Raw genomic sequence first — 72089 nt, forward strand, 5'->3', positions numbered from 1 at the left:
GAGTATACAACGACCCTTAATGAGTGAATGACTTTACACAGAATAGGCCAGGTTTGCAAGGGGATCAAATGAGTTGGTCATTGTTTTCCAAGGATAAACAAGCATGATCTAGTAGGGCTTGCATTGAGTCACACTCCACAGTGTCACGAATTCTTGGGCTTCGCTTCCACGCTAACGTCCAAGTCCATGAGCAACCATTCCAAAAGCCCATTGAACTTATTGTTGCGTTTTGGTTTGGTGAGATAGAGAAGAGTCTTGGATAGAGAATTTTTAGCGGGCTTTCACCAATCCAATTGTCGTGCCAAAAGAGAGAATTTTCACCATTCCCTACTTTGCATCTGATTCTATGTACAACGATCCTTTTTGCATCATGATTATTCAATATGGATGGACAAATATCCCTCCACGGCACACCTGAGGGTGGGATTTGCAAATCAACTATTCGAAAATTTGGAGGGTACTTGTACTTACATTGAATTACTTTCCTCCAAAGAGAACCAGGTTCAGAGAAATCACGCCACACCCATTTAAATAACAAAGAGATGTTTTGGTGAACGAGGTTACCCAAGGCCAAGCATGTTTTTTCGTGTTTCCATTCCATAAGAATTGTCGTTGGAGTGAGATGATTTTGTTGATAATGCCTTGAGGAACTGGATATAGTGACATATAATATAGGGGAGATTTGACAAGGAGGATTTTGTGAGGGTCAAACGCCCACCTATATAGATAATAACCTCCCCCTCCATGATGCCAGCTTTGTCGCCATTTGATTGATAATAGGATCCCAGGTGCTTATGCGTGAGGAGAGGCCACCAATTGTAAAACTAAGATAGTTGAGTGGAAGAGAGCCCTTTTTACACAAAAATACTTTCACTGCATCATCAATCCACAGGTCAGAAACATTAATGCCTGATATAGAACTCTTATAAAAATTTTACATGAAGCCTGGATGAAAGATGGAATAAGTTTCTTAGTATTCTTCAAAAATTCCAGATTTTGGGGGCAACTGATGATTGTGTCATCTGTGTATTTGAGATGTGAAATCTTTATACCCCCCCTGGAGCAATCTCAATAGCGCACCAAAGCTTTATGGATGTCGCCTTTGTGATCACAAGGTGTAGCACTTCAACGATGATGTCGAAGAGGAATGGTGACAAGGGGTCACCCCTGGCGAAGTCCTTTTTGAAGTTTTATTGGAGGGGTAGGAGACCCATTCACCAATATGGAGGTTGATGCGGATGAAACACAAGCATTTATCCATTTTAACCACTCTTTCGGGAAACCCAACTGAGAAAGGGACCAGTCAAGGAAATTCCAAGAAACGGAATCAAAGGTTTCATGGAAATCGAGCTTGAGAATTGTAGCAGGAGTGTTTCTTTTTTTTACATGTATCAATAATTTCAGATGCAATAAGAACGCCATCCAAAATTTGACGACCTTTAACAAATGAGGTTTGGGAGGGGCTTATTAAGGATCCAATTACTAATTGGAGCCTTCTAGTAAGGAGTTATGTGATGATTTTGTACAAACTGCCGACCATACTAATCAACCTATAATCACTAAATCCATCTGGGAAATATTTTTTCGAGATCAAAGTTATGAAGGCTATATAACTACCTTGAGGGAGACGGCCTGAGAACCAGAATTCTCGAACAATTTGGTAAACATCGGCCTTTATTATTTCCCAAGCACCCTTAATGAAACGGAAATAAAATTCGTCCGGCCCTAGGGTCTTGTCAAAGGCACATGAGTTAACAGTGTCATCAATTTCAGAATCTGTGAAGAGTGAAATAAGATTTGCGACTTGATCAGTTTTTAGGCGTTTGAAATCAAGTTTCTCAAAGGTTGGTCTTGTTGAGGAGTTTTCGGTGATTATGGTTTTGAAGTATTCGGTTGCTTCCTTTTGGATTGTTTGGGCTTAGTTAACACCGAACCATTCTGAGAGATGGATTCAATGGTGCTGGTTCGTTTCCTAATTGAAGCAACGGTGTGAAAAAATCGAGTATTTTATTACCTTCTTTAAGCCATTGGGCTCTTGATTTTTTTTGGCCCAAAGTGATTCATTCCTTTTAAGTTATTCCCACAATTCACCTTAGGCTAATTTCATAGCTTGCAATTCGTTTTCATCAAAGTTTTGTTGATTTGCATACTCATCATAAGATTAAATCTTTGGTTCCAGTTCATTGATTTTTCCTTTAGTGATCCCAAATTCGGCTTTATTCCATATTTTCATAGAGGATTTCACTAGTTTGAATTTTTCCGGAATAGGGAGGTTTTTAGATGAGTGTCAAGCTTCTTTGATGGTTTTTTAACATGAAGTATGAGAGAGCCAACAGTTTAAGAAGCGAAAAGGTTTGGATCCCCAATTTCTTCCGAAGAAAGAAATGAGGAGAGGGCAGTGATCTGATATGGTTCTATTAAGGAAAGGAAATTTGATGGTTGGGAACACAGTTAACCATTATGGATCAATTAGGATTCTATCAAGTCGACTTTTGGAGTTTCCACGAAACCAAGAGAATTTTTCATTTGAAGGTGGTATATCAAGCATATGTGTTTTATGGATGAAGTCATTGAAAGTTGTCATACCTAAATTGGAGACACTTTGACTTCCTCTTTCCATGGTGGATGTGACTTCGTTGAAATCGCCAATCAAGAGGCATGGGGTGTTCATAAGATTCCATAAATCCTCATTTCACGCCATGCTTCATTCCTCAAGTCAGTTTGGCATAAATTGTAAATGTTAATGAGTATACACTTGAAAGATTTTGACATAATTTTGCCCTTAATTGCAAGCTAATGTCTCTCGATCTTTATTGAGTCCATGTTGAAAAATCTTGTGTCCCAAGCTGAGAGAATGCCTCCCGATTTCCCAATTGAAGAGTAGAATTTCCAATCAAATAGATTCATTTTTCCGCAAGTTCTGATAATACGTTGGTCAATGCTTTCAAGTTTTGTTTCTTATATGAAGATGAAATTTGGTTTTTTTGTGGCTGAGATTTTGCGGAGAGAGCTTCTTTTGATTTTAGCTCCTATGTCTCTGATATTCCAAGACACGATAATCATTTAACTGTTTGGGAAAAATGATGACAAGGAGGGATTTTATTGGTTTGACGCCCAATCCTCCAATTACTTGGAAAGAATGACTTTTACTTTGTGACGAAGCTCATCCTGGGAACCGTTGTATGACATGCCAAGTTTGTGCGCAAATGTGAGGATATCATCAGGTGTAATAGAGTGGACGTCAATGATTTAGTTTGTTTTGGAGGATGATGATGATGGGAGGGGTTTGGAAGAAGGGATCATCGCTGAATGCTTTTTTCTCAACTTTTTTTTCTTGATTTTCTTCTGCCTTCTCATTTCATGAAGAGTTTATATCTTATTTGGAATATTTTCCTCAAAACCAGGAGGAAATTAAGGGTCGGATTCAAGAGAGGAAGTGGATGATGATATTTTGGGCCTAGAGAGAGGCCCAAAGTTGTTGGCTATAGGTATACAAGGATGGCAGATGACTTTTTTAGGGGGGGGGGGGAGGATGAGTCTTCTTAGCATTAGCGGGGGGTTTTTTTATTTGGGCTTTGACAGGAGTATGCGGGCTAGAATTGGCTAGGTTGTCTTTTTGAGGATGGCTTAAGATTAGTGAGGGATACTTTTGTTGGGTGGCAGAAAAACAATTATTAGGTGATGATAGGGTTTGTCTTTCCATAAAAGGTGGAGTAAATGCGGTTTTGGGACTGAAGATCGAGTTTTTGTTGGGCGTTGGAGAGTTCATAACACTTTTCAGAAAAAGTTGTGACGCATTGATCATCACAACATTTTTTGGATTTGATTGAGATGATGAAACATCATTTGCCAGGGCCAGTACAGGGGACTCTTTTCTGACGTCATTCTCCATTTTTTCTCTGTCATTCATGTGCAGGTGATCATCAAAGGATGGAGTTGACTTAGGAGATGGAATTTGGCTAAAATTTTCCCCCTAGGATGAAACCTTGAACACGTTTTTTGATTCAAAGACAAGGACTAGGTATTTTTTTCCCACCAATTTCAAGCCATGTCTTGCAGTTTATTTTGAATAAGATATTTGTGATCATTGAAATCAACTCCAAAGACACTTCCAATGCTATGGAAATCGTCATAGTTCTTGGCGGTGAGAGGGACACCATACACCATTAAAGAGATGTCACGCCATTGAGTTGCAATAGTCTCGTTAACTTGCCTAAACGTAACGAACCACTGCTCAAGCCACTTACTTTACATCATTGCAATTCTTTTCTCCATGTTATCAAATGTTATTAGGTGTAAAAAAAACCTCCCAGGGGCTGGATTGTAAGACTAAAAACCCCTTCTGCCAAAAAAACATTGTATAATATCTATAGAAAACATAGATGATTGAGCTACTGCAACTAAACTTCTATTGAACAAGTCTAGATTATCTAGGTTTCTTGAACCACTAATCACCAAAGAAAATTCATCATCTATGTTTTCCGCAATTAGGTTTTCACGTGCCTCTTTAGTGGCTTCACCGAGGATTTTTGCGCTAAACATTTGGGCTTTTGATGGATTTTTGTGGAAAAATTCTGGTAGAGGATCTTGTTCTTGAAATTGTGATAGTGGGGTTTTAGATGGAAGTGATGGATAGATAGATGGTGGTTTTGATGGGAAGTTTGTGACTATTTTGTTTTCTAGGGTGGTTTGAGGTTGATTTGGTGGTGGTTTCACTATGGGTTTTAAGGGCTTTTGGGGGTTTGGCGAGGAGACCTCCCTATATGATCGGTGATCTCTGAGAGAAGATTTTAGGTGGAAGGTGGTTTTTTGGGGAGTGGGGGAGGGGATAGGAGAGGAGACGATGTGGTTGAGCTTGGTAAGGGGTTTGTCAAATTTTGCCTGTTGAACTTTTAAAATTCTTCCTTCTAGTTTCACGCCATCCATGGCCTGGATTGCAGCGTGCATGGAGGATGGAATGACATATCTGATGAATGCGTACCGGAATGTGGTTCTTGGTTTTGGGATGATGGGAATGACAATATTTGAAGTTTCTCCATACTTGCTGAAAAGGTTTTTGATGTCAGATTTCATTATATCAGAAGGGAGTTGGGAGATTAAGATGGTTTTGGAGGCTAGGGGTGGTGGGGTAGATTCGGCTAAAATTTCTTCCTTGTTACCTTGATCCGTGTCCCTTGTTTATGACGATCCTTGACTGGTAACCCTCTCTCGAGGGATCTCTCTCTAGACATCTCTTTTTGTTAAAGTAATTATATGTAATTACATCTAGTAATTATTTGTAATTAAAAATGCAATCCCCCAATTCAGAATGCCTATAATCAATCTATATCGATTTAGTTTTCTAAAAGTCTTCGATAAAGTGATGTAGTTGCGTATTTGAATAGTGGAAAAAGATAATTATAAATAGACAACAATTAAAATCTTAGTTAGTTTTTACAAATATTAAAAAGTATTGATATTTATTCATTTAAGGTTTTTTTTCTGGCTTTTTTAATTAGGTAATATGATAAACTAATAAAAAAAGCCAGATGAATAACTTTGCTTTTTAGTTCGCTAAATTATTTTGAACAAAGATAAATTACTTTTGACATGTTAATAAGGGTCATATTTCTCGTTGCAGGTTGGTATCATAAACCTATAAATAAATGACAATAGAGAAGTGTTATTTCTCATGTTAAAACTTTATTAGATATGCTTTGGAGAATTAGGAATATTTTTGGACTTTCTCGCACTCGTGCTCGTTATGCCCGTGTGTGTGTCAATGTCCAAGTTATAAAACCTGTTCTAGGGTCTTTACTTATTAATATCCAAGGTCAAATGCGTGAAATTTTTCTCACTTATGAAGGTATGTTGGAAGTTTGCCCTCTTTGTGGATCGGAAGATCACACCTTAGATATTTGCTCTCAAAAGGCAGAACATCACCTTCATCTCCTAGTGGATCGGCTCAAGGCTAGTTCTACTAACTCCCCCGGGACTACTCCAGTACCCCATAAGGAAGCTGAATCTAGTGGAAGATGGATAAAAGTTGTTCCAAAACGCAAAGGTCGAACATCAACCACCTCTAAAAAAGCAAAGGTCCAAGACCCAGGTTTTAAAACACCACAAACTGAAGCTAAGAAACCATCCCAGCAAGAAAAGCCTATGACCCCAGTCAAATCTCAAATCAATGTTTCCACCTCTGACATCAATAAGGATGATCTGCACGCTTCTGACCCTCAGAAATCTCATCCTTATGTGAGTAATACAAGTAATCTTGAACCTCTATTAGCTAATGAAACAATTGAAGAAGCTGACCCTGAATATGTTAAAGTGTTACAAACTCTACAAACTACCATTCCGCCTCCTGCATTCCCTCCGATTATTAATGAATATGGTTCAAATATAGGCCATCTAAGCCCCTCATCATCTGAAACTGCACTTGCACATGAATTATCGGAGGTAGATAAATTGTTTTTGGATGCTTTGGGTCATGGGAAGGAGATTACAATATCCTCCGAGTCTTCAAAACGATGTCGCACTGAAGATGAGGAAGATTCTGCATCTTCCAAACAGAAAAAAAAAGTTATATATCAGATGCTGACTCAACCTTTTGCCCTTACTAGCTTACTGGTATAACTTAGTTTATGTATCTAGGCAATACTAGTATACTATGTAGACCTATTGTAATGGCTACTATATGTGAGTGTCCTGTGCTGCAAAGTTTAATGGAATTACACTCTTTTGGATACCACTTCATGGCAATAACTCACTCTTTAAGTCTGAATTGCTTTGTATTGCCAATCTATTCTATAAACTATCAGTGGAATAATCAACTTCACTGCAGGTATGGCGACAAAAATATGGGAGTCAAGTTTGTTTTGCAGCATTGGGACAAGGATAGCAACAATTATGATCAAACATCTGCTTATTACAAGAGCACTCAAAAATGTAAAATTCATTGTTCTAAGACTCTTATAGAAATCGATAGCCTAGTATATTATATGATAGTTGTCCTTATGCTGCTGCAGTACATCAAAGTGATGAAATATGGGACTTGCCTTACAAGAATTAATAATGGCTCCCTAGTATGTACAATTTCATTTGATGTATTTAATAACAACATATTGTTATATTTATTGGGACTGGCTTATGACCTTGCCCAGCATCTCTTGATGCTTGCCCAGACATTTGATGTCTTATGTCAAGTAGAACAAACACTACTGATACACTATGCAAATTATTAGTTGGAATATCCAAGGAGCAAAAAAACAAAATGCACAAAGTGAGTTACTCTATCTCACTCGAGAATTCAAACCTGATATATTCATCATTCTTGAAACAATTTGCTCTAAGATTAATAGACATATTATTTTAAAAACACTAGGATTCGATGACATACTTATTATAGATCCAAATGGACATTGTGGAGGTATGTGGATTCTTTGAAATAATAATGAATTCACGATTACTCCACAACCAGGTACCTATCGTCTAGCTAACTTTATCGTACAAAACAAAAATAGCTTAGCATCCTTTTGGCTAACAGGCTTATACGTACCAGCTCAAAATTTAGAAAAACTAGTTTTCTGGAATGACATGACCTCATTTTTTAGCACCTTACAAATGCCTTGGTGCATTATTGGCGATTTTAATGAACTATTATATATCTCAGGAAAGAAAGGAGGAAACCTGGCTCACAATAATCGCTGTCAAATTCTATCTGATTTTATTTATGCTTGTAATGCAAAAGATGTTTTAAGTCCCCCGAAGTCCTACTCATGGAAAAAAAGATACAATCATTATATTTATGAAAAGCTTGATCGTCGCATAGTATCCTCTTCATGGGCTATTGATTATCTCAATGCTTATCTTCATTATAGCACATTTACATGCTCAGATCATGCCCCTATTATTATATATGTCAACAATTCAAGACACATATCAGAAGCCACCTAGATTTCGATTTCAAAATGCTTGGATAAATGATCCATTTACTAGAAAACTAGTACAAAGACAATGGAATCAGCGACACTCTCAATCGCATTTTTATAATATATCTCGAAAGCTCCAATATGTGAAACAAGAATTGAAAACTTGGTCCAAGAATAAATTTGGACATATGCAACTAAAATTGGATCAAAATCATAACAAACTATTAAATGTTCAAAATCAACTATTAGTGTTCCCTAATAATGCTCATATTGAGCAACATTTAGCCCGTCTCATAAGACAACGAGAAAGATTGTTATCCTTTAACCAACGATACTAAGGCAAGTACTCTCGCAAACAATGGCTGACAAAAGGTGATCGTAATTCTGCATTTTTCCATTCTAAGATTGCATCTAGAATAAAACGTCTCCAAATTCAAAAAATAAGAAATTTTATGAACCAATGGGTTGATACCCCTTCTGAAATTTATAATGCTTTCCAAGTTGAGTTTCAGGAACGATTTAAATCGACAATTCAATCCAACCGAAACATTGTAACCCCTTGTGTATCTTCAATCATAACAGAAGAAGATAGTATACATCTAACTGCACCAATCTCATATAAGGAAATCCGCCAAGCACTTTTTACCATAGACACGTCTAAATCCCCGGGTTCAGATGGATTTGGAGCTAAATTCTTCCAACAATATTGGGACATTGTAGGCCCAGATATTTGTAAAGCAATGCATGATTTCTTTACGCAAGGCAGGTTACTAAGAAGTACTACCTTGTACAAAATCATTTCCAAAATCTTAGTTGCAAGACTTCGGCCCATTCTTACCAGAATTATTCGCCCTTTTCAAAATGCAATTATGCCAAGTAGACTAATACATGACAATGTACTCATCGTACAAGTAGTCCTGAATATCTTTAATAAATTAAAAGGCAAGACCGGTTGGTTTGCTCTCAAATTAGATATGGAAAAAGCATATGGCCGTGTAGAATGGGACTTTATAAGTCATGCACTAAAAAGTTATGGTTTTCATCCGAAATGGATCACATGGATTATGCAATGTATCACATCTGTAACGTATTCCGTTGTAATTAACCAAGACACTACCTCTATCTTTAGGCCTACTCGGGGAATCAGACAAGGCGACCCATTGTCACCATACATTTTTATTATTTGTATGGATATACTCTGTAGACAATTACATTTTGCAGCACAAACCCCAAAGTCAGGAACCGGCATCAAATTAGCTCCAAATTCACAAACCATACCTGGGCTTTTCTTTGCAAATGATGGTCTTTTATTTTGAAAGTCTAAACCAGCATCGGCTCACTGCTCAAAAAATATATTAGACTCGTTCTGCCAAAGCTCTGGACAACTCATTAATTTTCACAAGTCTGCAATTATTTTTTCTAAACAGGTGACAAATCAACGGAAACAATCTATTGCTATTATATTTAACATGACTCCTAAAACCTTTTTAGGACGATATCTTGGAGTTATTTTCTGTAGTTATAAGCCACTGCCTAATGACTTCCACTCTTTAATACGAAAAGTCGATAGTAAAATTAATTCTTGGCATTTCTATCTAAGTTGGGAAATAATTCTTATACAAAGCCATCTTGAATCTACTCCTGCCTATCATATGGCCTGTACTAAGGTACCAAGGAAAACATGCTCTATGATTGATTCCATTAATAGTAAATTTTTTTGGAAATCTTCCAATAAATCGGGAATCCCGTTACTGGCTTGGTCAAAACTTTGTCGTCCTAAAAAATATGGGGGGGTCTGAACTTCCGAAAAATGGCTTATGTAAATAATGCAATTCTGGCAAAAATGGGATGGCGAATATTAACTGACCAAAAGAATCTTTGCCCCACTCTTATGCGACAAAAATATTTGCAACAAACTTCATTTTTTAATTATAAATCTAAACCATCCGACTCTCATATATGGAAAGCCATTCTCCAAACTCGTGAACTTTTGAGAAAGGGTATACGATGGAAAATTGGAACAGGTAAAAAGATTTATTTTTGGATGGATAATTGGTGTAACAAAACCTAATTGAAACTCTTAATCTAGATATAAGTAATATTGAAAATCTTGAGCTAACTGTTAATAGTGTTATATTGCCTTCCCGAGAATGGAATATCCCAATGCTACAACAATTAGTACCTACACATATCGTTCAAAAAATTTTAGGTATCCCTATCCCTCCCTGATATGCCGGATTCTCCATGCTGGGGTCTTAGTAGCTCAGGTGAATTTTCGATCAATTCAGCAACTTGGCTTGCGCATGGATTGAATTTAATAGCTCATAGCCCTTGGCCATTCCATTGGATTTGGAAAATTGATATTGCCCCAAAAATTCAGATTTTCTTATGGCAGATTCTGGATAATGGTCCCCCCGTAATGTCAAACTTATTAACAAAGACAAATAACGGATAACTCTCATTGTCCGATGTGTCATACAGGAACTGAAACCATAAGTCATTTTTTTTGCCCTATTACTCAAAAATATTGGAACTCTAATCATATAAGACAAAAAATTTGGTCTACTATTCCTACTAATATTGAACAATGTTTTGCCTCACTTTGTCACCGTCCTAAGTCTATTCGTTTGGTTAGCTATAGCCTTTGGAGCATATGGAAAGAACGAAATTCTATTGTTTTTGAAAGAAGTAATGTCAATATAGATCGTATATATAGAGCCTGTATTTGTAACAGGAATGGACCGCTCGTTCATTGGTAGATATCTCTCACACTATCTTTTCCCTCCCATTGTGCAGGCCACCTACCAGAGATTCTGTTCAATGGCGCCCCCTTTCGCAAGGATGTTGTAAACTTAATTTTGATGGCTCTGTTGGTTGGGACCTCCGTTCGGCTGGTGTAATCATCCATAACTCTGCAGGACAAGTATTAGCAGCCCAAACGTATCATTTTGGTCAAACTTCAGCTCTTATAGGTGAGGCCTGGGGATCGCGCAATGGTCTTATTTTGGCACAAAATCTCAATATGCAGAACATATATGTCGAAGGAGACAATCAGGTGGTGATTCACATTCTTCAAGGTCGATATTCATGTCCATGGATCATTAACACTCTCATCAATGACATCCGGTTGAAAATTAGTCAAATGACTATTTGTTCCATAGATCACATTTTCCGCGAAGCCAACTGCACAGCAGACTATCTATCAAAAATAGGTCACACTATTTCTACTGCGGTAGTGGACGTTGACACAGGATAATGATCCTACACTTGCCTATTTTGTAAACCTAGATTTGTTAGGAAACTCCCTTGAGAGAAGGGTGCCCAAACTTCTCCTTTTGTACGAAAAAAAAAATTGGACTAAGTTGTTTATAATTATACCAATAATTTCTTTTAGTTCAAATCCTTTGCTACTATAACTGATACCCGAATTTAAATTGGTTGTTCTTTTTTTTATCGTACTTAATTAGTTGATTACAAACACATTACAAAGTAAAAAGATTAGAAAGCAAGATTTACATTTTGGCTGTGGTTTCCCTTGGTTTAATTTGGTTTTTGCTCCTCTTAGTTTGCTAAACAAAAAACATACACCATTAATGTATGATAAGAATTAAGAATTTTGATAAAGAACAAAGTAAAATACGAATGTTGTTGCCTTATTAAGAATTTTAATTACCTCTTCTTAGTCTTTGAAAAGTGCATTATTAGTTAATAAGGGACCGTTTGGTATCACTTTTAGTTTTTAGTTTTTCCAAAACTCAAAACTGGTTTTAGTTTTAGTTTTTTAAAACTGATACATATCATTGTTGCTTATATAGAGAACATTGTGAACCTACTCCTTGTTTCAATGTTGCATATATTACTTCACCTACTTCCATTTCACATAAGAACATAAAAATAAAATAAAACATCTACACCTAATTAAAACTGAAACCATATACATTGACATTATAGTGTTAACTCAACCCCAAATCATTTTTGTGTCACCTACTACATATCTAAAATACAAGCTCAACATTCAAAACTAACAAATACTAAAACGACTTACCCCCTTCGAGTTCCATGATAAGAGTACCTAATTGCATTTACGATTTTTTCATCACTTATCCCTAACATTTTTTTTTGCGCCATATACCCTTTCGACTTTTGAAATTCACCATATACCCTCTATCTTTTGAAAAAAATCATTCACTTACCCTTAAGGACTAACGACATTGAGCTCTGTTAGTCGTTAACCCCTAAACTCCCCTTTAATCCTAATTAACTAACCTAAATTTCTCCTTAGCCCTAACACTAACCCCCTAATCTAATATCCTAACCCCAAACCTAACTACCAAACCACCACCCTTACCCCACCCTTTACCCCTTCCCCCACTACACCACCACCCCAACAACCCCTCTCCCGCAGCCCTTCCCCCCCTCCCCTTCCCCCTCAATCCCGCAACCCCTTCCTCTTCCCCATCAGTCCTGCAACCCCCCTCCCCCACGCCTTCGAATCTTACAAACCCCCTCCCCCACCTTTTCAAATCCCATATCCCCTCTCCCCCACCCCTTTAAAATCTCGCAGCCCAACACCCCTCCCCCCACCCCCTTCGAAAAGAGAATAGCAGGGGAACAAAGAAGAGAAGGCGTACTTCAGCAGGGCTGAGGCGGGAGAGAGATCTGCTTGGCTATGCGACTGCAGGGGAGGCGTATGTATGAGTGAGAGTGTGCCTGGGTCTGCTGGGCTGAAGGCGGCGGAAGGACGCGGTGGGGGGGGGGGAGGGTCTGCTAGGCTGTGCGACTGTAGGGAAAGGGATATGGGAGGGGGCTGTTGGGGAGGAGGGAGGGTTTGTTGGGCTGCACAACTGCAGGGGAAGAGGAAGGTAGGGGGAGGGTGGTGGGGAGAGGGGTTGTGCGGGTGGTGGGCAGTGGGGGGAAGGGGTAAGGGGTAAGGGGTAAAGGGTGGGGGAAGGCGGTGGTTGGGTAGTTAGGGTTAGGGTATTAGATTAGGGGGTTAGGGTTTGGGTTTGGATTAGGTTTAGGTTAATTAATTAGCTAAAGGGGAAATAGGACTTAATGACTAATGGAAGTCTAACACCGTTAGTCATAAGGGTAAGTTGATGTATTTTTTGAAAACTGGAGGATATATGATGAATTAGGAAACTTGCGAGGGTATATGGTGGAAAAAAAAAATTGTCAGGGGTATATGGTGAAAAAATCATTTCATTTAAAAGCTTGAATTTTGTCTGTGTCAAAATTCATATGCCCAAATATGACATTCGTACAGTAGAAACAGTCTGAGAAATTGCCAAGATCGGCGGTGGTGTCATCCTTCACCGTTAAATTTGATGACACGGGCTACTTAATACTCACCGGATACCGATGACTCATCAGCCACCAGCCATTATATTATCTGGTAATTATTTGGTATTGGTCTCGTATGTTTTGCAACTAACGAATGGAAGTTTCTGCATATAACGGAAGGGTGTACAGGAATAAGAGAGAAGGTAACCGTCGTGAGTGAACTTAGTGAAGCGGGGAATTTATTTTTTAAAAAAAAGTTTTAGTGCAATTAGTAGATAATAATCTAGATTTGAAAAAATATTTAGTAGATAATCTGCATTTAAAATTTCGGATATAAAGTAGGTCAAGTTTTTTGTTTTGTACTTCCACTAAAATAGGAATTTAATTTATTTTAAAGTATTTGAGGATTTTTTAAAGTAGTTTGATAACACAATTCGGAAGTTACTCATTGCATTTTAATTAATTTATATGGTTATCTTGCCAATTTTTTTATATACATAGTAGATAATTAACCTCCCCCCCCCCCTTTCTTTTTTTTCTCTTTTCCTATTTTTTTGATGTCCCTCCTAGTTGTCTTATATAATAAAGATAGAGATTAGATGTAATTTATTTTATATAAAATAGGGGTTTTATATTTGTTGTACCCCCTAGTTGCCTTATAAAGTAGAGATATATGGGAATCCAACAACAAAAGGAAACCTAACATAATAACAAATCCTAATACAAACATAATTCTATCTTTTTTCAAATAATATCCCCAACACCCACCCTCAAGTTGGAGCATGGAAAGGTTCTACAATGCCCAACTTGGACAAAGGAAACGCAAGCTGAGGCTTGCCTAGAACCTTAGTGAAAATATTAGCTAATTGTGCTTTGGTAGATACATAAGATAGGGAAATAAGACCGACAGTAATAACATCGCACACAAAATGATAATCAACTTCAATATGTTTTGTGCGTTCATGAAAGACAGCATTTTGAACTATGTGAAGAGCAGACTGGCTATCACAAAATAATGGAGTAGACTTGGAATGATTATACCCAAACTTAACAGAAGACCCTCTAACCATGTCAGCTCACATGTAATAGACTAATAGCAACCATGTAGCGATATTTTGCCTCTAACAGATGAACAAGAAACAGTATGTTATTTCTTGGTCTCCAGGAAGTCGGATAATTACCCAAGAAAACAATCCAACCTGTGAGAGTTTGACGAATGACAGGTGAAGCAGCCCAATCAGAATCACACCACCCCTGCAAAGACAACTTACTATTCGAACGAAGCAAAATACCATGACCAGGGGTACCTTTCAAATAACGAACCACACGAATTGCATCATCCCAATGTTCCTGTCATGGTACCTGCATAACTGAGATAAAATATGCACAACATAAGCGAAGTTAGGACAAGTGACAGGCAAGTAAATCAGACCATCAAGTAATTGCCTATAGGCGACGACATCCTGCAATAAGTTGCCTGAGGCATGAGCTAAACAATGATTATGCTCAATTGGAGAGCCACTAGGCTTGGCTCCCAACAACCCTACTTCAGCAATATTATCCAATGTATATTTTCGTTGACACAAAAATAATCCTCAGGAACTACGAGCAACTTCAATGCTAAGAAAATATTTCAGAGGACCAAGATCCTTCATCTTAAAACAATCATTCAAGATAGGCCTTGAAAAGAGTCAAAGCAGTGGAATGAATCCCAAAAATAATAAGATCATCAACATAAACCAAGACATTTATCTGCATAGACTCACGAGTGAAAGTGAATAGAGAATAATCAGGATAAGACTGCAGAAAGCCATAAGCTTTTAATACATAAAATAATTTGGCAAGCATCGAGGGGCTTGCTTCAAGCCATATAGAGATTTGCGAAGACGCCAAACCAAGTTAGGATTAACACATTCAAAACAGGAGGAAGTTTCATATAAACTTCTTAATCAAGATCTCCATGAAGAAAAGCATTATGAGCATCCATTTGATGGAGTTTCCAATTCTTAGAAGCAACTATAACTAAAAAATCCTGAACAATGGTCATCTAGCAATTGGAACAAATGTTTCATTGTAATCAACACCAGCCTTCTGATGATTACCCAACACAACGAAACGAGATTTCAAGCACTCCACAATATCATTACACAAATACTTAATGTGATACACCCATTGACTTCCTAAGGCACGCTTCCCAGGAGGAAGTTCCTTTAAAGTCCATGTGGCATTATCCTCCAAGGCACGAATTTCATCGTGTCTAGATTCTTTCCCTCCATCATCCCTCATAGCTTCTCGAAATGATATGAGTTCAGTGTTAGAAATAACAGCATAGAGGAACTTGCGATAATTCACAAAAAAATTTGTGCACTTTATATAATTTTGTGTTTGATTAGTTAGTTATTTATTCTTTTATTTTAGTCATTGCTAATGATTTTCCATTAACCGTTGCTTGTTTGATGTAAATATGTAATCAATCGCCTAATTTTCGTCTCGATTTTAGTGATAATGATTTATCAATTTTGGATGTGTAGTTATCATTGTCACAACTTTTGTGTGCCGTATTCAAAAATAAATGACATGAGGCTAGGGTTCCAAAATTATATAAAACAATTTCAAAATGATATGAAACATATCAATAACGACATGAAAGAGTGTTATAAATGACATGAAATAATTTCATAATGATGTGGACTATAACTCTAAATGATATAAAACATAGCAATAATGACATGACTTAAATTTTAAAATGATATGAAACTGTTCAAAAATGATACGAAACACACTAATAATGACATGCAAGAGTTTTTATAAGGATTTTTATAACTAAATAATACAAACTTTTGTCCGTTCTCTTGCAATAATACAAACTTTCGATTATTTTTAAATAAAATAAACTTTTGCCCAAAATTCCCCTGGTAGGTCAATACCGATTATAACTTGTTGTAGCAGGTCACTATGACACGTGTCATTATCTTATTGGTTGTTTTTTAAATTTTTATTTCAATTTGAAAGACGAAAAAACCCAACATTTTCCTTTTTTTCTTTCTTTTGTTGGTCATCCCCTCCACCCCACCCCACCCTCGCCCCAGTTCTTCTGCATAATAATCACACGGACTATCGTTGAAGTGGCGGAGCTTGCGTGGTCTGCCGCCGAACTCCTCCACTACAACAACCACAACTCCGAATAATCCAATGTCTATGTATATTCTTAAAGAACTTTGATTTTTTTGTTGGGTTTCTTTTATTTGTGATTGATGATTTTGGGAAGAAATCAATTGGGTTTGATGTGGGTTATGTGATTTAATTTCAGTATCGTGATTTAATTTCATGTGGGATTAGTGATTTGGGATGATTGCCCTCCTGATGTATGTTGTTAACTTCGATTACTCTTTATGGGTTTGTTTGATTTGTGAATGTAATTAGTGATTTCGCTGAAACAATTGAGTTCTATGTGGGTTGTGATTTAATTTGAGTCTTGTTTTATATGAAAACAAGTAATTAGGGACACGGAGGCCGATTTCGTGTGATGATCAGACAAATCCCAGTCCCTCCCCCAGTTCTTTTATTATTCTTGGGATGGAATTGGGGTTGATTTTTGGGTTGAATTTGAGGAGAGAGAAGGAGATCGAGTGAGGAAGACAGTGGAAAGAGGAGAGTGAATTGGTTTTGGGTAATAGCTTCTCTCTATTTCTCTCCTATCACATGGAACCCTTTTATTTTCTTTCTCTATCTCTCCTCTCCAAAAATTGTCTAAGAGTCCGTGATTTTAAAAGCGTCACTACTAAATTGAAACAAATGGAGTAGTAAAAATTTGACAAGTTGACATTCTAAAAATATATATTGAAACTAATCTAACAAGTTTTGATAAGACAATTTTTACTTTATATAACAGCCGATACATTAATAATCAAAGTTTTAAACTTTGACTAGAATATTTCATATAATTGAGATGAGGATTTTTTGTCCATAACTACCTTACTTACACCCCTTTTTGTGAGAAACTACCTTATTTACAAAATTTTGGACAAAACTAACTCTGTTACGTTATTATTTGTTGACAACTACCTAAAAACTTTTTCCGACGTTTGACTGTAGTTTTCGATGAGTAAAAATCATATGCAGGTCATGTAACTTGTTTATTTTCTTATTTTATTCCCCTCTTTCATTTTTCCCTCTCTTTTTTAATCTAACACTCTATCTCCTTATCTAACTAAGGATATGCACATAGTTTTGTACAAAATAGAAAGGGGGAATAATATAGAGGGGAGAAATAAAATAAGGAAGATAATAAGTCATATGACCTGGACATGGGTTTTACTCACCGGAAAACTACAGTGAAACGTCGGAAAAAGTTTTTAGGTAGTGGTCAACAAACAATAATGTAACAAAGGTAGTTTTGAACAAAATTTGTAATTAAGGTAACTCCTCCCAAAAAAAACTGTAAGTAAGATAGTTATGGACAAAAAAATCCTTAAGATGAAAAACTATAAAGACAATTTTATTTATTTTAACCTTTTCTTCCACTAGTTTAAACTTGTAAAATAACCCGTACATTCCAGTCTTAAAAGTCTCACACACACAAATTTTGAAAGTACTCCCTGTCTCACCGACTCACCAACACAAATATATAATCTAGAGTTCTATAATCATAGGGTATCTTGGATAGCAAGGCCAAGACTGATGGACATAATGAGTGACAATGGGGTCCGGCTTGGGCTCCGGCTTGGGCTCCGGCTTGGGCTTCTTAGGCTCTTCTGCAGGCCCAATTGAGACCACCTCAGTACAGTATGTCTTCCTAAGTTTGGCCACCACCTTCATTGGATCCATGTTCCCTATCAAGGTTATGCTCCTCTCTTTCGCGTCCACTGAGACCGAATTAATTCCTGCAACAATTTGCTCACACTTGTAAGTCTCAAAAATCTAATCTTTTTCAATTTGAAAATGGGCGATTGTAAGAAAGTAGGGGTAAAATATTACTCCCTCCGTCCCATAATATAGTGCCTATTTCATTTTTGGTGGTCAAATTTTAAAATCTTTGACCGAATATTCCCATTTGTATATATAAAAAAACATACTCATGTAGGATCTTGTTAGATTCTCTCAATGTGTATTTTCATAATATCAACTTTTTATATTTTTTATTAATAAGGAATTGAAGATATTAAAGGTCAAAGTTATGTTTTGGAGACCGTGAAAAAAGAAACAAGCACTATATTATGGGACGGAGGGAGTATACTTAATCTATTTCTTTTTACTGACAACCGTCTGACTTTTGCAGTATTCACACACTCTACTTAGGTGTTGTTTGGTTGGAAGCTATTTCCCTTGGAAATACAAATTCCTAGGAATTACATTATGGGTGTTGTGTTTGGTTGGAGGGAAATGAGAGAAGCATAGGGAATACAAATTCCAATTTTCAAGCCCTCCCTTGGTGAGTAATTTCTTAAGAAATGCAATTTCCTATGGTGTCAACTAAACAATTTTGTCTAATTCCTATAAAATTAACAAGGGAAAAAATTTCCCATGAAATATAAATTTCCATGGGAAATTACTTTCCATGTGAACCAAACGAGGCCTTAGTTTATCTTTGGTGATTCATTGTTGAAGAAAAACATACCATGTGTCTTATTAGATTCGTCTCAATATATATTCTCCGAAAATCTAATATTTATAATTTTTAATTATCAGTATTTAAAGATATTAATTGTTAAAATTATCAATTAACAAGCGCAAAAGTCAAAAGGTTGCAAGTTAGAATAAGAAGTATAACATAAGCTATTTTTTTTTCTTAAAATGATAAGAAGAAATCCTCTAAACTGCCTCGAACAACCCACAAACCACCGCCTCTTCTTTCTCTTCCCTCCCACTTCCATCTTCCAACTCACGTTATCTCTCTTCTAAGGGTCGCCCATATGATATCCCCGTCCTCAATCCTCATCAATTCTACTTCACCCTCATCTCCAATATCTGCCACCGCCGCAACGAGCTCAATCTTCAGGTGTATTTTTGTTATGTTGAAACCCATTGAAATCCCAGTTGTGAGTGTAAAGAAAGAGGAAAATTTCTTACACTTTATAAGGTAGAGGGGTTACTCCTTCTATCACCAATTGGTTTTAGTATGGAATCTTTTTTAGACTTATAAAGTAGACCAAACTGCTCCTTCTCCTTATTGGGTTACCCAAACCCGTTTCATATAATTTGAAATTTAACATGGTGCGTTCCAATAATAGACCGTAACTTTATCTACTGTTGGTGTTTTCTCCCTGTGGGTGGGTTAGAAAATTAAACCCACCAGCAGGATACAGTATTTAGTATCTTAGCTATTTATTTGATTAGTGCTAAATTGGTTTTGGTCGTCTGATCACAGCCTTGAGCCTTCGATAGTGGTCTTCTTGTTTCTTCCTTGAGTTGTTTGGTTAATTGTTACTTCCAAATTCATATGTGAGAGTTGACGAAGAAAAATAAGCAATGCCTCATGATTTCAGATGGTAAAAATGATTGGTTGGAAATATGGAGTCAACGCAAGTTTGGTTCCATATGAGCCATAACTTCTTCTTTTCACTCCTCTCAAACTTCCTCGCTAGCGAATGGCTAATTTTCTCGGAAAGAAATTTAAAATATAGTTTTTTCTCCACCAACACACAATTGATTTATACCAACTTTGTCTAGAAGAGCCCCACACATCTTTATTGCTGAATTGTTTATCAACCCATCGTAGTAGCGCAACGTGTTTTGTATGGGTTCCTATTATGTGTTATACTATTAGGACAACGTAGTGTTACTCCGTCGTAACACAAGTTTTATTTCCCGCCCCTTTATGCCAGCCCATCTTCTATACTGTTTGTCAGTACAAGACTTGTAAATCGAAGTTTGTGCAAGACAGCTCTCATGGTTTTCTGTAGTTTGATATGTTTTCTCAAAATTCAGATTTCATGTTTTTTTTTCTACTCGTATTAGAAAAGTACAAATGGTCGTTTATACTTGTCATAAAGTATATATATATGGACTCCTTTCAGAACCCCATGATTAAAAGAATTTCTTGTTGCTGCACTAGCACTAACACTTACCCAGAGGCATAACAAGCACCCCAACCCCCTCCCCCAACATTGAAATTATGCTTTTTCCAAAATTTGAACCTTGGTCTTCAATGTGGGAGATAGTAAGCAATAGCATTGGACCTAAGGGTCCTTGGTATATGTGTTATTATTTTTCTATATTCATAGTTACTCTCGGTTAGGAAAGTGTTTTTAGTTGTTTGCTATTAGGAATATATTCAGTGGTAGTTTCTACTTTTGTAACTCGTACAAGCAAAGCCTGCTCGACGATCTTCTTATCTTTGGCTTCGCAACTTAGCCCAAATCTGCAACCCGTGTGCTTTCATATTTGGCCAGCAACACTGTCCTTTACTCTACATAGAATGTGGTTGTTGTTTCCCTCATCATCATTAGGTCATTGTTACTTCTCCATTTGATCTTGGGGTTATCATACTATCCTTACTGTTTGATGCATGATTCAGATCTAGTGAGCGTCTGACTTTCTCCTTCTCCGATTGCGGGATCTAATAGAGGATATATACAAAATATTTTCTTCCTAGATTTAGGATATATTTTTGTAAAATATTATTATCTTTATAAGTCTTGTTAGTTTTCCTAATATGATTAGGACTATCATTATAACTCTGTAATTATTTATCAATGTTATGGAATACAATACAGCGAGAGAGTTTATATTTCTAACAATAATGATAAGGTATATAAAAAGGATATATAATAATGAAATAGTGAAAATTATACAAGTTTGCTGAAAAATGACATAAAGTGAGTTATAATGATATCAATTCTATTATAAATGATCTCGGTTTGTCTAGTATATATATATATATAAAGAATTGAAAAATAATAATGAAATAAGGGAAAATGGTACAAGTGTGCTCAAGAATGATATAAAAGTTGGTAATAATGATATGAAACATACCAATGACATGGAATAGATTTAAAAATGATATGAAACAACTTTAAAATGGTATGAAGCACATTAATAATGATATGAAAGAGTTATAATATCACAAAACAATTATATTAGAAGTTGCTACACAATAAGTTATAATGTCACATGTTACACCTAAAGCGTACTAAAAAAGAATAACCAAATGTTGCTAATTTTAGAAACAAAGTGTAGAAAGTAACTATACCAGGAACAGAAGTGACTATCTTCAAGGCCTTCCTCTTGCAGTTTTTATCATCATGGAGATCACATGCCAGCACCACCTTCTGGAGGCCCAAAAAGAGAGAGTCGTTGCCCAAAGTTAAACTATCAACAATAAGCTCACAAGGTCATATCTCAGCTATACTCAATCATTTTAATTTAAAGAAAATGAAATAAATAGGCAGTAGTTAGTAACATAATTCTTAATATTGTCATTTATAATTTTGGCATTACTTTAACCAAGAAAAACTATCAATTTTGTTTATAAACATGTAACAAGTAAAATGAAACATTTAAATTCGTGTATTTTGATATTTAAATACAACTAAATTAGGCTACTCATTTGCCTAAAAAAGAAATTGGCTACTTATAGACTTTGGACTCTGGTTACCAAGGAGGAGAGTTGCAAGACTCTTGATGGTGTGATAGAAAAGAAAGAAGATTTATGTAATTTAAGATGATGGTAATTGTAAGTAATGCTTTCTTTACTTCTAAATTAAATATTGTGACTTGTATTTGTCAATACATGACTTTGATTATTGATGTTTCTTTAAAACAAATCAAACAATTTAACCATTAATGTTTTATTATCATAATCATAAACTGTGCACTTTTTGAAACTAATCCAACAATATTTTACCTGAGTAATTTATTTTTTATATAGTATAAGTATATAGTCAAAGTAAATAGTACAAAATTTGCTGCATATTTTAAAAATAGAGACAGTGTTGTAGTGCTTATATATGTTATAGTTTTAATTTGGAAAAAGTATTTGTAAGGATTATCTATAAATGCACAACTTTCAAAACCATAATTCAGAAGAAAACTAGAAAAGAACCACAATATTTCATCAAAACACATAAAAAATCTTACAGAAAGGTAAGCAAAAATTAGATTAATAAATAAATAAACAAGAAAATTACAAGAAAATAAATTGTTTTGTCACCTATATTCATTAGTAACAACTAATTTCCAGGTTAGAGTGATGCTTCAAGTTGCTTTATGGAATATTGTTGTTGACCTCACAAGTAAAAATGATGAGCAGAAGTTGTAATTAATTATAATATATGAGGATACTTTTAGCTATTCGAAGTATCAATCTTTTACTATATATATCTTATTTGAAAAAATAAGCATATAGTAATACATTTCATCGGATCAATGAATAAATTTAAGTTGATGTATTAGGTTCCAACATCAAAACTTGTAATGATCATATTCCTTCTTTATTTTAAGATGGATCAGTGGTTAATAATGACATTCAAACCAAGTGTTTAACATATCAACACCTCTTCTAAATAGGTACGGATCCATGCATATTGGTACATATGTTCCATAATAACATAGAAATTTTTTCTATTTAATTACTTCTTTATTTTCGATTCGTAATCTCTTTTGAAAGACGTCAATAAAAAAATTTATTATTTTGTTAGTAACACAAGATTTTCCATATAATGCTTTATATGTATTATAATTTGTACATTCTAACATTCTCTAACAGATTGAAAATGGGCCACTAACAATCTAACATAAATAATACTGTATGCATTCCCTCTCACATCTTTTATACAATGTACTATTGTACTTATGTACAAAGTATACGAGAGAGCATAACATACTCTAGATATACTAGCTCGAGTATAAGCTGATCGTATGAAACCATAAGGATATCATGCATTCACTCGGACCAAAAGCTTGTATATATTAAGGGGGTGTTTGGTATGAATACCGTAAACGGAATGGAAAGGATTTTGATAAGGAGGGGAAAGGGTAATAATAAGTGTTACCCTTATTAGTTGTTTGGTATCCTAATGGAATAGAAACAAATATAACCCACTTCCTTTCCTCTTGTTTGAGGAGTGAAACGTTATTTGTTTCCTTAGGTTTTTGAGTGGAAACAACTTGGGGGATGTGTTTCCCTCAAGTAACGGTAATTGTTACTTTACACACTAACCAAACAAGTAGAAACGAATTTTGTTATTTGATTCCGTTTCTTTTGTGAAAAAACATGATACCAAACACCCCCTAAGATGATTCATATACTTTTTATTAAGGTAAGATCATCATTCATATAACAAATGTAAACGTTAGTTTTGAGGAAATAAAATAGCAAAACTATAGGTCACTAACGTTACAATGTTACAATGTAGGAGGAATTAAGCATTGCTAGTATTAAGGAATGCTCGGAGGACTTACTTGCATCTTTCCTTGGTTAGCACTGTGCAGAGCAAAGAGTCGAGAACAAAGAGAGAGAGAGAGAGAGAGAAAATGATATGACGAAGTTAGAAAGTGAAGGGATTTAAGGGGGGAGCAGAGCACCCGATTAGCAAGTTGTAAGATAAACACCATATTCTCGCGTCAGCGGACTACTGCAAAGCGGCCCGACTTTTTCAATTTCTTAAGCAGAAATTGTAGACTTTCCTATTTTATTTGATTTATTCTTAGCATTTAAGCTAATATCTATGTTAAAAAGAAGAAGCTATAATGTAATTTTCTACGTATGCCTCATTTCCCAAAAATATATATTATGTGCTTACTAACAATAATAAGTGAGTTTTAATCATGACATTTTAAGTTGTTATGTGTCCACGTAAAAGCAAAGTTTTTGTGTTTGATAAACAATTATTCTTATTAATTCATATAGGTTTAGAATTTTCAATTTGGTACAGAAGTACATTAGTAAAAAGAGGGAGAACGAAAAGTGTCTCATTAATGGTATTTTCCACATTTAATAATAATAATAATAATAATAATAATAATAATAATAATAATAATAATAATAATAATAGTAGTAGTAGTAGTAGTCGTCATCTAGTAGATAACTTAGTGGTTATTTGATGTATGGAAAATTATGTAGGCAATATAAATTCTTATGATTTTCGGATTTGGTTAGTTGATTGTGATAGAATTTGTGGTGCACACGGAAGTTTTGATGGACTCGAATAGTATCATAAAATTGTATTTTCATTGATAATTAAATATACAAGTGTGTTGCTGAGAGCTCATGTCTCTCATTCACCTTGGTAGAACTCTTTGTTTCTACCTTTCCTAATATCTTGTGTGAAGATCACTTGTTTGGCTCCTTTTCAACTCATGCACATATTACATATTTATATAGGTGTATCCTAGCTTCTAGATTTTTCTTTCAAGTACAAATATCTTAGATTTTTCACAAGATAATTCTAGATACACATCAGATATTTTTCTCACATTTTTCATCAAACATTTAGAATTTTCTAGATTAATCTCTAACACTCCTCCTTAATCTTGAAAATTCTTGTACTTCATCATGCTTCTTCCAAAGGTCTCTTCAAAGTCTTGTTGACGCACTTGTCAACTATCTCCAAACTTGATTCTTGAAATTTTCTTCTCGTTCTCGTCCTCATCGTCGGTGCCTACGTCACCAACCACCTTGATCTTCCATTTTCTTCTTTCCATATTGTTGATTATCACTTTTTTGTGGTGATACCCTTATTACCAATCATCCTACCTTTGTTTCTTCATCACATTTTCTTGATCTTCAATGTTCCCCCGAATCTGAACTTTTTCATTTTTCTTCTTCACCTATATTTATCCAATTTCATTCTTTCATTGATGCTTATGTCACCAATCATCTCTGTTAATACCCGTGTCATTAGCAAACTCCAAAAACTTTCTCTTAAACTTTTTTTTGTTTCTTCTTCTTCTCCTCCTTTTTCTTTTCATTTTGTTTTTTTCTTCTTCTTCCCAACTATTGGTGCTCTTGTCACCAATATTCTCCCTTTTTTTTTCATTCTTTCCTTTTCTTCCAATGTTAATTTCATTTGTTGATGTTCATGTCATCAACCATCCAACTTATCCTACATTTTAATCTTCAACATTTCTCAAAAGTTATGTGATCTTTTTTTTCCCTCCATCATCATATTTTAATTTCCAAACATATCTTCCATTTTTGTATTTTCCTAAAACTCTTTTATTTTATCTCCATACCTTTTGAATTATCTTCTTTGAAATTTCTTATTAGATACTTACCTTGATTGTGCCCTCCAAGTCTCTTCTTACAAGCTTGATTTCCAGTTCTCGGGCCTTCGATCTTCTTCGTAATCACTTTTGCGGCTCTGATACCATGATAGAAATTAGGGAAGAGTGGTGGACTAATTCATGAAATGGTTTCTTTTATTTTGCTTCAACCTTCAAATTGATAATTTGCATCTTCTATCTTCTTCTGCTACTCGGATGTTGGCGTTATCACGTTCCGGCTCTGATACCATGATAGAATTTGTGGTGCACACGGAAGTTTTGATGGACTCGAATAGTATCATAAAATTGTATTTTCATTGATAATTAAATATACAAGTGTGTTTCTGAGAGCTCATGTCTCTCATTCACCTTGGTAGAACCCTTTGTTTCTACCTTTCCTAATATCTTGTGTGAAGATCACTTGTTTGGCTCCTTTTCAACTCATGCACATATTACATATTTATATAGGTGTATCCTAGCTTCTAGATTTTTCGTTCAAGTACAAATATCTTAGATTTTTCACAAGATAATTCTAGATACACATCAGATATTTTTCTCACATTTTTCATCAAACATTTAGAATTTTCTAGATTAATCTCTAACAGATTGGTTGTCAAAAATTGGGAAAAATGGAGAAATGGAAATTCTCACAAAACATGGAAATTTATTTACCCACCCCCTTGGTCATTCAAATTCTCACATCAATTTTTTGGAAGTACAAATTCCTTGATGTCCAAAATACACTAAGTCCAATTTCTAGTAATTAATTACATAAGGGAAATAATTTCCAAGAAAATGGAACTTTCTATGAGAATTATATTCCCATGTATGCCAAACAACCACTTAGTTTTAACAAAGATATGTTTTGGTTATAACAAGCTACATTCTACTCCCGTTTTTGTTAAATGTAACAATTATTTTCTAAAGTCATTCGCCAAAAGGGCAATGTTGCATCTAAAAAGGTATTAATTAATACTATTATGACATTGTTCTTTCTGGATTAAAATAAATTAGTTTAACTGAACATATTTAAATTAAATTAAATAGAATTAAATTAAATTCAACTTAATTAAATTGAATTAAAATTGTGAGAGAAAACCAACTAAATCAAACTGAGCTGGACTTAATTGAACTAGAAAAGAAAAGTATTAGGTAAGTCTTTCTTCCGATCTTTAACTCCACATGCATGTGGGGAACGAAATTGAAACTAAGTCCAAGAACAGGGCCTGAGTCCTTATTAATCAAAATCATATTTCTATTAATGTGAAAAAAAAAATGATTTTAGTTTCAGAATGAATAATTGTTAAGACTGATAAAAGATATATATAAAAACTTAGTGGAAGTAATTTGTATTTGAATATTTGTTACTCTTTATCAAATTTTATTATCGTTCATTACCACCTGCTTCATAAGATATTTAGAAGTATTGATAGGAACATAAATCCATGATATCAAAAAAGATAGGAACATAGATCTATATGAAAAGTAATAAAATCACTTTATCCAATGATAAATTATTCAAATGCAAGAAATTAAAGTCGATAATCAATAGAATGCTACCCGACCACTTATATAATTCCAAAGCACTCTATTAATTGGTAAATTACCCCTTGGATAATAATAGCATGAATACTATTATTGGACTTTCTTCCAAAACAAAAAGATGATCAAATGACGAATACTGAGGCCGGATTCGGGCATAATCATAATAAAAAAATTAGCCCACCATGTTGGGTTGGAATTTCGGGCCAATTTTCCGTGCCCAAAATATGCTATTTGGAGCCAAATACAACGTGCATTTCGAGCCTACTTTCACACTAAAAAATGACTTTTGAGCCATCTAACACTCATCCCAAATAATTAAAATAGAATTAGGTCGAACTTAGGAATCAGGCCCACATTTATACTTAAGCCTAAGCAATTTTGGGCCAAGCCGAACTTAATCAACTCTATTCAAAACAGAGAAATTTCTTGTAATTATTATCATCATCCACTAATGCCTAAATACTACCATCCATTCCAAAAACATGTTGTTGTTTGCATTCTTTATCGTATTAATATGTAAAGATATATATATTTTTTTAATTCTTTCTAATATATAGTAGTAATAAAAAAACATGATCATGTAGAGTTTTATTTAATTCGTCTTAATGAATGCTTAGCAAAAATCAAACTTTTATATTATTTATTAGTATATAATTAAATATATCATTGATATCTCCGTTTCTAAATAAGTGCAACACTTCTTGTTTTCATGTTTGCCAATGCATTATTTTAACCATTAATATTTTCAATTATTAATAAGTAAAAATTATAAAAAGTTGATATTAAAAAAATTCACATTCAGACGAATCTAACAAGATCCCATATCACTATGTTTTTCCTAAATTGTAAATCACCAAAGTTAACTAAAGTTTAAACTGTGAATAGTAAACACTATATAAATGTTGCACTTATTTAGAAATGGAGGAAGTAAAATATATATTGATAAACATAAAAAGAGAAACGAATTAAAACATATTTTCAAGACGGAGTGGCGGCTTCCTAACAACTTTGGTTACAGATACAAACTTTTCATTTATTTTGGTGGCTTGCATTTATTTGAGAAAAATTGTAGAATTATGATTATAATCAAGACAAGGAAAGGGAGCATGTGAAAGGACGACTATTGGTTATTGGTTGTTACAAGATGGAAAAGTAACCAGAAAGACAAAAATGATGATTCCTTGTCCTTAGAAAAGTCTTTAAATATTACAGTCAATTGGCTTTGGCCCCTCTAGAAAATATCAACTTCTTCATTTGGATCCCACAAGAAAGGATGATCACTAATTAACCTTTTGAGCACGATTGTATATAGTTATTGTCCCTGATGCTACCTTGGTGTAGGAACGTAAATTGGTAATAATTAAAACCAACAAACTTATCTGAAAATCGTGACGTGAGAAGATTACTGTCCTAAAGTTGAATTTGTCCAGTAACAACATACGAATTTACAACAATCAACCTCCAGGGATAGGAGTGTAAGTTATTTGGTTAAAAACCGAAAACCAAATCAAACCAAACCGAATTAGTAATTTGGTTTGGTTTTTTTTGAAATTCGGTTTGGTTTGGATTCAAAAAAAATATTTTTTCGGTTTTTCGGTTTGGATTGGTTTTGGTTTTGGAAAACCAAAAAAACCGAATTATTGTCACTTAACATACGAATTTTGTCTATTATTTTTTCGTGTTTCTTTTTTTTAATATTATACGAAAATACAAAAATATTGTCACTTGAAATACAAATTATCAAAAAGTTTGGTTTAAATTCGGTTTGGTTTTTATCTTGGTTTGATATAATTTCATTTCGGTTTGGTTTGGATTTTGGAATATGAAAAAAAAATTGGTTTGTTTTGGTTTGGATTTTGAAAGATAAAAAAAATCCGGTTTGATTTGGTTTTTGGTTTCATATTTTGGTTTGGTTTGGTTTGGATTGAGTCGAATTTCGGTTTGGATTTGGTTTTGACCTTAAACCAAACCAAAAACCGAACTTACACCCCTATCCAGGGATACACCATTTTTGCGTTTTTGATGTTGACAGAAAAGAAGATTGAAAACGATCTTGAATATTGCCCAGAATAATGGAGGAGAAAGAAAGAGAAGAGAAGATGTGTTTGTTTGTTTCTGTGTTCCAATGAATACCAAAACACTAGTATTTATAGGGAGAGGAAAACTAAACAAGATCAGAACATGGCTGAAATCGTGGGGAAAACGGTCAATAAATGGGGAAGATAATGGCAGCAGATCAGGAGAGAAATTAGTGAAACACCGAAATATCAAGAGAGAGATTGGGGGGGAAATGGTAACTTAAGACTGATAAAAACGGTCATTAAATGCTAACAATTAATTGACCCAAAAAAATAGTTAAGTTAAGTTTACCAAAGCCCAAGGGCCATGGCCCAGGCCCAGGCCCAGGCCCAGGCCTAGACCGAGTGAGGCACGCATGGTAACAATACATCACCACATATCCACTAAAAGCCTCATTACTACTCAACTCAAAGGGTAGAGGAAGAGTAATGGTTATAAACCGTACCATTCCCTTCTATTCTTTTAATGTGGGACAAAAGATAAAATATACTCTTCATAATCTTTTGAAGCAAACTTTGACTTTCTACTATAAACTCCAAAAATCCTTCAGATGATTTAAAAGAAGAAAATAGAAAGAAACAAGGCTAGAAAAAGATGATATGGGCAATAAATAATAGGGTTTGAAGTATCAATGTCTTCTGGACATACAAGTATGTCTTATTGTCGTAATAGGTAGATTTCTCTTTGAACCTTTCACAAAGTTAGCAAAGCATATTTGCACACTCAATCTTTTTCAAATCAAGAAACGTTCTCGAAATTGTAATATCGGTGCTCCACAATTAGCCTGGATTCTCATGAATGCTCTAGAGAGCCTAAGCCTTCTGACTCTCATAGGGGATTGGGCGTAAACCCCCCAAATTCACATAGGTAAGTTCATCAAGTTTGTACAGTCACAAACCATCTTAAGTAAGGATATGAACTTATTAAGAGCGTTATGCTCAACCTTACATATATACCAGTAGGTTAAAACAAAATACATCACTTTTATTAATAAGAATGGTAGTAGTATACAACAACTTGAGTTCTTTTGTGATTTCATTTAATCCTTTGAACTTAGGAATTCCTAAGAAGGGTATTCATCATAATTCACTCCACAATAGGCTTTAAACCCATTCCTTGTGCTGACTCCAACACCATTTTTCTACAAAGGTCTTTGGTGAAAGGACCAGCAATATTCCTCTTTGACTTTACATACTCGAGTGAGAACACATTAATTCTAATTAAATTTCTGATTACGGCATGCCTTAAGAAAATATGCCTTCTCTTTCCATTATTAGGCTTGGTTATTAGCCACTCCAATTGCTGCTTGCGAGTTACACCACATAGAAACTGATGGATCTGGCTTCCCCTATAATGGAATCCAGCAAGCAAACTCCTTATCCATTCAGCTTCTTAACTTGTCATTTCTAAAGCAATAAACTCATATTTCATTTTAGATTTGGCAATACATGTTTGCTTTGATGATTTACATGATATAGCTCCGATCCTCCAGCAAGAGTAAAAACATAACCGCTAGTAGATTGAATCTCATCATTATCCGACACCCAATTAGCATCACAAAATCCTTCAAGGACACAAGGTGTCCTTTGATAATGCAGACCCTAATTGATAGTGCCTTTTAGATACTTCAACAATCTAATCAAGGCAACCCAATGCTCCCGATTAGGATTGTGAGTATACCTGCTCAATCTACTAATTAACAGCATAAGCTATATCAGGTCTAGTATAATTCATCAAGAACATTACATTACCATTTATTTTTGCATATTGTTCTTGTGATATACTATCAACATTATTGTTTTTCAAATGAATACTAGAATCATATGGGATTTTCACGGGAATACAATCAAATTGATCAAACTTCTTTAATATTTTCTCAATATAATGAAATTTATGACGGTCTAAATCTTTATTCCAAGAATAACATCAGCCTCTCCTAAATTCTTCATCATCTCAAAACAAGAGTTTAGGAAACTCTTAGTTGCATTTACTATAACTATATTGGTTCGAAAGATTAACATATCATCCACATATAGACATATGAAAACACATCCAAGCTCATCAAATTTGGAATAAGCACAAGCATCAAAATCATTTACCAAAAAATCATTTGAAGTAATAGTTTGATGAAATTTATCATACCATTATTTTCGTGCTTCTTTTAAACCATACAAAGATCTAATAAGCTTGCATACCTTGTCCTCTTGACCAGGAACCTTACATCATTCGGGTTGCTTCATATAGATCTCCTAATGTAACTCACCATTCAAAAATGCAGTTTTCACATCCATTAATTTTGAGGCACAATTAAATCATGAATAGATGCAAGTGCAATTAATGCTCTAAGGGTGGCTACCTTGGTCACCAGATAATAGGTATTAAAGAAGTCTAAACCAGATAATAGGTATGTGGGTCCCAGGAAATATAAGAGGAATAGAACACTATTTATATTTCATGAACACTATTTGTTAGTTGCATAAACACTATTTGTAGTTACACGAACACTAGTTGTAGTAGCATGAACACTATTTTTCAGCTTGCAATTTTCGAGATCACTTTTTTATTTGACTGATGACAGTTTGCGGTTTTCGAGATCACTTTTTTGTTTGACTGACAACTTGTTCCCATATACATTGACAGATTTATCCCTGATAGATGTTTGCAAACATCTATCAATTATATGTTTATCATTTCTCCATGTAAGTATGGTATATAACAGGTACCATTGAGATCCTAAATTTTTGAGGGCTATTAGGCTATGTGTCATAGTTTATGTCACACATACTTAGCGCCGCCCCTATCTAAAAACACTTACTAGAAATGTAAATTAGATTCAAAAATGAAAACCCGAAATTAACCCAAGAGTTTAAATGGAACTAATAGACTCAACCGGAAACAGGTGTGTTTGAACTTAGCTTGATTCGAAATTATTCAACTATATTACCAATTATGATTGCCATCACAAAGAAACCATATTTAAATTTTTATCTCTATTATTTCAACACTTTTCTTATTTATTTTATTTGTTAAATATATATCATCTGATCTTCGATATGTTACTTGTAATCATTGACTCAAAATATGTGTATTTAGTTATACTTTTATTTTGAGAATTTTTTATTATTTATTTAAATATTAACTTGATCTGAAAATAAAAGTGACTTTAGTTGATCCGAGTCCAACTCGATTACATAGACCCAAACTTTAAATAACCCGTTTGTCATCTCTAAGTATGAAAAATTGGATATCTTGTAAAGGAGTGAAGACAATTAGAGTTTAGACAAGGGAACAACCGAACAATAGTTTCTAAAGTGAACTTGGCCTGTATGTTATTAAATGTGGTAGATATCAGAGAAAGAGACATTTTGTATTAGCAAGGATATGTTCCAAACTATGAGAAGGTAATTGCAGGAGAATGCGTCCTTATGTGATACTACAGTACTCCAGCGTGAGTTTATTTGTAGAGATAAATGAGGGAAGTGAGTTGCTTGGAGGGAAAAACAAAGAAATAACTGATGTGGGTCCCACCAATAACGGAGTTTGGTAAAATCCGTTAAGTGGTGGGAGTTTATAATCCGTTAAGTGGTGGGAGTTTATAAAGGTTTTGTAAAGTTTAGGTGGAAATTTAGGGGAAAAAAACATAAAGGTGGGAGTTTCTAAATAAGTGAAAACTTAAGGTAGTTTTGTGCAAATTTTCCTTAAAATTATTGTCATAAACTACCTTTGAAACAAAGATGTTTTAAGAAGTTACCTTTGACCGAATTCCGGCAATTGGCCAGGTTTTCTAGCATTGACCTTTTCTCCTTTTGTGTTTTTTCTCTTCCTTTTTCAGCCATTTTCACCCAAAATTTTATCTCCTTTGAGAAAATAGTACTAATTATAGTTGTTTGGCAAATTTCAATGAAAATAAAGCGAAAAGAAGCTAAAAAAAAAAGGTAAATGTCGGAAAAGATGGTTCAACAAAAAAAAAAAATATATAGCTTTTTAAAACTCTTTGCTTTCAAAGAGAATTTCTTGCAACATTTTTTTATAGATAGTTTTTCAAAAAACATGTCTCTATAAAGTACTTTACAAAATTTCCTTTACTATACTATATTCTCATTTAATATACTACTTGATTAATATACTATATAGTACTTGTTAATTTGTTCATTGTTGTTAGAAACAAAATTTGTTATATTGGTGAATCTGGTTCTCTACGGCATACTAGACTGCATCATGTAAAACATCATATGTTAGAAGCTTATAATATGCAAATGAGGCACTTAGTCTTTGTTTTCTTTAACTTATTTTGTGAAAAATAAATTTAGATAGGTTCAAAGTATTGAATTGGTTACAATAATTAGAATTCCAATAAATTCTAATAAAGTTTAAGTAAGTTACGATAAGTTATACCACCCTACAAAATAAGCTTTAATGAGTTCAGATAAATTTTGATAAATTCAGATAAAATAAAGACACCCTTTGTTCCATTTTAGATTTCAACTGAGTGAGAGGTTATAGCTCAGTGTAATAACAACCTGAATTTCAAGGCATACTCAGAGTTCAAATCCTAATCCCAATTATATGTTGGGGCATTTACTTCTGGATTGTTTAACATTGTATCTAACTTCTGAGCTGGTGTGCCCAGCATGCTAGTAATCTAGTAGGGGTTGGTTTTCGGACCAATTATCTTTCCTAATGGAAAAAAAAAAACATCTAGATTTCAATAGTGCCTTCTGATCTTAATGCTAATCAGTAGTATCTCTCTTAACAAATGTGAACCTGATACTATTGTTAAGAGTGAGGAGAATACACACTAATGAATTTCTGATGACTATACTATAGTGAAGTATCGGGTAATTTATTCATAAATTAAGCTTTCATAGAATAATACTGTCCCTTTTTTTTGACGTACTGTAAGATTGTATACAAAATGCACAAGGAATATGAATAAGTTGAAGAGTTGATAAGATTTGACCGTCTGATGAATAGAACGTTTGGTGAAAACGTGATTAGGATCTGAGAAAAACTTTGATCCTTTATAAATTACGACATAAGTTATCTTATCTTGTAGTATAAATATATCAAACTACCAATTCATAATTTGTAACATATACAAACTCCACAAGTCTTGAAGCTACTCAGCTAGTGTAACTTAGAAAGCTCCCAATTTGAAGTGCTTCAATCATTACAAAGAAGAAAGCAGAAGGGTTTGATCAACTTTTTCCATAAACATGGGACCAGGAGGGCCGCCAGGACCAGGCCCAGGCCCATGGGGCCCTCCTATACTTGGGCCTGGGCCCGGAGCGTTTCCTTTGTTTGGTGGCCTTTGCAATTTGTTGGCCTCTTGGTAAACGTCTTTTATTTTTATGAGAAAATATATTTCTTTAATATGTGAAAGGATTTTTTTGTTCAAAATCACCTTAACTTTTCACGTTTTTAGAAACTCCCACCTTAATGAATTTTTTTTATAAATTTCCACCTATCATTTCCAATTTTATTAAAAACTCCCACCACTTAACGATTTGTGTTAAATTCCGTTAACAAAACCATTAAGTAGACCTTATATATGCATTTTATTATTAATTTATGCTGAAATCAAAGTCAATTTCATCAATTTAAGGGAAAAATCTCAACAATTTTTGAACAAGTTTGGAACGAATTATAACTATTTGGAAAGACTTGCTACTATTTCAAGTTCGATTTTGTTAACAAAATGTATATGAGGGACCCATTTAACGGTTTTGTTAATGGAATTTAACAAAAATCGTTAAGTGGTGGGAGTTTTTAATAAAATTGAAAATGGTAGGTGGAAATTTATAAAAAAAATTCATTAAGGTGGGAGTTTCTAAAAACGTGAAAAGTCTAGGTGGTAAGATGCGATTTATCCTATGTGAAATTCTAATATGTTTCTAATGATATGTAGTCTATTGTTAGAATAACATATCATGGGGTACTTTGTATTCCCTCCGATCTTTATTAGTTTACCCCTTTTTTTGCACAAAATTTTAGGAGAAATAATGTTGTGGGTTATAAAAAGAAAGAGAAATTATTATTTTATATTAAAATTGAATATATGTGTGATGAAAAGTTAGTGGTTTCATTCCAAAAATAGAAACAAAAGAAAGGGGTAAACTAATAAAGATCGGAGGGAGTATAATTTTGAGAAAAATTATAAATGTTTTTTGGATCCCAAAAAATTTAGGGAGTGTTTTTTGAAGTTTGACTAAATTTTTGCCCTAAATCGTAAAACAATGTTTTCATATCGCAATGATAAATTAGTAGTTTTTCATCTAACTAATCCCTTTGTTTTTCTATCAGTGTGAGTTGCTTGTGCTGCTGCTGGCTAATACAAGACTGTTTTGGTGGACCTCCAGGACCTAATGGAGGTCCATGGCCAGCTCCGTTTGGACCTCCTCTTCCCTAGTCACTAATTAGTAATTACCCAGCGAATTCAGCTTAACTTCAGCATCTGAGTGGCTTTGTTCATTGGCTCATTGCTTTTATGATTGATGTTTGAAATAATAATATGCTAAGTATTGTGGACCAACTCGTTTATTAGAATGTTCTTGTCTGCTCTAAATTTTCAAAAAAAAAAAAAAAAATTGTTGTGAATAATGTATACAAATGCTTAAAGAATGAATTATTATACGTACTTTGGATTTATTTCTGAAACTTTTAGGTTAATCTTCTATGGAGATTTCAGCAAGGTAATTGATCATCTCGTAAGTCTAATACTATAAAGTTGCTAAGTCGTAAGATTCGGTCCTAGACTGCCCTAGTGATGGATAAGGAGCTTGTCTTGCCGTCCAACCGTTTGAGTCTCCTAGGGGACTCAAACGGGGGTAATTTAGTCATTTTATGCGTTGGAAGATTTCACGCGCGTGTGGCTGACATTTGCTTGGTACCAATGCTAGGTTATAATGGTACCATTCTCCGAAAATATTGATACCTTGGTACTAGTCCTGATAACAATTTGATACCAATGTCAGGTTATAATTGTACCATTGTGTTTTTTTTGGGTATTTGAGTCTTTTTTGGACTCAAACCGTTGGTTACCAAGCCTTCCTCAATGGATAAGCGCGCGGCTGAGTTTTCTGTTGCCATTTTGTTGATTTTTCCCCTACTTCATAAATCATACTTCAATTATTTCGTTTGGATAAAATTTCAGGGATAATCCAGACTTGTCCTATGTCGAGGTCAAGGTCAACTCAGACCCAAACAAAATCTTCTTACCCCACTTTGTATAGGTTCGAATTCACGGCATATGCCCTAGGAGATGGTGGAGATGAGAATCCTAATTACTAAATTTCTCAATATGTTACTTCCTCGATTTCTTTTCACTTGCAACCGTTTAGTTTTCACGCTTGTCAGTGCATAATTTAAATCATTAATATATCTAATTACTAATAATTAAATAATTATAAAGAGTAGATATTCAAAAATTATACATTAAGATGAATTTATCAATATCCCTGATGAATATGTTTTTCCTTGAACTATAAATCACCAAAAATAACCTAAGTAAAGTTTGTGAATAGTGTATAGTAAAAGTCAAATCCTTACAAGTTAAAAAAAAAACAAGGAACTATTACTTATAAAACAGTAAAAATAAAATTTAAATTAATTAATAGTGCATTTTGTGGATGAAGACACACCGATTATAATTGAGATATTTTACTACATGCGGGTTGGAATTGCAAATCTTTTTGCTAAATTTATTTTAACGAATTACATAAGAAACTTCATGGAAAGAAAATTTGGCATTGATCAAGTGAATCAACCATTTGCAGTGCTATGCTCTATCCCTTGTTCAAGAATAAGAGGTAATGCGTGAGGGTGCAAAAATTATCAATGCATTGTATATATCAAGATTTAAGAGACAGTAACAAATGCATTGTATATTCACACAAGAGACAATTCAGGGTACAAGGGAAGGAGAAAAAAGGCAATAATGAAATCAAATTCAAAGTTCATACGCATATAAGTTTAAATTTTACATATATCCAAAAAGTTAACAGTAAAATAAGTAAAATCTAAGATACAATAACTATAAGGTTGTGTTTGGTTGGGGACAATACATTTATTATTAAAATGTATTCTACCCAGCCAAACACAATTTCGACGTTCTTTTTTTTTTTTTACCTTTAATGCTAAACTCAATAATTAAAAGAACACCTCCATCAGGAAAAAAAAGAAAAAAAAGAAGATAGAGGAGTTACGAGAAGAGGAGCAAGAAATTAAGCCAAACTACTTAATAAAATTCAAGGTAAGATGTTACGATGAAAAACATTTTTGGAATCAATAGGAAGAACATGTTTAAGTGTAAGATCACAATTGTGTCGTTTTGATGGAGAAGAAGGTGGAGGTAACGAGCCTGATCGAGAAATTTGACTACGTACATAATTGTTTTTTGGCGACATAGCATTTGGAAGTTGTAAAAGGAATTGGTATCTTGCTCCACTTCCATGTCCAATTAAAGTTAGAACAAGCATCAAAATAAGTAATATAACCTTGTTTTTTGAGTATAATTGAAGCATGTTGGTGAGCATTTACAATTTACAAGGGAAGATAATTGAACTATATTGACAAGGAAATAGCTATTTTACCACTTCTCTTCCTAAAAGAGTTGCCTGAAACTCTGAAAGGGGTGCTAAAAACCATAACATATTAGATCTTATGTAGTATATTGAGTTTGTAACGCTTGCTAAAGAAAGTTTGGGGGATAGAGAAAGTAAGAGAAAAAGGAGCTGAATCAAATATAAAAGCACTAAAGAGGTGAAAAATATTAATGAGGTACCAACAAATTTTGACATAGTGGAGGAGAATTCTTTTGACGATAAGGAGAGAAAAATGACGTCTTACATTTACTCAATCAACAAACGTTATGGATAGTTCATAATTTTCTCCTTGATTCCTAGTCCAATTCCAAGATCAGACAACTTTTTTATCTATTTTTGAATGTGAACACTGACAAGGATCATAATCTTCAAATGGTATTCTTGTTATTATAATTAAATGGAAATAAAGTAAAGATTGATTTTCATAGTTGCTCCATTTAATATGTATCTTTATTTTTTAAAGATGATGGGCCCATTTCGGAAAATGAGGGAGAATCCTCTAAGAAGATTCGAACTAGAGTCGAATCTATGACTCGTCCCCGAAATTGAAGGAAGTGGCCAACTTCTCCAATTCCCCATATCAATTACTCTATCTCTATTCCATCATAAAGTTTTGTTGTAAATGATAATTTTTCTTTAATAAAGTAAGTATATATGTTACATCTATTTATAAAAGATGAGTTATACGCCTATGTTTATGGTAATGCGATCTCAATATGTTCTTCTTTATCGCGTCGTAGTTTTTTTAGAACCGTGCATGTAGATGGGACAATTTTAAAAAATTAAAGTTGCATAAAACCAGGCGATGTATGGCTGTATGCTTGTATCCGCTCATGCAAAACACTGCCTTGGCTAGTAGCTACTTGTCAACTAGTATTGCCAAATACTACATTTACTGCGATGTAATGTAACTGATGGTGGATTGGTAGCAGGAGAGAAAAGAATCGTGTATGAAATAATAAAAACTGCTGAATTTCGTCATGAATGGTAACAAACAATTAAGTACAAAGAGTTAATGAGGCATCAATTATCATGTTAGCACCAAGGATACGCCTAAGGTCTACGCCATTAAGAGGTGGGAATATTCTTTTCTATGTCAATTGTTCTCCCTTGCAAAAATGTTTTTCTTGGCGAGAAATAAAGTGTTACCATTATAATTTTAGACAAAAAAAAAATTTAACATGATGCTTTTACTATCTGATACGTAGTAACGTAGCCACGTACGAGTAGAATAATGATCAAATATGACCGTCAAAAATAAAATATAAGCTAACTTAAGTGATGCTTTTACTATCTAATACGTAGTAACGTAGGAGTAGGATAATGATCAAATAAGACCGTCAAAAATAAAATGTAAGCTAACTTAAGTGATAAAGTTATGTATTAGGTTTAAGATTATGACCTAAAATCAAATCACATTCACATTACACTACTCGTACTCCTTATACACCTAAAATTAAAATACGGTATAAGAATATAAGAATATGTGGTGTTCATATATTCGGTTAATTTTTTGTCTTTTCACTTTAGTATTTTTCATAAAATGATTGACGTACTCTTGTTTTCCGAAAAATAAGATTTTAACCTACTCGATAATGGTACTATTCATCGTAGTTAGTATGTACATTTGATAATCTTAGTAGATATAATTCATGTTCAAATTAACTTATTGCATTCCTAACTTACATAGTTATATCATTCTATTTGAACAATACGCCTAAGAAGTAAGAACACATGCATGCTGAGTTAAAAGAGTAATTATCTTGTATTTTTGTGGTAGTCTCGTTATCGATAATAAAATTGACCAAATACTAATAGGCTTTCTTAGATGGATCAAAAATAGTTGAAAGTATAAGTTTTAAAGGCTTCATGCTATGGTGGTATAGTGGATATGAGGTGAAATGACGTCACTATTCCACCACCTCAACCTCAATCAATTATTTTGTTTTTTTATTAGGAGAGAAAGACTTAGGGAAAACCCCCTCAACTGGGGGGCCACCCTATCCTTTGAGTTGATAAGAGAAAAATCACAACAATAAGGAGGGTAAAAATAATACAGAAGCGAAGAACAAGAGTGCCCCTTATGAGCCATGAAATTTGCCGTTTTGTTAGCCTCTCTAAAAATGTGAAAAATCCGACATTCTTCAAACTTCAAGATATCCAAATTTGCATCAACAACAATAATATCATTTATTTTGTATGGAAGTATAGAAATGAGAGTTATTGGCGACATATATAGTATTCCAACTGTAAACACTCTCTATGTATTTTTTTTTCTTCCTACTTTAATTGTGCATGTTTTTCAATGCACTTCTTTGACCTCACATGTATTTCATTACATATTACTAAAAACTATAACAATTGAATATTAAAATGGACTCATTGAGACGAATCAAACAAGACCTTACTCCACATAATTATATTTTTTTCTATTTATTGAAAAGAATTCTATAGATCCTCTTTATAATTGTGAATGATGTCAAGATTTCAAGTAGGAAGAAAAAAATATGGAGAGAGGGAGTACAGTTCAAAGATTGAAGTAAGTTATCAGGATAAGGATAAAAAAGTCTTACCACATAAAATTTCTTAAGAGGCATAGTGACTGTTTTTTGAGTTTGTAGTTGGTGTTAAGGATGTGAAAAACTGACCCAATTCGTTTATCAAATCCGACTGTAAATAAGCGGATTTGGGTTGAGATATTTGACCAATTTAAGTAAATGGGTTGATATGATTTATCCATATAATTAAATGGGTTAGGTTAAGGTTGACATTTTCAACCCGAAATTAACCTGCTTTGACCTTTTTAACTTATTAAAATATAAATTTCCTAAAAAGTTGTGTTAAAGTTGGTGAAAATTTTAAAAATACTAATTGTAGAACACAAAAATTGAAAAGAAAATCCAATCATGCATACTTTTATGTGAATTTATTGTTGAAAACTAATAATTTTTAATAAAAAATTAATAGTAATAAGTATGTAAATGGGTTACATGGATAACCCGTTTAATAAACAGGTTAGGTCAAGGTTGAGTTTTGCAACCCGTCTAATAAATGGGTTAGCTTTGGGTTGGGACATGTTCAACCCGTTTATTATTAACCCGAACACGACCCGACCCGATGTGTTAATCAACCCTAATTGGTGTATAGAAGCTGGGTCTTGGAGTGTGCTTTCTAGGGTGGCTACTCGGGATTGCTTAGGTAGTACTGCCTCAGTTTCTAAAACTAGTTACACTTTTATTTTTCAATAAGCGTGTCGATGTGAAATTTTGAGTACTATTATTTTTAAATTTGTATTTCTAAATTTTTTAAAAAATTGATATTACAAAAGTACATACCGGGACCAATCAAACAAGATCCCACATGATTATAATTTTCCAATTTTTATGAATCACAAATGATAGTCAAATTTAAATTTGTAAATAGTATAATCATTATTTACTAACGGAGGTACATGCCCGTCCCTGAGCATTGGCAAAACGGACGCCCGTCGTTCAAGGCCCAGGGAGAAAAGACACATGTTGCTGATTTCTACTCTGCTATTAGAGATTAAAAAAAATGCATGCATTTCATCAGTGAAATATAGTGTTGGTTCCTTGGTTTGTTGATTGTCATAATTAGGGATGGTAACGGGTCGAATCTGGACCGGATCTTGGTGGTACCAGATCCGGATCCCTTTTTTTAGCCTAGACCCAGATCCAGACCGGATCCTACGGATCTCAAAAGGCAATACCCAGATCCGGATCCACTAGATCCACGGCTATATAGATCTGGATATGACTGTTTCCCCCAAAAAATTGTACAAACAATTGCCAATATTTTATCACTAAATGATATAGCATTCACCAAACTACAATATAGCAACATCCCAACATTTAAAATATTCAATCTTGTATGAGAATGAGATAAACAGTAGCCTTAAGTTACTAATTAAAAATCAAAATATTCAAACTATAACCAAAGGAACTACGGGTCGGATCTGGATCCTCTTTATAAGATCCAGATCCGTATTTTTTGTGTGGGATCCGGATCCAACCCATATCCGCAGGGTCCAAAATGCTAAGATCCAGATCCTTCAAAACGGATCTAGATCCACGAATGACGAATCTGAGACGGGTCCAAGATCCATTGCCATCTCTAGTCATAATTAATTATTAATGACTCCATCTGTCCATCCCTAGTTCGACTCCACCTCCTACGTTTTTATTTTTTTTAGCTTTCTTTTTTTCCTTTTTGGGTTTTCTTTTGTTTTCAATGATTTTGAAATAGCTTCATTTTCCTACTTTTTTGTTTTTCTTTTTGTTTTAACTGATTTTAAAATAGCTACTTAGTCTTTCGTAAGTGAGTTTTTTCCTTCTCATATAAAGTAACTATGTCTCATTGGTTATTTCATACCCTATTATTCACTTTTTATGTCTCCATTGTTTATCTATCTCAATTCGACTATAAAGTTACTGATAATATTGCACACGATTTATGCTAAATGACAGTCTCCTCCGGACTCGCCCTCGGCCTCAGTTATAACTGAAAATATTGCTAATGAGCTAAATGTCCTGGAAAAGAATTTTGAGATCAATAAAAAATTAGTTCATGAAGACTTTTATGCCCCCACATAACCTTTCTAAGAGAGCGTGGTTTTTTGAGCACTTTCTAGATATTTGTGCAAAGATTCAAGAAAGCAATTACAACTTTTTAATACAACATAAAGCTATTATATATATATATATATATATATATATATATATATATATATATATATATATATATATATATATATATATATATTGATGTATATTAATTTCAAAATATTTTCTTTTACATAAATTGTATGATTTAAAAAATTTAAGATAGTTGAAGATATTAGATGTTAAAAATGAAGGAGTTTTGCTGTTCACAATTCAAATCTAAAAACATATTAAAGAAGTAATCCAAAAGGCCAAATCAATTAAACAATTTTGCAATCCAAAAACTCACACTCCAACTGACAACTTGATGATGAGGATGACGTGAAAAGCAATATATTACTTAGTTTAGGAAGACATGTCATCAAAATATAACCATCAATCTAGTGGGTATATTATAAAAAGATGTAAGCTAAAGTGAATCCACATTTCATGAGCTAAAAAAAGTTATATTCATCTGAATTTTGACCATTAATAGCTATATCAATATATGTCAAGTATAGTAGTTGAGATTGCAAAGGGTCCATATTTTTTAGTTCCCCCCTGGGACCTTCAAAATGCCGGAAATGGGCCTGTGGAGGCAGTAACTGCTTTGTTATTAGTACACATCTCTACTTGCTTAGCACGAAAAATACTAGTAAGAATAGGTGTATATAAAGGATGGATAAGCTTTACATAAGCTATTAGAATATGCGGTCTCATTTTAACATAGAATTAGACAAACTCAAGCTTACATTTTTCTAACAAGTCCATTTCATTTCACTTCTAAACATCTTGCACTAACCTAGTCGTCCTTTCTCTTCACCTTTCTTCGTTTCCCCTTAAATTTCGACTACAACCGACAATTTCAAAATAACCCGGTAGTCTTATCGAATGGATTAAACTAGCCACTAAGAAAATTAAACTATTCATTTAGTGGATTAAAAAATGTGATAGCTTAATGGATTAATTTGGTCAATAAATAGATTAATCTAGTCTACTAAATAGATTAAACTACTCACTATACCGAGAGAAATGGTCGATTCTCTTCTTAATATTGGACTTGATCGAACTGTTGCTTAATTTTAAATTAAAAGGAGCAAGTCTCTTACAAGATCAATTGTAAACTCTAAATGATGAATTATTTTAGAAGTGCTCAACTTAATTTATTTGTAGGGAAAGGACTTGGTAATTAAATCGGCAAAGTGGCAAATTTGCTACTTTGCTACTACGTAAACTATAGACCGGCTGCATATGGAACATTTTTTTACTTAATCGCAAATTTTCATAAGGTTCAAACTTACTATATATCAATATTATTATGATTATTATGAGTTTAGGTTTTAAACTAACCAATATAATCTCAATCCTATACGAGTTTTCGTTACCAATATAAAGGTATGAAATTCCTTTTCAAATAACAGAACTCTCATGGATAACATCTCAACTAATACATCTTGATCGGGTAGTACATTTGTATGGACTAAACAATTAAAGAAAACCTTCATACTTTTGTTTTTGTATACATGTAAGGGGGCGTTTGGTTCATATAATGGTATGAGTTTGGAATCAGGAATGAAACCAAAGTGGTATGGGTTTGGAACTTGATACTTAATACCTTGTGTTTGGTTTCATTTAGGAATGAAAAATCTTCTTTTATTTGATACCTAGAGGTAAGGTATGAGCCATACCCACCTCCCCCCATGGGTTTCTAAACCCCATACCTTATGGGTTTGAGGTATGGGTTTAAAATTTAGAAATAAATTAAACAAACACTAGGTATGGGTTTTGTTCATTCCAAACCCATACCTCATACCTAAAACTAGTAAACCAAACACCCCCTAATTGTTTTCTTTAGTTAGAAAAGCTAGTTAAACTATATATGAACTTGTACAATGTCTTTACTATTTCCACGTCGTGAAGGACCTGAGCCTGGAGATGGTAATCCCTTGGGTAGAAAATCAAAGACAAGTCTAGAACCATACTTATCTTCCCTTCTGTTGTTCTTAACAGCTATGTAAGACGCAACTCGAGCATAATTGTCGTTGTTGTTGTTGTTGTAATTCATATGGAGGGTGAGATCGCGAAAACGATAAGTTGAATCAATGGTAATGATAGAAGTAGCTAGAAATATAAATAGGATAATTTTATTTTTCAGGTTTGAAGCCATTACGTAGAGAAGAGAGAAAATTAACTAGAGATATTTGGTCTATTTTTGTGCTGCAATTTTTTGGGTCAGGTGAATTTTTCTTGTGGAATTAAGCAAGTGAAGTGGCCTGAGCTTAGACTTTTTATTTAGTTAGGTACACTGAAATGTCAAACTATGTTGCAGTGTAACGTATGCTGTGCTGTGGAGTAAAGGGCAGCGAAGTAAAGGGAAATCCTTTGAGAAATTGTCATTTAAGAAAGTTGTGTTGTCAGAAATTGAAACAACCGAGAAATTTCTCTAAGTGAATAAGAAATTAATGGGGTGCAACAGATTAGAGATTAACTAGATATATTATTTTTCGAACACGAGTCTTAAGCTCTTAACAGAGCATTTTTGTAGCTTTATTTAAAGTTAATCAACCACCCTTTTTTTTCAAGTACTAAAATCTATAGTTTGAGAAAAGCCCACGGAGTAACGGGTATTCTAGAGCGTCGGATAATGAACTTATAGAGTTATAGTGACAATATGACATATTTCTCTTTTTGTTCAAATGACTTATTTTAAAATAAATTCATTATTCAGCGTCTTGGGATAGCAGTTGTTATAGATTTACTAATAAACGAAAGTCAGGAAAAACATTTAGTTTCGTTTGTTTACCCACCGTCAAAAAAAAAAAAAAAAAGTTGATGTTTGAAGAGAAAATCCTTTACTCCCTTATTTATATATCATGGAGGGTTTGTGTAGAAGGAATTATGGTGATCATGAACTTAAAATCTTATTGTAATATCCCAAAAACAATACAAGTCTAACCTACGTCGCATCGACTTTTGGAGTGTTACCGCCGCGGTGAAACGCAAGGCTTATTGAAATGAAACATTAACTTAAAACATTATTATGTAAACTAAACTGCAGCGGAACTAAAATGTTAACTACAATTCGGGAATCATCATCGACCCTTTTTTATTCAAACCACAAACTAAGTAAATTATAATATTTAAAAGTTTAGAAGCCAGTGAATATCCCTCGTATGTCCAATCTCATGCAGGAACATTAGCATATCTAGTATGCTCCCCATTGAAGCACCCATGCTTCATCACATATCAGCAAACAAACACAAATAACAAACAATCAGCTATGCTGAGTACGTACTTAAACATTGAGATTATTTACTAAGTATAATCGAAACAATAAAAATCATTCCTAGACATGACACTATGATAGAATTACATCTATTACTTTTATAATTTAGTTGGCAACGAACGGGCACTGTCATCTTACTAGAATCATACGGGTTACTCAATCCTTAATATACAACTTGGTCTATTAGATGAAAAGCAAAGACGATTTCGTTATCCTTCCCAGATCCATCACCTTAGTATGCATATATATACCCTCAAGATCATACGAAACCTTCCGCCTACTTGAGTTATAAAAATTTATAAGGACACTATTGTCGCCTCTCGTCACAGTAGGCCTGCGTAGGAGTATAGAACAAGTATCACACTCCCGTCATTGTTCATTACTTGTACGGAGTCCGACTACAAGTTTATTGCCAAAATCCTTTCTTAGTATTATCCATTCACAAAGCATTAAACACGTATTCATTTAATGTTCTTTCTTGGATACATTGCTCAATTCTTTAGTTTTTGTAACATCCTTGCTACACAATGAATCAAAGGATACCAATCTAATACTTTTCATGCTTGTGATACGATAGAATTATGCAGGCCCAGCCCAATACCGGTACAACCGATTCTGTGGAACAGGGCCTCAAAATTTTGGTTGACAAATGAGAGCAGAAAAGGAAAAAAAAAATGGAAGTCTTGTAACCGCGTTGACTACCCGCAAGATTGAAGAACAGTGACTTTCCTTCTTCTTCTCCACATTTCTCTCTCCTTTACATAAATCAAATCCCCAAAATATCATGAAATTATTCAACTTCCCATATTAAAATTAATATTCACTCTCTTTATCAAGAAATTATCTCATTTCCCATAATTTTAGCCAAAAAAATCCAAATTTTATTATCCCTTCCATATTTCCAATTATCCTCAAGATTCAAGAACACCACAAAAAATGGAGATCGTAACGGGAAGAATTTTTTTTGCTATTTATTTGCGATTCATATTCAAATCCGATCCACTCAACTCATATCCAAGAATTCAATTTCTTTTATCATCCAAAAGAAAGATTCAAACTTTGGTTTACAAAAAACTACAATACGAGAAGTCGAAGAACAAAGTCAGGAATTTAATTGTGGGAGTCCGAAGGTGAACAATCAATAATTTGTATGCTAATTTATTATCAAAGTCTCCATTTTAAGGTTTTGCCATTTTTTGATTTTTCTAGTAGAGATTTATAGCAATTCTGAAATTTTATAATATGTACTTATAATTATAATTTTCTGCAATTCTGCCAATTTGATGCAATGATAGTACCTATTTGGTTTTCAATTTCATGATTTGTTTGCAATTCTGAATTCTGCCTTTTTGGTTTTCGTCTTTTCGCATTTCGATTTCAATAGTTCAGTAGACAGTAGTTCACGCAGATGCTTGCTATAGTATAGAACATGTAGATAAATGGAATCCTTAACAACTAATCAGCAATATGAATTCAAGAGACAAGAGATGTTCAACGCATAGTTTTACATGGAGTCATTTTAATAATTAATTAATTATCGTTCATTCAAGCTTACTCTTTTTTTCTATATAATTTGGTGTATTTCGTTGAATTCAATCAAATTAGTACAGATGTGGGAGCTATCTAATTACACCACTTATGACTTATCATATACCAATGGCAGACAACCAAGAGTTTGACTCTTACAGAACAATTGAGAAATTGAAAAAGGAGATTAAGAATTCAGAGAACTAGTTTTGGTTTATTTATCAAACCGTAAGGAACGATTTATGATCAATAATAATAAAAAAATTATAATTTTTTTGAAGGGCCCCATTTTGATGAACAACACAGGGCCTCCATATTCCATGAGACGGCCCTGGAATTATGCATTCCAATAATTATGCAATCCAATTCACAAGTCATACAATCAGAAAATACATACAGGTTTTCAATCCATTTTATGCTATCAAACAATCTCATCAATCTTAATCATACAATTGTTCTCTATCATGATTCTAGGTTCCAATGAAAGAATTTATAACCTAACATGATGCTAACATATGCAACTAAACTAGTATGTGTACGTACCTTGTAACGAAGAATCTTCGCTGACTATTTAAACGCTCCACTTATGAAATTGGGACTTAATCAAATAATAAATTTTTTCTGTACTAAGTCCTTGATATTATTAAAATAAAAATCATCTTAACTAACTATATAAAACTTAGTGTTTCGAAATCTCTATTCTATATGGGAAGAGGGGTAGGACACCAAAATATTAGAAACCCCATTTTATCCTCATAACAACTCTATTATAACTATTTCCTTTAATGAAAAAATAAAAAAGAAAACTACCTAATTAATTTAAAAAATAAAAAAATATTACAAAAAGAAAACCATCAAGAATTCAAATATTCCTAATTTATTAGAAATAATTAATAATTAATTTAATTTTTTTCATCTCCTAAAAAAATAATTCTGTACGTATGTTCGCACGCATCGCGTGCATATAAAAACTAGTATATATAAAAATAACCAATCTTGTTAATTAAACTTCCTTTCTTGGAAACTTTATTGAGGCTAACATCTTTAAGAGCTAATAATAATATGCAAAATTGATTTTAGTTAGCTTATAATATACTTATTCATAATAACAAACTTAAACAGATATGCATATGTATAATTAAATCAGAATTGAGAATTATAATCATCCTAAAAACTAATATTAATCAAGAATTTGATTTGTTTAACCTTTACTGTACTTTATTTACAAAACCACTTACCCTTATGTTAAACTCTTATAAAACATATTTGAATAATAAAATTATCATAAGAATTACAACTTTAGTTACAAATCTAATTTTCTCTACTTATTTTATAAGTTACTTATAATTATAAAACTTAATCAAATTTACAAACTTAAATCAACTTACAAACTTAATCATGTTAGAACTCACTCAAATTACATCTTAATTAATCAAATTACAACTTAGAATTACAAAATAAGATTATACAATATTTAAGTAATAGAAGGGAAGTTTATATTATTATTATTTCATACCGAACAGTCTCGCCGGCCGGCGTCAATCACCGGCGACGGAATTTCGGCAGCGAAGCCACAACCTACGACTTTGCAAAATCGCTCAAGCCTCACGCGCAACACTTCGCACACCACCACGCGCGCGCGCACACACACACTCGCAAAACACGACCCTCGCACAGCCCACTGCACGCACACCCTCGAACCACACCTCACACAGCACACCCGAAGCACATCGTCGCCTATCTCGCGCGACCACCGCACGCTCGCACTTAAAGCACGACGCTCGCCTCCGAGCGTTCGCACAGTAGTTCGTCGCACACTCGACACTCGCACACGGTGCTACCTCGGTTCGCACACACAACAATAACACACTCGACGCTCGCTCGACCGCACACACCCACGCAGCCTCACTCGACTGCACACATACACTCACGCAACACCCATTCCTCGCACGCCACACACACCACGACCTCGTCGAAGGCCGGCGAGATTCAGGTGAGAGGAATAGTGACGAGGGAGAAGGAGAAAGGAGGGAGGAGAGAGGAAATTTGAGGGAGGAAAAAAACGGATGAGGTTTAGTTAGATTAGGGTTTTTTTGCTAATTTTTTTTTTCTCCTTCTCTCCTATTTATAGGATGGTAAACCTAAGTTTGATAGAATTTGTTCCCAAATCAATTTCCTATTTCTTATCTTATTTATTTCGAAAATAAAATAAAAAACCAAACCATAATATAATTAGGTATAATAAGTAGGTTGTATAATTAAGTTATAACTGTAGGCTTACCCAAACTATATATTTTTTTGTAAATAATATTAAAATACTTTCGCTTTATTCTTTATATTTTCTTATTTATAAAAGAATAATTCCAAAAATACGAAGTATTACACTTATTCCCTCCCATCTCTAAAGATCTCTAATTTACAGAGACAACGGAAAGGAAGATAAAAAGGAGAATGTAATGGAAGTAAAAACTTTTGTTTATTTCAATAAGAGAAATGAGAATATAGTTATGAGATAATAGGGATTGTGTAGGTTAAACAAGTTGAGTCAGGTAGTGTGAAAACGTTTACCAAATAAGAAACAATAAATGTAGGAAGAAGATTTAAGGAGGTGACTAATTTATAACGAAAGTTCTTAACAGAAGCACCTTAAAGAATTTCTTCTTACCCGTTTAAAAATGAAAAAAAAATAGAAACAACGAAGGAAGGTGTACACAATACCCCTTTCATTCCTATTCCCCTCCCTACCCTCAGGCCCACCATCCATCAAGTCCACCCCGCGGGTAACACAACTATGCGTGAGACTTCTACATGTTTATTTTGGTCCTTAAAGTTATTGGTATATGATGCTCCCTTTACGGACCAAGAACCAAAGGAAAGTGACCCAAATGAATGTTGACTCTCAGATATAATAGTCATATATTAGGATTTGTTTTTAGTAAACTTTAGATTTCTCAAAAAGGCAGCACTCAAAGGAGATAATGGCGTAAATAATTTGGCACATCTATACAAATATCGCCCATGATATATTTGTACTTCCTAAATTCCTAATACGTATAAAATGATTAAAATCCATGGGTTAAATTTAGAGCCTCGGAAAAGGTCAATTGGATTTTAGTAGACGTCAATGAGCCTCCCAAGTCCTAATACTACCAACAAAGGTGGTTGGGATGACTGAAACATCTCTACCCAACTTATTTTCTAAGAGATTCACACACCTTGGGTTGGAAAGTTGCATGGTAATGCAACCGAAAATGTGGACGAAGAATCGAAGATGTATCATTACTACTTTACAAGTGAAAGTGATAGAATTGGCAACTGTATACTGAATAGTATATGAAGTTACACCAGTGTCATCATCTAACTAGGAATCCGAAATCAGTATATATATGAATGTAACCCATAATTTAGTAAACAACAATTATTATAGTTATTACGGGTTTGTAAAGGAAACTAGTATTTAGGCCCGGGCGATGTCTTGGTTTTTTTTTCTTTGCTATAATTTAGTAGTAGTTTAATAAATCATCTCATACTCATTTATAAAAGTCATCTCATTCATTATATGTATTTCAAACCTTTTTCATTCATATGTTATCACTAATTTTGATTGAAAAAGCAATAATGGTATGGTGGAACAATGGTTGGATTTCTTTCTTTCATAATTGAGGTTGTGGGTTTGAATCTTCACGTAAACAATTCTTCTAATTTTTTACTATATGAGAAAGACATGGATGATAAAATGTCATTGAATGAGGGATGGTGACACGTGATACATATACGTTCTTAGGAACACCTTTTAATATATTAGTACTAGCCTTCATATGCACGCGATGCGTGCGTTATTCAAAATTTGTTATTCTACATTAGATAGTCCATCCATACTTTATTTATAATTAACATTAAATGTAAAAAGTTTATTAGTTAGATAGATTTAGATATATTAATTCGCTAATGTAAAAAACTGAAAAAGATTGTGAGTGATTCTTAACATTAATTTTTTGTGAATGAATATTGAGCAGAGAGAACATAAATAATGAGTTGGATTAACTGAATTAAAGAGTAGAGTATCAAATAAAGGTTTGTAAGTGTTTTAGACTTTTCATGTGCACATCATGTGTACCATCTTTTTTTTATCAAAAAAGGTATAGATATTTTGTCCATTTAATTTTTTGATTGAAATATTTGATGCATGTACCATTTTTAGTATAACTTAATTAGAATGACAAGTTGAAATGAAAAATGGTTTTTAAATAATTTTTTTTTGTAATTTTTTTCATTCCATTAATTAAATCATCAAAGGTAATTTAGTATTTTCAGAGGAGGACACCATCTTCCTCACCCCTTCCCTTATATAATAGAGATAGATTTATCTTGATCTTGTTTGTGTTTACTAAGGTTCCATTTGGTAGGGCGTAAAACATTTTCCTGTAAAACTATTTTTCTATATTTTCAATTTTACATTGTTTGGTTTGTAAAGGAGTGTCAAATTATTTTCTTTTGGAGTAAAATTGCCCTCTCAGTGATGGAAAACCTTTTTTCTTTAAAAAGGAAGGGAAAATTATTTTCCTTTTCTCTCTTCAGTCTCTTGTACACTCCTCTGTCCTCTCACTATCTCCTTACTTTTCCTTTTATTTTCCTCTCTTTTTTAGCATTTTTCTTATTGGAATTAAACAATAAAAACTAATTTTGGAATTGTGTTTTTTATTGTAAATTATTTTCCATAAAAATTATTTTACACTAAAAATATTTTATGCCCAACCAAACGGAGCCTAAGATAAGAAAAACTAACATTTTTTGCACGCTATGTGTGCATGTCTGTTAACTTTTTTTATTTTCTCAATTAGTTATTAATCAGTGTTACAAAAAAATTGATTTGTAAATATATTTATAATTATTATTAATTTTTTAACTATATTTTTCTTAAGTTAATGCTTCATTGATTTTTTTTCATTATTTGTTCATCATTATTCAAAATATTATTGAGAGAAAGAAATATGCAGTAGAGGAAAGTTTGTGCTCAAATAAAGTGGTCGGGTTCAATCGTCGAAAAGAGTTTGATTTATATATATAATAGAGATTACTGAAGAATAATAACCATTTAGGTTTTGAAATATTATGAGTATAATTATTAATATGAAATTCAAATTTTTATTTTTTCTTCTAATTGTGTCAATTAAAGTTATATTGTCATTTTAATTTTTTAATAGAGTAATCATTCTCCTTAATTTAATATTTAATTGAAACTTCAAATTCAATTCCGTTATTAACTTGTTCAATATATATGACAAGTAGGAGGAAAAAAAAAATTTAATATATATGACAATTTAAATTCTTTAAGGGTATATTAGACTTTTTAATACACATGACTAACATCTTACTACAAGTCTAAAATAGTAAGTTTTCATGTAGTTTTTGCTCAGGTTATCCCAAATTATCATTAAGATATGTTACTAATAAATAGCATATCATAGGGACATCGTAATATACACTATTCACATATCTTAATGATAATTGGTTAATTCATTGTTGTTTCTCCAGTAATCTGAGTGTCGCTAGAGTTTCAACTTCCAAAAACATCCGGTAAAGACCTAAAAAGGACCAATCCTTTTAAGAACAGTCCAAAGGCAAAGATATATAAACCAAACAAAAAATTATCAGAAGAATATAAAAAGAACTCTGATTTATTGCAGAAACCCAAATCCTACATCGTACTATTTCGAGATAAACAAAACAAGAGCAAAGATGTCGAGTTCAAATAATTTAAGATCCTCAACCTTCAAGAAATAGAGCAGCTCGAAACAGAGATTGAAGGTCCAACTAGTTTTCAACTTCGGCTTTATAGATTAGAAAGTTCTCTTCAGCCTCATCCTAAAACTTAATAAATAAACCTTAGTATAACATAACGTGAGAAGTCATGAACAAAAGTAATGTAATACTTCTTTCCTCCCCTACTCATGGAATTCTTAAAATCACCTAAGTCAATATGGACTAACTCTAATATAAAGGAACATGACACATTTTTGTGAATGCTTTCTTAGGGTGCTTGGCTTCTACACATACTTCACATTTATAAAAAGAAGTATTGCTAAAGTCGGGAATAAGACTAATATGTTTTAACCTTTTAATAGATGCAACATTCACATGACCTAGTCTAGAATGCCACAAAGAAACAGTCTCAACAATATAAAAATGGAAAAAGTAGAGTTCTTATTGTCAATAACAACATCCAAAATAAAAGGTCCATCATTACAAAAGCCTTTACCCACAAAAATACCATTTCTGGTTAATACAAGCTAAGTTTATCATATTCAAAAGCTAACTTGATCCCAACTTTGTTTAAAAGAGAACCATAAATGAGGTTTTTGCGGATGTCAGGAACGTATAAAACATTCTGCAAAACAATGATTTTCACAGAAGTTAATTTCAGGAAAACCTTTTCTTTGCCTAAAACACTCACAGTGCTTGCGTTGCCCATGACACTAGTGGAAAAAACCTGATTTGTCACTTAGTAACAGATGCGGTTTTTATAAAACCGCATCGAAACTTCAATTAAAAAATGGGAAGGAAAGCTGAAAAGAAAATCGGACGGTCCTCTTGCGGACCGCATCAGTTGTTTTTAAGAATATGATGCGGTTCCTAGGACCACATCAGATTTTCTTAAAAAAATGCGCAGCCCATTTCACTTCCTTACAACCCTAGCCCACATAACTCTCCTCACTCAACCCTAATCCCCTTCCTTCTCACTCAACCCTAATCTTCCTCACTCCTCTCCCTCATTCACGGCGCGCTCTCACTCCTCTCCCTCACTCCTCTCTCCTCTCTCGTTCTCTTGTTTCCTCATTTTCAAACACAATTTGTCACTTCGTTTCCTCGTTCTCAAACACCACCACCACACATTTGTCATTCTCAAACACCGCCAACAGTAACAGCGCCAAACACCGCCAACAGCAACAGCGCCAAACACCAACGGTAACGTCACCGCCAAGCCACGACACACTGTCAACGCCAACCCACGAAACCCTAATGACAGTCCGCCAACGCCACCAACCACGAAGGAAAACGACCGCGTCCTAGTCTTCAACCGTGCCTAGATCTAGTCTTCACCTCCTCGAAACGCCGACCACCACCCACACATCACAGTTTTTTTTCGTTTTTTTAGTTGAATTTGTTAATTTTTGTGGTGATTATTATCATGTAATTTCATATTATTCTAGAGCTAAGTTTAATTTCGTTTAATTCTCATTTTTCGTTCTTTCTTTTTCCTGTTAATTAGTTTATATTCTGTAATTTCAGATTTGATTAATTACTTTATTTTTTTCATTTAATTTCGTTTGTATAAATTAAATCCACTAACATCGTTTGTATAAATTTCATTTAATTTCATTTAGTTAGTTTCTTATTTTTCGTTTGTATAATTTCATTTACTTTATTTTAGATTTTTGTTGTCTGTAATGGCCCCATTTCGTTGTCTGTAATGGCTCCATGTTTTCGTTGTCTGCAACGGCCTCATGTTTTCGTTAATGTAAAAGGATTTCGCTACTCAACTTTTTTTTATTTTTCAAAAAACAAACAATCTGATGCGGTCATTCTTGAAAACCGCATTAGATTGTTACCATATTGATGCGGTTTTTGACCGCATCAGTTTTTTTGTAAGCGGCTGCGGGTCCATCTGATGCGGACCAAAACCGTATCCGTAAGCCGGATTTTGACCGCATCAGATGGGGTATTTTCCACTTGTGTGAAGACGCATTCTCCTTCTGAAACATTGTTGTAGTCTTGGAACATTTCCTTGTTGACACAAATATGACGGGTTACACCAGTGTCCATGATCCATTCAGAAACATTACTTACCAGATTGACCTCGGACACCACGGCAGTAATGATGTCATTTTCAGCAAGGTTGGCTTGAGCTTTGTTGTCTTTTGCTTTGTTTAGAGCTTCCTTTCTTTGACGACAATCCTTGACAGCATGCCCATACTTACTACAATCGAAGCAACTTCCCTTAAGCTTACCTTTTCCCTTGAAGTTGTTATAGTTCTGCCTTGTACCATGAAACTGATTTGGACCCTTACCTTTGGGTCCTTTACCTACAATAGCTTTATTTTCCACAAGATTAGCATAAGAAGAAAAATGATTAACTGATTTCCCTTTGATTTGAATACGGTTCTGGTCCTCAATCTTAATGTGGGAAACTAATTCCTAAAGGGTAAAGTCTTTCTGTCTATGTTTCAAGGAATGAATAAAAGTTTCCCAGGAAGGAGTAATTTCTCAAGTAAACAGTTGGCTTGGAAAAGATCAGGAATGGCCACACCCTCAGCCACGATATCAGCACATAAATGTTTATACTCATGAACTTAATCCAGCACAGGTTTATCATAAGACATAGTAAACTTTAACCAACGACTACAAGCATATTTTTTAGTCCCGAAATCATAACCATACTTAGCATTCAAAGCATCACAAATATCCTTAGCATTTTTCGACTAACTATAAATCATCTAAAGGGAAAAAGTCATATAATGCAGTAACATCCCACGACAAGTCTTATTATCTTTCACAAAATCCCTAACAAAATTCTCAGGAGCAGCAACAATAGACAAACAATAATCTACCCCAATTTGACCCAAGAAAAATTCCAACTTATCCAACCACGTCTTATAATTTTTCCCATCAAATGATTCTAACTTAGACATATCAAGAACAAAGGGATTGTTAATAGGGACAACATTAAGAATACGCACATTATCATCAGGAATATCATCAGCCATAGTTCCATAAAACAGATACAGAAATTCAACTTTAGAATGTAGGAACGTAAACTGGTAACAATTAAAACAAACCTATCTGACAACCGTGGCGTGAGAAGATCACTGCCCTAAAGTGGAGTTTGCCCCGTAACAACACATAGATTCACAACAATCAACCTCCAGGGATACACGGTTTCTGCGTTTTCGATGTTGACAGAAAAGAAAATTGAGAACGATCTTGAATATTGCCTAAAATAATGGAGGAGAAAGAAAGAGAAGAAAATATGTGACTGTTTATTTCTGTGTTTCCATGAATACCGAAACACTAGTATTTATAGAGAGAGGAAAACCAAGCCATATCATAACATGGTTGAAATCGTGATGGTAAATAAATGGGGAAGATAATGGCAGCAGATAAGGAGAGAAATTAGAAAAAAAAACCGAAATATCAAGAGAGAGATTAGGGGAAAAAAACGGTAGACTGATAAAAACGGTCATAAAATGCTGACAAAAAATTGACCCAAAAAGATAGTTTAATTAAGTTTTCGATGTTGACAGAAAAGCAGATTGAGAACGATCTTGAATATTGCCTAAAATTATGGAGGAAAAAGAAAGATAAAAGAAGTTGTGATTGTCTGTTTCTGTGTTCCCATGTACCGAAACACTAGTATTTATAGAGAGAGCAAAACCAAACGAGATCATAACATGGTTGAAATCGTGATGGTAAATAAATGGGGAAGATAATGGCAGCAGATAAGGAGAGAAATTAGAAAAAAAAAACGAAATATCAAGAGAGAGATTAGGGGAAAAAAACGGTAACTTAAGACACATTATATGTCAAAGTGAAAGCCCCCAGAATTATTGAACATAAATATGTCCATGAGCCTATGCAATAGTTACCGGAATCTCACAACCTCATAACATACCAAATATTTACAATATCATTTTTTGGGTCATAAAGACACATTATATTCCCGTTGCTACCTATCTATTAATTAAATTAACAACTGATATGAGATTTTAGATTAGTTGGCCTGGTTAATGCACTTGTATCTCAAAGGAGATGTTGTGGGTTCAGTCTTGACACATAAAATTATTATTGTTAATTTATCTTGTGTTATATATATATATATAGATAGATAGATAGATAGATAGATTCCTGATATTGGAAAAACTAGGTCGTTACTAGCCTCCTAAAATCAAACAAACCTAACTAAATCACTAAACTAGGTAAAGTGATAAGTAAGGGTCGAAATCCATAGGGACTAAGGAACACCAAAATGTATTGATAAAACAATAAGCTAGACCGGAATCAAGTCGAAAATTGTCAATAACCAACTAAGAACTACGAAAAAGCTAAATATCAAAGATAACTAAAGTTAGGAGATGGGATTAAACACCAACTAATCATGAAATAAGCATAAGAATATCAAACATAGAGATAATACATGAACACTACTTGAATTAGCTATTGACCCAACACACAACTCCCATCCTACTCTCATAGGCGGAGAAATTCTCAAAGACATCAAATAAGGACTCTCATCCATTACTAACATATCCCGAGGTTCAAGGTAATCCAAGTCAATAATAGAAATCAATAGGTCACACTCTCATGCCAACCTAAATCAATCAACTCCATCTAATACGACATTCAAGTGATCAAAGAGAATGCAACATAGATTAGAAGAGCTAAACAAGCAATAATTTAATCACGCAAATCTCTAAATCCAAACTCAAATGCCCAATTCAATCATGGTTGGGTTTTCACCCAAACCCTAACCAACAAACTACTCCATAAATACAAAAATAAGGACTTTAGAGAAATTGAACTTTAATAACATGATAATAATCATTAATCTAACATTAAACTAAATAAAATAAATCATAAATAATTATACTAATCAAGAACAACTAATCTAAGAAAAACAATGAAAATAAAACAATAAAAGAGGAGAAAGAGTAAGAAATGCTCACTGATTAATGGTTGAAAGTTTCGATACAAATGTCACCCTTGAATCTACAATCTTCCATCTTTCTTTGAGTTTTCTCCCTTTTCTTCCTAAACTAATCTATGGAGGCTAAACCTCCCTAAAACCCTAAAAAGTCTAAAACTAAGAGTGGTGAAAATAATAAAAGTAGGCTAATAAGAAAAACTCTCCTTCTAAAAAAAGATGACTTAAGATATTTATACTCCTCCTAATAAAAAGGAAAGAAAGAAAAAGGAGAAGAAAATAAAAACAAAGAATGAAATAAAAAGAAATGGAAGAAAAAAAGAAAAGAAAAATAAATAAAAAGAATGAAAAGAAAGAAACGTGCAGTAGAGTAACAGGGGAAAAGAAAAGGGAAAAGAAAATGAAAAAAGGTAAACTCCCCAATATCAGACCCTCCTCCTCTATTTGTTGTCTTCTTCGCTGGGATTGAGTTCGCCGCATCATCACCATTATCAACCGTCCATCATCATCATCAATTCATCATCAACGGTGCATCATCATCTTCATCATTAGCGAAAATCGCAGCCATTGATTTTCATGGCTTTAATTCCATTTTTCTGATGTTTGATATTCGCCATTGATTTTCTTCAATGAATCACGACCGTCGATTCATTTAATGAGTATTGAGCACGTTTTTCTTTGAGCGCTCGCTCCAAGGTCGCTCATAACATTCTGGAACTTTTCTGTTTTCATTGAGTTTGAACGGAGCGTCCGCTCCGTTGTACAGAGGAGCGCCCGCTCCATTTTGGCTTGGATAGATTGTACAGGTGGAGTTTGCGGTGCTGCAGGACATAATGATGGTGGTGCTGTGGTGTTTGGGTAGAGAAGATGGTGGTGGATTGGTGTTATGGGTTAGGAAGATGGTGGTGTTGTATTGTGATATAGCAAAGGTTTAGTGTGGTGTATGATATGAAATAGTGTGGTGTAGGTTAAGGATAAGAGTGTGGTGGAGGATAAGCCTTGTATTGTAATTTTAATCTCACACCATAGCTCCAAAATGCTCACCTATAAGCAACATCAAAACACGAGGGGAGATACGAGATATAAAAATAAAAAAAATAAAAACTAAAAACTAGTAAAAATAACTAATTAATCTAATTAAGCCATAAAATGGAAAAATAAGAATTAAAAGGCTTAAAAAGTTAAAATAAATGAAAATAAACTACAAAAAATACTCTAAAAACTACCCCTAGAAGTGACATAAATGTCACTTATCAATTCCTCTCCACTTTAAAGATCTTTCCACGTGTTTTTTTTTTTTTTGCAGAATTTAATACGCTACTTTGATCATTAATTTCTTTTATTGATAAAAGTAAAAATATAAAACTATATATTCTCAATAATCCAAAAAAATCTCCCATGTTGATACTTTTTTTTTTCATATATTAATTACCACATACGTCAAAGTCTTTAAACTTTGATCATGTAAATAGTGAATGGAAAGATCTTTAAAAGATGAAAGGAGTAATAAGTAAATAATAATATTCAATTTATAGTACCATTTATGAAAATTTAACAATCTACGTTTTATAACTATTTTAACTAGTTATTAGGCCCGCGCTACGCCCCGGGTAAGGAAAAATTTCAATTTATTAATATTGTACTTTAAGATGATAACACTAAATGTTATCTGGTCTAGTGATTAAGACTTTAATTTGTGTTGTTGAGGTTGCAGGATCAAACCCTATACTATGCAATTTCTAACTTTTTTTTATTGTTGTGAATGACATGGAGTATAACTCCCTTAGGGAGAGCGCCACATGGCACCGTTCCTGATTTATGCACGCCTTTTAATATATTAGTATAGATTAAAGTTGGTGAATAGAGATCTCAAGCAAACGAGTCATTTTCGTACTTAATCTCGCATTCATATGCATAAATCAATCAAGGATCTCTTACAAGATATAAGATACCCCTATGATAATTGCATTATAAGAATATGACACATCGATTAAACCAAGTTGGACTGGATGTTGTGTTACTCGTGTAAGAGATTATCAATATTGTTAATGATGTGAGAGCTTTAATGGTGTTTTCTTGTTAAATTGCATTTGAAATGCATTTTCATTACCACCAATTTATTAACAAATAGCAAACAGGTCGTAAGAATTTTTTTTGGATGGAACTAGGGATGTTAACGAGCCGAAACGAGACCGAAAATGCTCAAGTTCAACTCAGCTCGAAAATGGTGGAATCAAGCTCGGCTCGAGCTCAAAGCTCGACGAGCCTCAAATATTTGGGTTCGGCTCGAGCTCGAGAGGACAACGCTTCGCTTGAAACCTAATTTGTAAAAGTTTGGCTTCGGCCCAACCGTGTAGGCCCAACCAGGTAGGCCCAAGCCAATACTAAATCAATACTTAAGCGGTAGTCCCAACCATAAAGGTCAAGTACAGTGTAGGTGAGGTTGTTTACTCATCCATCATATGCTTTTATAACTTTGTTTTCCTCTTACATTGCTAAGATTTCAATGTGGGACTCCATAATTTGTTAAAGAAAAACAAGCTCATTATACCATGCTTTTACAGCTTGGTTTCCCTCTTAGCATTGCTAAGATTTCAATGTGGGACTCCATGTTTTGTTTAATATAAGCAAACTCATGCTACAGATTCCTATCAAGAAACTCATCCTACATATAATTTTGTAACTTGGAATCCCTCTTAACATTGCTAAAATTTCAATGTGGAACTCCATGTTTTGTTACAGAAAAAAACTCACCTTACATATGCTTTTACAAGTCTTATATGCACGCGATGCATGCGTTATTTTCAAAACTTGTTATTATATACTCCATCCCTATTATAGTTATGATTACTCTTAAAATGTGAATGATCAATAGTTAGATGAATTTAGACATTAATTCTCCAATATAAAAAACTAAAAAAGGTTGTGAGTGATTTTTAATATTAATTTTTTTGTAAATCAATCTAGATATATTAATTATTACGATTTATTGAATGTAGAATATTACACATACTTTTATGTTCAATAATGAAGTGCATACTTGATTAACAATAATGAGTATTGAGTTTGATATTCGCCATTGATTTTCTTCAATGAATCACGACCGTCGATTCATTTAATGAGTATTGAGCACGTTTTTCTTTGAGCGCTCGCTCCAAGGTCGCTCATAACATTCTGGAACTTTTCTGTTTTCATTGAGTTTGAACGGAGCGTCCGCTCCGTTGTACAGAGGAGCGCCCGCTCCATTTTGGCTTGGACAGATTGTACAGGTGGAGTTTGCGGTGCTGCAGGACATAATGATGGTGGTGCTGTGTGTTTGGGGTAGAGAAGATGGTGGTGGATTGGTGTTATGGGTTAGGAAGATGGTGGTGTTGTATTGTGATATAGCAAAGGTTTAGTGTGGTGTATGATATGAAATAGTGTGGTGTAGGTTAAGGATAAGAGTGTGGTGGAGGATAAGCCTTGTATTGTAATTTTAATCTCACACAATAGCTCCAAAATGCTCACCTATAAGCAACATCAAAACACGAGGGGAGATACGAGATATAAAAATAAAAAAATAAAAACTAAAAACTAGTAAAAATAACTAATTAATCTAATTAAGCCATAAAATGGAAAAATAAGAATTAAAAGGCTTAAAAAGTTAAAATAAATGAAAATAACCTACAAAAAATACTCTAAAAACTACCCCTAGAAGTGACATAAATGTCACTTATCAAACTCCCCCATGCTAAACTTTTGCTCGTCCTCGAGCAAAAATAAGATGAAACACAAAGGAAGAGAATGAATTTATTCAAGTATAAGAAAAAGAAAAAGAGATGAAAATATGCACTAACTCACTTTCGTAGGAATCACGGTTGCATTTAGCATATGCAACAAGCTCTTTAAACCCCTAAATCGTTCTAGAGGGCGAGTGAGATCTCGCGAGGGTTTCCCAAGAGTTTAAACCCACAACTCTTATATTTTCATCAATCATTTATTCAACAAACTCAAGATTTATGCCCAAGTCAACTATCAATGAAATGGTTCACAAGCAATGATAGAAAGCAATTTTCAAGACAACTAATTATCAAATGTACTCATAGGTTATGAGTAGAGAAAAAACTAATCAAGATTGCAATAGGACACCTAATTAGACTTTTTACTCGCTCATTAGAGAACACCTAGCTATCCAAAAGACTTATGGCTCTTCAAGTGTTATAGAAGCTAAACCACTAGTCCACCATCCCTAGACACACAAATAGCCTTAGACTCCACTCTACTCAAAACTTAAGAAAATAGAACTAAGTGTGGGAGGCATCCACAAATTGACCTCTTTTATTGAAATTCTTCTATTCTTTTTTCGTTTTTCTTCACTTTTTCTCATTTTTCACGCCTTTTTTGACTTTTTTTGGCTTTTTCTTTTTCCCTTATTACGGGAATCTTTGATGTACAAGGAAGAGGTAACTACTCACTAAAGAGAAACATAAGAGCTTGTGGCTTTTGTGCCACTTATTTCAAACGAAAAGAACTATAAACTAAGCTTCTTGTAGAGCTTTGCTTGGGGACATGATGAGCATATCTAGGGACACAAGGGACCGCAAATTTGAAGCTAAAATTATCCAAGCATGAGCAACATAGTCAAGATTCAAGACTAGACATTCAATTGAGCATTCATTAGTTTCATTTTGGTAGACTCTAATGCAATCAAGATTAATCACGTTCTAAAACATCACAACCCAAGCTCACACTCTTTCAAAAGGAGCTCTAAACATGTACTCAAAATCAAAGCAAGGAATCCACATATATCATCAACTAGCATCTTCCTTGAGCATGAAATGCTTTGTACTTTTGTTATTATTCAACTTTCTTTTTTTTTTTTTTCATTTTGCCAAACATCCTTTTTTCATTTTTTTTTTCATTTTTTTTTCTTTATTAAGAAGAACTCAATTAAAACTAGAAGGAAAAATAAAGGAAAGGAAAATATTTTTTAAAAATTTTTAAAATTTTTGAAAATGAGAAAAATAAAGAAATAAAGTATATACACCTCCCCCAAGCTAGCGAATAGCTACTCCCCCGAGCTAGAATAAAGCATTGTCCTCAATGCTTGAACAAGACGATCAAAGGGAGGGAGGGAGAGGGAAGAAACATCCAAACCAACAACATATGTTCCACAATCATAAAGCATGAGAGAAAGAGAAAAGGAATGATGCTACCGAATGATAGGTGGGTGTAGATACCCGCAAATGATCCAATTTCTCCATTTCTAATCATGTTCCTCAAAACCATGATTTGCTTTCCACGTGCTACCGAGAATGATACTATTCCATTTATGTACCTAAATAAAAAGGATAGAAAAATAATAAAAATAAGAAAGACTAAAAGAAAGAAAATGAAAGCAATAAACCACGGGTTACTTCCCGAGAAAGGCTTATTTAAGGTCCTAAGCTTGACCTTTCTAGTAAATAGCAATTCAAAGATCGCAAGAGTTTGTCAAATGCACTAGCACACATTTCCATTAACATAGCATATGCAATACTTAAATAATAAGCATGCACAAGATGTAGTGCAAATTCATGCAAAAGAGGAAAGGTATGCCGAAAACAAGGAAAAACAAAGAAATAAGAAAAAGAAGAATCAAAATAAAAAGAAGAATAAAATGGCAAAGTTTCCTCAACAAACTCTTTTTTTATGGCAATCTCACTCTCTTCCTCAAAATTAATCAAATTGAGCACTTGAAAGGGAAGGGATGAAGGTGGCTCATTCAATGGAGGTAATTTGCGTGAGTAGGGGAAAAGGATGGGAAATGAAGGAAGTAGGTCAAGCTTTCTTGAAAATGGGATATAAGGTGAAGTAGTAGAAACTAAGGTTTCACAAATGACTTCTCCTATATCATAAGTCTTCAAATCACAAACTTTTTCCACCAATGACTCCTTACAAGCATCTTTTCCATCCTCTAAATCCTCAAAAACATTACCAACCACCAAATAATGTATCTCACTCTCAAATTCACCAAGATCTTCACTCGAGCAAGAAGGGATAGTGTTATGTAGTGTAAAACTAGCAATTTATATCACAACTCCCAAAGATAGGTTCTTAGGACTGGAGACTTGTGCAACAATGATTGGTCCAAATCCCGAAGCAAACTCCTGACCAGCAACCTGCACAAAGGGGACCCACCCTGGAGGTTTGGGTGGTATTTCCCCCTCCGAAGCTTAAGTCAGATGTCAGGGATGTAAAGGAACTTTTAGAGAGAGAAAGCAGAGAGAGAGAGAAGAATTTATGACAGAGTAACAGTACTATGCTCTGAAAAACGTACCTTTCACCCTGAAATCAAGGACTATTTATACTGTTTGAAATGACTGCTGTGCCTTAATGTCACCCTAATTTGGGAGCATCTGATTGGCTAATCAAAGTTTTGGGACACGTGGCAGCTGTTAACTGGTCAGTACACTCTCTTTCATATAAAGGTGTAAATCAGACTTACTGGGCCTAAGTACAGTTTTTGGGGCCAGAAGAAGGTCTTTTTGACGTTTTCAGAGAAACGTACTTTTAGGCCTGCACTTCAGGCCCTTTTGTACTTTTATTCCCCTGCATATATGCCACATGTAGGGCTCAGATGAGGCCACGTGTCAGTACCAGAGCCGTTGATTTTTAGGCTACAACATTTGCCCCTTAAAAGAGGGAGTTATTATCTTCGAGGCGCCAAGACGGTTAATCTTCCTCTTTTAACCGACCTGGAACTGCCCTTCTCTTTTTCAAAAAAGAGGCGCCATTTTGCCGGTCTCCACAGGTCAACTCCTATGAACAACGGTTACTTTTACCGGATGGGGGGTCATTTTCACCCCTCTATAAATATGTGCCTTAGTCGCTCCTGAAATCATTTTAACATTGCTGAGAAATTTTCTAGAGAGAGAGACTCTGCAAATTTTTACTGAACTTTTATAGAGAGAAGAACAACTCCCGTCCAAGCTCTTGCAATTGTTGTTTTGCTCGTCCGAACTTTCAAGTCATCTCTGACGTCCGTCCGAACTTTTCCTTACAGGTATTCCCTCATTCATCCTTCTTTGTATTTTCAAGCATTTTTTAAGAAAATGGATTCGTCCTCTTCCTCGAACTATTCCGGCCGCTCAAGGGTTGGTGCTAACCCTAGAACAGAGGGCCTAACTTCCCCGGCATCTTCTAGAGTTGGTCCTATCTCGGCCGGACATGCATTCTTTTTCTTTAGCCATGGACGGCAAAGTCAGACGACCCAGTCTTTACCTGTGCAGGGTAATCTGGCGCGCGTCAAGCAGACGGCTCGTATCAGAAGAGGGGTTACCATGCCGGCCTCTAGCTCAGAAAGAGAGGAATCAACTGCCCGATTCCTGCCGAAGAAGAACGAGAAACCCAAAGTGCTCGTCCTACTAACCAAACTTCTTCTCCTGAACATGACCAGGAGGAGCCCGAAAGACTTGGCTCTCCAGGGCCTAACCCGTCAAACCCAAAAACGGCCTCTGATGAATCAAATGAGGCCGAGAGCTCTTCTGCTGCTGGCAGTGGCTCAGACGATCCCTCCACCACCTCTTCCGAGATTAGGAGGCGTCTGGGCCCATTGTCTGACCCTAGAATATTCTAGCCGAGTCTGGTTGGCTAGGACGAGTAGGTCGCCATTTAGACCACCTTTCTTCAGTTATACCTATGCCGGGGTACCGGTTTGTTCTTCCTGGCCGGGAGGACACTGTACTTAGTGCTCCTGCTGGCCATTTTGCTGTTTACCGTCTAGCTTTAGATGCCGGACTACGCTTTCCTCTTCATCCCTTTATTACTAGAATCCTTTATTATTATAACATAGGGCTCAACCAACTTGCCCCAAATTCCTGGCAAAACATTCTAACCTTCATAGCCGTCTGCGAGCTTAAGGGCGTCCAGCCATCCATGGCGGCCTTCTCCCAAATACACTATGTCTCCAAAGTTCCCAAAACTGTTAATGGGGCTTGGGTGAGCGTTTGCAATAGGCAAGGCTTTATGACGTCTTGGGACAAGACGTCCAAAATGCATGCTTGGAAAGCCGAATTTTTATTCGTCCAAGCTCCAAACGAAGCCGTGGCCAGACGTTACCGCTATGCCAGCCGGGGCGCCACCAATACTGGGCGAACCGCGTCCTTTCTGGAGCTGGAGGACAGCTCGGCTGAAGAGCTGGTGGAATACTTTAAAACCTCCGAGTATTCTATCAATGACGTCTCCTTTAGAGGTCCGTCCAACTGGATCCCTTTCAAGGAGATGTTCTATAATGACGACTTCTTGGTCGCGGCTGGGCTGAGACCGGCCGCTGATAGAGGTATATCTTCCAAAAGTTCAAGGAAAAAACTTCTTCGTCCTGTGTTCAGAAAATTGACATTCTTTCTTATGCAGATTCAGCCAAGGCAAGGTTGCGAAGATCTTGGACAGGCGACATGAGTGCGTCCAAGTTTACAGACTCCTTATGGAAGGAGTTCAGCAAGTCCGGCGCTGAAAAGAGAGCGGACACACTGGTACATATGATTTATTTTTTTTTTTTTTTTTTTTTTTTGACGTCCTACTTTCATGGAGGGCAAACCGTCCTTACTGACTCAGGACGTTTTGCCTCTTCATAGCGCAAACCGTCTTAGGTATCTTTGGACGCTTTGCCTCTTCGTAGGGCAAACCGTCTTGGGTGATTTTTGGACGCCTTGCCTTTGGAAAGAGCAAGTCGTCCAAGATCCACCTTGGACGTTTTGCCTCTTTGAAGAGGAAACCGTCTTGCCTGGTATTTGGACGCCTTGCCTCTGGAAAGAGCAAGTCGTCCAAGATCCACCTTTGACGTTTTGCCTCTTTGAAGAGGAAACCGTCTTGCTTGATATTTGGACGCCTTGCCTCTGGAAAGAGCAAGTCGTCCAAGATCCACCTTGACGTTTTGCCTCTTTGAAGAGGAAACCTCTTGCTTGATATTTGGACGCCTTGCCTCTGGAAAGAGCAAGTCGTCCAAGATCCACCTTTGACGTTTTGCCTCTTTGAAGAGAGAACCGTCTTGCTTGATATTTGGACGCCTTGCCTCTGGAAAGAGCCAAGTCGTCCAAGATCCACCTTGGACGTTTTGCCTCTTTGAAGAGGAAACCGTCTTGCGCGATTATGGACGCTTTGCTTCAGCTTGCACCCTCATCCTATGTATAAAAATATCTTCTCAGAACGAGTCTTGATTTGCATTTTTTTTTTCTTTGTTCTAGAAAAACGCCCCAACGTCCAAGGCGTTGGCGGAAAAGGCGGCCTCAAAGAAGAGGTCAGCCCCAGCCGGCAGGTACCTCCTCCCAAAAAATCCAAAGGCTTCACAGCCAAAAAGAAGAAACCAGCTCGGCCTCCTCCAAAGATGGTAATTAACATCCCGGCCGAGGATTCTCCTCCGGCCGGCGAGGCTACTGAGGAGAGGGCCTGATCCCCTATTCTGCAGCCGAGCCACTGAGCAACCAGAGGCTCTTGCTCAACTGGAGTCTTCGAGCTGAAGCCGGACACTTCCGTGGACGGGTCAGCTTTTTCCGGGCCGGTTGCCAAGTTGGTAACACAGATGCCGGAAGCTTATAAGACGGCTTCCCTTTCTTCTGGTGAGTCCTATTACTCAAACTTTGTTAGGACCTTGCGCGTTGGCGGACGGCCAATGAGTCCCTCCAACCGTCAGACGGTCGTAATACCCATCAAATGTACTGACCCGTCACCTCTTTCAGATAAGGGAAAGGGCAAAGCTGAGGAGGCTCCAGCCGGCTCTCCCGTCCTTCTGATGAGAAGCCTCGGCCGCCTTTACGAGGATGAGCCCGGCCAAAAGGGAGAAGCTCAAGCTGGAGCTCTTCAAATGCTTCCCTGAACCTTACATAAAGGGTTTAAGGGGAGCCTCTTCAGGGCATGTTGGCTACATGTCTCAGCTGGCTGCAGAGGTAAACTTTCTTTTGGACGCTCTATTTCCAAAGTTAAGATATTTATAATTTTTCTAACATTCGGCCTGACTTTATATATCCTCCTCTTCTTTCAGCTCTTTGCTCGCAGCATGATAACAGAAGACTGGGCGAAGGAGCTCAGAAAAGAAAATAAAAAGCTCGTCCGCGATGTGACGGCGGCCGCTGACCATGCTCAGTTTGTCATGTCCGAGCAAGAGGTGCTGCATCAGCAAACCAAGATTGCTTGGAAAAGCGGTCGGCCGAACTGGAATCTCAATCAAAGTCTACCTTCTTCGGTTGACGGAGATGATCGACGAACGGGCATCTTGGAACGAGCCTGACGGACGAGAGGAACTCACCATAGCCATGGCTGCAGATTTCTACAAAGAGAACCTCGTCCTGAAGGTAAAGAACCAAGCCCTTCGTACTGAGGTTGCGAGACCGTTGCGGCGCCAAAGAGGCTATGAACGACATCATAGATACCTCAAAAGAATGGGCGGTGAAGGCTTTTGAGATGATGGCCGAGGAGGAGGATATCCCCAGATATGCTCGTCGGCTGGAATTCCAAGAAGCCTTGCATAAGGCCACCATAACTGGAGCAGAACCTCCCGTCTTTGAAGAATCCTTGAGGATGAAGAGGAGAGGACGATGAGAGCGAGAGCGATGCAGAGCCCAGGACGAAGAGGACAATGATCCTCCTGCCGCCTAGTTCTTTTGTTGTATCTTGGCCGTGAGCCACATGTAACTTTTATTTTTGTACTTAGATGAATTTAGGTTGTAATCATCTTTTTATATTATGGAAGCTAACTTTTTCAATTCCGTTTGTTATGCTTTACTGTTTTTGACGCTTGTCTACAACCTCAATCTATTACAAGTGCAAGAAACAACTCGTCATAATATTTGGTTGATCTAATTAACTCTTTTGGCCGATTTCATCTATTACTATTATTAAAGCCAAGTATAAAAGTATCTCGTCAATCATTCTGATCTGACCCAGTAGCTCTTTTCTGGACGTTCATAACCAGATGCACAAGCAAACTTTTAATTTTTAAATTTCCAAGTATAGAAGTTTGCTCGGCCAGAGCCTGGGTTCCGTTCGTCCTTTGACAAAGACTTAGTTAGTTTATAAATTATGCCCCTATATGCCCCCCTTCTTGGACGAAGAGTTTTTATAACTTTTTCCTGTTCAAGAAGGAGTTAAAAAGATAATTTTTAAATAACTAGGACAAGCAGTATATGCTAGAAGCAACTCGTCCAAGCTAATGTTCTGACGGGCTGCTTCTTTGGAGAGCAACTCGTCTGAATGATAGTTGGACGAACTGATTCTTTTTTAAAAAAAACTCGTCCATTTCTGTGAAGTCATGAAATAACTTGTTCCTTTACTAAGGTTGTTATTTCGAAGTTTTGTGGCTTTTGGACGGACAGTAAGATACCTTTACTAAGGCGTCTTATTTCCAGCCGACCTTGTTCAGGAGATGTTTAACTCTTTAAGTAAACAACCGGCCAAATCTGACATGCTTATCCGTTTAAGAATGATAACATGTTCAGCCGAACTCCTAATGAAAGGTGCATTGTCTTTTTGCTTTGTAAAATTAGTTAGCTTTTGACGTTAGTATGTAACTTAAGCAAACAATTAAAACAAAGTCATAGAGAAGTAGAATTGTATTATATGAAGTTTGCTTGACGGATAGTCAAGGTACATGTCTACATTCTACTTTTTCATTGTAATGCATTAGGAAAAGATTACAATTTAGCTGAGTGCTCTAAACAAAGTATTTCTTCAAAGTGTCAGAATTCCACGTCCTAGGAATAGGACGTCCGTCCAATCCTTCAGACGAAAGGTACCATTCTGAACGACTTCGATTATCTTATAGGGCCTTCCCAGTTAGGAGTAAGCTTGCCTAACTCTTTGGCTCGGCCGACCGCTTCCATTTTTCTTAGGACGAGATCTCCCATCTTTAATGGACGTCTAGCAACTCTTTTGTTGAAGTCTCTTGCCATTCTTAACTTATATAGTTGCATCCTCAGCAGAGCATTGCCCCTGACTTCAGGAACTAAGTCCAAAGCCGTCCTAAGAGCTGCCCAGTTAGCATCTTCTGAGTACATCATTACTCTTAAGGTGGGTTCCTCAACTTCAATAGGAAGGACAGCCTCAGAGCCATAAACCATCATAAAGGGAGTCTCTCCTGTGGAATTCTTGGCCGTCGTCCTAATTGACCATAAGACCAGCTGCAATTCTTCTACCCAAAGCCCCTTTGCATTGTCTAACTTCTTTTTTATTCCGGCCGAAAGGATCTTGTTGAAAGCCTCCACTTGCCCATTAGCCTGTGGATGAGCTACTGCTGCAAAGTGAGCTTTAATTCCTTGGTCGGCCAACCATTGACGAAGCTTGGGTGTTTCAAATTGTGGCCCATTATCAAAGACGATCGACTGGGGCATACCAAACCTTGTAATCAAGTTCTTCCAGATGAACCCTTTGACATCATTGGTGGTGATGCCTCTTAATGCTTCAGCTTCAACCCATTTTGTAAAGTAGTCTACAGCTACTATTACAAATTTCTTCTGGCCGGCAGCAATCGGAAAAGGCCCAAGAATGTCCATCCCCATTTAGCAAAGGGAAGAGGAAAGAGAATGGGCGTCAAGTAATTGGACGGCTTTTGATGGATATTACCATGCTTTTGGCAACTATCACACTTCTTGGCATAGAGGAGTGCATCTTCTTTTAAGGACGGCCAAAAGTAGCCCGTCCTGAGAGCCCTTTCTGCCAAAGCTCTTCCTCCAATGTGAGAAGCACAAGCTCCCTCATGCAACTCCTTCAAAACGTCCAGACCTTCCTTTCGGCTGATGCACTTGAGAAGAGGCCGATTATAGGATTTTTGTATAAGGTCTCATTCCACAATTCAAACCACTTGTCCCTAGCTCTCACATACTTGGCCTTAATGGGATCAAGAGGCAGACGGCCGTTTTCTTGAACTCAATGATTGGACTCATCCACTCATCATCTCGGCTGAGAAACAGACACTTCTCCGGCCTCAATGCTCTTGGCCGCCTTCACCTCCCAAAAGACTGTTCTAGGAACGTCACCTTCGGCCGAGCTGGCCAGTTTAGAGAGGGCATCAGCTTGATGGTTTTCTGATCTGGGCACCTGATCTAGGACGAACCTCTTTAAAGACTTGATCTCGTCCTTGACCAAATTCATATACTTGCTCATGGACGCTTCCTTGCATTCAAACTCACCATTGACCTGACTGACAACCAGCAGAGAGTCAGTTTTAGCTTCGATTTCCAAGGCCCCAGCCGCTTTACACATTTTTATGCCGGCTAAGAGAGCTTCATACTCTGCTTCATTATTGGACGCCTGGAACTTGAATTTCATAGCATATTCAAACTTATCCCCTTCTGGAGATTGAAAAATGATTCCTGCCCCACATCCGTTGGCAGTTGAGGATCCGTCCACCATAAGGGTCCAATGACGCCTTCCTGCTGCTGGATCCTGGACGCTTTCTATCGTAGGCCGAGTAAGCTCTACGATGAAATCAGCCAAAGCTTGGCCCTTGATTGCCTTTCTAGGCTCAAATGTTAAATCAAACATATTCAGCTCAACAGCCCATTTTAACATTCGGCCAGAGGCATCCATCTTATGCAACACTTGCTAAGTGGCTGATCTGTATATACAAGATGCTGTGAGCTAAGAAGTAAGGTCTTAACTTCCGGCTAGCCATCAACAAGCCAGGCCGAATTTCTCGATGGTGAATATCTGTTCTCAGCATCTTTCAGCACATGGCTCACAAAATAGACGGGTATTTGCACCGCGTCTCTTTCAGCCAAGAGGACTGCACTGACTGCGAAGGGTGATACAGCCAGGTATACATACAACTTTTCACCTTCGGCCGGACTGATCAACCTAGGCAGCTGCCGAAGATGGTCTTTGACTTGCTGAAGCCACTCAGCTTCTTCCGACCACTCAAACTTGGCATTCTTTTTGATAGTAGCAAAGAAATGGTGACATTTGTCTCCTGATTTTGAGAGAAACCGTCCAAGAGCAGCCAAACAGCCCGTCAACCTCTGAACTTCTTTGACTTTGGACGGCGAAGACATATTCATAATAGCCTGAATTTTGTCGGGATTTGCCTCAATCCCTCTCTGATCAACCAAAAATCCCAGAAATTTCCCAGCAACTACGCCGAACACACATTTTTGCGGATTAAGCTTCAACTTGAATTTTCTCAAGGTGAGGAAGGTTTCCCTCAGATCGTCCAGATGATCTTTCTCCTCTTTACTCTTGACGATCATGTCGTCTATATAAGCTTCCATATTTCGGCCGAGCTGCGGCTGAAATACTGTATTAATGAGCCTCTGAAATGTAGCCGGAGCATTTCTTAGGCCGAAA

This window comes from Beta vulgaris, chromosome 4 (genome assembly GCF_026745355.1).
Source record: "Beta vulgaris subsp. vulgaris cultivar EL10 chromosome 4, EL10.2, whole genome shotgun sequence".
Lineage (NCBI taxonomy): Eukaryota > Viridiplantae > Streptophyta > Magnoliopsida > Caryophyllales > Amaranthaceae > Beta > Beta vulgaris.